The sequence below is a fragment of the Cotesia glomerata genome, linkage group LG7 (genome assembly GCF_020080835.1).
Source record: "Cotesia glomerata isolate CgM1 linkage group LG7, MPM_Cglom_v2.3, whole genome shotgun sequence".
Lineage (NCBI taxonomy): Eukaryota > Metazoa > Arthropoda > Insecta > Hymenoptera > Braconidae > Cotesia > Cotesia glomerata.
The window spans coordinates 22,958,379-23,028,303 of NC_058164.1; the positions used below are offsets into that span (position 1 = coordinate 22,958,379).

At 31.1% G+C, this 69,925-nt stretch overlaps 4 protein-coding genes across 10 annotated transcripts; all 4 read right to left on the reverse strand.

The window, feature by feature from the left end:
• Positions 1 to 488: 488 nt before the first annotated feature.
• Positions 489 to 10,447, reverse strand: LOC123269300 (hyaluronidase-like). 5 transcript variants are annotated; one of them, XM_044734902.1, is made up of 6 exons: positions 10,314 to 10,433; positions 9,783 to 9,964; positions 7,105 to 7,528; positions 6,830 to 7,031; positions 6,405 to 6,630; positions 1,517 to 1,613 (listed from the first exon to the last, which is right to left on the reverse strand). In XM_044734902.1, exons 1-5 carry the CDS (start codon positions 10,367 to 10,369, stop codon positions 6,421 to 6,423), a joined length of 1,074 nt encoding a protein of 357 aa, XP_044590837.1. In that variant the 5' UTR covers positions 10,370 to 10,433; the 3' UTR covers positions 1,517 to 1,613; positions 6,405 to 6,420. The 5 variants fall into 5 exon arrangements, with proteins under 5 accessions (XP_044590839.1, XP_044590840.1, XP_044590841.1 ...); XM_044734904.1 differs by lacking the exons at positions 1,517 to 1,613; positions 6,405 to 6,630; positions 6,830 to 7,031; positions 7,105 to 7,528; positions 9,783 to 9,964 and adding exons at positions 489 to 823; positions 1,890 to 2,091; positions 2,165 to 2,588; positions 3,038 to 3,219 and having other exon boundaries at positions 10,314 to 10,447; XM_044734905.1 differs by lacking the exons at positions 1,517 to 1,613; positions 6,405 to 6,630; positions 6,830 to 7,031; ... (1 more) ...; positions 9,783 to 9,964; positions 10,314 to 10,433 and adding exons at positions 489 to 823; positions 1,890 to 2,091; positions 2,165 to 2,588; positions 3,038 to 3,219; positions 6,193 to 6,199.
• Positions 10,448 to 10,784: 337 nt separating this feature from the next.
• Positions 10,785 to 21,463, reverse strand: LOC123269299 (glycylpeptide N-tetradecanoyltransferase 1). Of its 2 annotated transcripts, none has more exons than XM_044734900.1 (7): positions 21,270 to 21,463; positions 20,614 to 20,876; positions 18,353 to 18,563; positions 16,474 to 16,590; positions 16,056 to 16,407; positions 13,231 to 13,494; positions 10,785 to 11,150 (listed from the first exon to the last, which is right to left on the reverse strand). In XM_044734900.1, the coding sequence occupies exons 1-7, from the start codon at positions 21,344 to 21,346 to the stop codon at positions 10,992 to 10,994; spliced, it is 1,443 nt and encodes a 480-aa protein (XP_044590835.1). In that variant the 5' UTR covers positions 21,347 to 21,463; the 3' UTR covers positions 10,785 to 10,991. The 2 variants fall into 2 exon arrangements, with proteins under 2 accessions (XP_044590835.1, XP_044590836.1); XM_044734901.1 differs by having other exon boundaries at positions 20,614 to 20,873; positions 21,270 to 21,456.
• Positions 21,464 to 50,719: 29,256 nt separating this feature from the next.
• LOC123269768 (serine-rich adhesin for platelets-like) lies at positions 50,720 to 57,722 on the reverse strand. Its single transcript, XM_044735604.1, has 4 exons — positions 57,693 to 57,722; positions 53,618 to 53,864; positions 53,420 to 53,521; positions 50,720 to 53,300 (listed from the first exon to the last, which is right to left on the reverse strand). The coding sequence occupies exons 1-4, from the start codon at positions 57,720 to 57,722 to the stop codon at positions 51,196 to 51,198; spliced, it is 2,484 nt and encodes an 827-aa protein (XP_044591539.1). The 3' UTR covers positions 50,720 to 51,195.
• An 877-nt stretch (positions 57,723 to 58,599) lies between these two features.
• On the reverse strand, positions 58,600 to 62,696 carry LOC123269298. 2 transcript variants are annotated; one of them, XM_044734899.1, is made up of 4 exons: positions 62,118 to 62,696; positions 61,670 to 61,919; positions 61,474 to 61,554; positions 58,600 to 61,353 (listed from the first exon to the last, which is right to left on the reverse strand). In XM_044734899.1, exons 1-4 carry the CDS (start codon positions 62,118 to 62,120, stop codon positions 59,039 to 59,041), a joined length of 2,649 nt encoding a protein of 882 aa, XP_044590834.1. In that variant the 5' UTR covers positions 62,121 to 62,696; the 3' UTR covers positions 58,600 to 59,038. The 2 variants fall into 2 exon arrangements, with proteins under 2 accessions (XP_044590834.1, XP_044590833.1); XM_044734898.1 differs by having other exon boundaries at positions 61,670 to 62,696.
• Positions 62,697 to 69,925: the final 7,229 nt, after the last annotated feature.

Below are 69,925 nucleotides of genomic sequence, written 5' to 3' on the forward strand. Positions count from 1 at the left end.
AAATCAATTTACTATCACTGGATCTAATTCTCCAGCCAGCCACTTAATCACACGCTTGCTTAAATTTCACCAAAAAAAAAAAGGGTCCATTACCAATTCACCGTACAAAGGAAGTCTGGATCGCTGTAGGCTCTTCTACTAACTCGGTAGCAAAGTGAATTTTCTCAATCGGGAAACATTCTTAGAAGTAATTATTATATTTTTTACCTAGCGCCGAACTTAATTCTAGTTCCTTCTTACAAACACAAGTAAATATGCGCGTGGCGCCGTATTTGTATACAACTTTTGTGTATATTTGTTTCTCTTGATGCGAGCTGCTTAGTCATCTATACGAATATATAATACCAATTTTTGAGCATAAGAATTGAAAATAACCCTCTCACTCGCTACTGCGGCCTCTTTAATTGCTACTTAGTAAATCATATTTCTTTACCTGAAGCGAATGACAGGAGACGACGAAAATAAGAGAAACAAATCAGAGAATTGTACAGTGTGTAATCAAAATGTGTAATTTTCATTAAATGCAAATAACAATAATAACTAAAAATTGTGTATTTTGTACATCGAGGTGATTTAAAAGTCTATTATTATATTATTCTCCTTCAATTGGATGGTCACGAAATCTAATTGAAGTTTCATCAGTGCTGGAACTTCAGAATCCAAGAGAAGTTATTTCTTTGACAGCAGGCCCGAGGATGTCGTTTAAGTAACTTTTGAATTTTGCACACTTTTGCTGGCTGTCAAAATCCTGGGAACTGCCCCAAATTATATGTCCGTCAGCGTTATTTTTTATCATTACTTTAAAGCTATTGAATATGTCTTCCTGCAAAAATTCATATATTTTATTCGAGATTATTGGAATAGTTTATTATTTTACAAAAATTCCCCTCTTTTATTATTTATATTTCATTTAATACTTCATAAAGTTTGCCTATATGTTTTCATAAATGTTAAATGTATCCGTTCATTCATAAAAAACTTTGAAATTTTCTGAAAATTGATAAAAGGTAATTGGATTATTTAAGGGGTTAACTTGCCAATTTTAGTCTTTTTTCAATAGCAATAATTTATATTTGTTTTATATATATAAACATGTATTAAAATATATAGGCGAACATATAAGAAAATATATAAAATAATTTGACGTTTATAAAACTTAACAAAGCTTTATCGACGTTAAACAATAATTATCATGAAAAAAGCTTTGAATAATCAAAAAGTAACTTCAAAATACCAAGAAATTGTTGTAATTAATATTAAAAGTGTTATAAAATACTCTTTAATAATTGATTTCAAATAAAATGAGTTGGATAGTTAAAAAGCTGTTGAAATCCCGAGTGAAATGAGCTGTCGCTCGACTTGATCGGTCGCAGGTCGATTTTTGATTAATCGATTAATAAAATATTAACGCCGTTAATTATATGAAGAAGTATTGATTAATAAGGGTTGTGGGGGCTCATTTTAATCGGGGTTTTATGATCTAGGTCCCAGTACTCTTAAATTTAAAAAAAATAATGAATTTAATTTTTTTTATTTATTATGAGACTATTTCTGGAATAACAAATTTCATCAAAGACAAATTTATCAGAGAATAGCTTTTTGCAATGCCAAATTCAAATTTTAATCTTTTTTCAATAGCAATAATTTATGTTTGTTTTATAGATGAAAACATGTATAAAAATATACATATAGGCCAACATATAAGCAAATGTAGAAAAAATTGTTCATATAAGTTTTCGGTGAAAATTCATATACATTAGATATTTGTGGAATATTAATTTTTTATATATTTTTTCTACAGGGATTGAATAAAATTTGATGTCATAAAAAATCCAGGCCGTCTTGAATTGTTACATTAACTTAATGCAATAATTGATTTGTAAAATTACCTTGCTTAAATAAACATCACGTTGGTCGAGGAACTTAAACCAAAAATACGGGATCACAGGACGATTTCGAAACTTTCGACTTAACCTAACAGCTTCGTGTAGCCGTCCGGCAATTAAACCCAATCGCTCATTATTAGACAGAGACTTCCGCAAATAGACTGATGGTAGGAAGGTATCTTCCAGCTTCCACAGCCACGACATTCTGGAAAAAGAATAATGATTGGATGATTAGTAAAGTGAGTGAGGAACCAAATTTTAGTTATCTGTGAAATTACTGGTCGTTTTCTTGGAGCGCTCGAGGGTCACATGACGCACTAGGTTGGTTCGGCGTCAGGTTGAAGCAATAAGGGTATGCGTAGTAGCTCCAGGAGGCATTGGGACGCAACTGCTTCGCTAATTTTATTGTTTCCTCCATGAACAACCGACCGGCGGATTCGAACAATTGAACCGCGTGCTGCTTGATAGCGCTCTTACTCCAATTTTTATGGCGCGCAGTTTCCAGCTCAATTGACAGGTCGCGGTAAGGAGCCAGCGATGCCCAATTTTGCCGGAAAATTGGTCGCCAGCTTTCAAAGTCGATCACTCCGAGTCCGGAAAAATTTTCTTGGATCTGTTCTTCTAGATGGATCTTGAATAAATTTAGGTGGCTCTGCAAATTACCTTCTTGGGGTACTCCGCCATTTCTGCGAGTTATTGAACCTTGAAATTTTTTTTAAATATAAGGATCATATATGACAAAGATTTAAGTCAAAATTTATATTTTGATGAGATTAAGTTATTATTTTTTTGGATAGTTTATTGATTTATTAATTATTGAATAGAAGTTAGTTCTGAGTTCGTCAAGGACGCGGGCGACAGAGGGCCCTTTGTCGGACATTGAGGTTAAAGACGCTTGCAGGAGAGGGCGTTGCAGAATTTGATGGCGCACTCAATTTAGAATTAGAGAAAAAAAGGTTATATCTTATTTTGCGCGAGGATTTTTATAAGGAAAATGATCGGTTGGATAATTGAATAATTGAGAAGAAATTAGAATTGAAAATAGATATATCCCGACAATTTAAGGAGCCCATGGAAAATTTTTAAAAAATTTTCCGGATGACGAGGAGAATGATGGAAAATAATGTTTTATTTGCTGAGTTACTACTCACCGTCGGGATTTTTTATCAACGCGGGAAACATTCCAGGATCGTAAAGTATTACTATTTTTTCCCCGCGAAATTGGTCATTGGTATTCTGGATGATTCCAAATTTATCCAGATCATTGAAGTACATTCCGTACTTTTGACACATAAATGTCGGCACATTCCAGTAAACTTTATAATCACGGGCTCTATAAAAATAAAACAGAGTTACAACCTCGCCTACTCCTCAGTATAGAACTCTTCCGATTGATTACACTTTTATTTATTTATCTCAAAACTATTTATCGAAATATTTTATCAAACCACTGGCAATTGTAATTGTTCGAAAGATTCCTCGCGGATCAAGAAAACCTCTAATCTCATTGTCCAATTTTTGTCACCTTTTTTCCTCAAACGGCTGAATTTTTCACCCGCCGACTTATTCATCATGAGCATTCCTTTTCTTTATATTAAAACTAGAATTCGTAATTTTCGTTAAAAATTTAACCAGTTAATTTTGAAGATTCTCCGCTGGGTCACACTTTTGAGTCATTCAGTTAATCGACAAAACCCTATCCTTTAAATTGATAATCTTATCTCTTAATAAAAATCTTACTAGAAAATTTCCATAACTTGAGTTAAAATTCTCCATAGTTAAAACTCTTTCCCTTAAATTCGCTCTAACTTATTCTGGGGGTTGATGACGTGCACACTAGAGAGCGCTCTAACAAATATTCTCGACAATGCCTAAGATATAATCCTCCCAAGAATTTAACTGCCCAAATTTCAGTAAACAATTTAAAAATTCAATAATATTTAAATATATAATTTTTCTCCAAGATTTTTCTTGAATAATATTCTTGTTTTAATATAATTATCTAACATAAAGTTTAACGGATACTATTTATTAATGTTAACATACATTAAATTTTACTTTCAAATTCTTTTCTCAAACATTCTCTCATTTCCCCGTCCCTTTCCTTACCCAGTCAACAATTACAGTCGAGAGATAAAAAAGTTCGTTAAACCTCGCAATTTATTTCTTGTTAATAAAATAATCAATACTCAATAATCTTATGACAATAATCAATAATCAACAATTAATCGAGAGTCAATAATCAATGGAGATCTTAGATTTTAGATCTTACTTGAAACAAGCAGCATTAATGTTAATTATCCAGAAGAAAACAAAAAACGTAATGAACATAATAATTGTTAAGATAAACTTTTAATGAATTTTCCAGCACAACTGAAGTTAATGTCTCACTTACCGGGTATTTATTATACAGACTATTTTTCCCCACCTTCTATGTCCTCGCCAACGCGCGTATCAACAATGATATTAACCACAATGAAAATAAATAAACAAACAAAGTAACGCTAAATTTCAACAATCATGCTAACGTTGGTTGCTCGTTTCCGTAATTTAACTACATGTCAATTTGTTTATTCATATTCTGATGAAAAAAAAAAAGCAAGAGTGCTAGCTCATTCCGATTTCCCTGACGTGAATATGAGCGATTGTGGATGGCGACAGGATAGATACGGGCTCATTGACGCCGCGGGAAACGAAGTCACGGAAAAAGTATCATAGCTAAGTTAATATCAGTGTATATAATGATGATGAGGACGAGTCAAGGATTGCTTTTTATTTAATAACAATCTGTCGTTCTTTAATCTACGAATCTGCAGGTGTTTAATTTTCCCACTTTTTACTCCACTCGTTACCTTTTTATCCCCGTGTACACACAAATAATAAATTATTCATTACTATGTGTTGACATAATGTACAGGCTATAAATTTAAACTAAGTGATGTTTATTTTTATTTTGTCTAATTTACATGTAATTTTTTAGATAAATTATATTTTATTTTTCGGAATTCGTTTTTTTTTACATTATTATTTTATTTTTTATTTTTAATAATCTCTCCCAATTAAAAGAAATACAAGTAATATTTAGTAGATCATATTTAATTATTAATATAATATTATTTTTAGAATCAATGATTTTAAATTTCATTGAAAAATATCTATTTGAAAATTTAATATGTTTATTACCGATTTGAATTTAAAATTATCAATAAAATAATTCAAACAAAGTTAATAATTTTTTTTTATCAATCTCAAAATAAAATTATAAAAAAAAAAAAAATTTTTTTTAAAATAAACCTAAAACAAAATGAATAATTTAACTAGACTAATAGTCACGATTATCAATAGCATAATGAATTAAGGAAATAGTAAAAAAAAAGTTTTAAATAACCAGTTTTCGTTATCGTAAGAATGACATTAAAAAATAAATTAAAATAATAATACTTACTAAGAATTATAAAAAAGACCTTGCAAGTTGATACTACCGCTGACGAAGGTCTTGAGTACCTTTAACTTACCAACAATTATATATTATATACACCGAATGATAAGGTTTTTAATGTATGACCTCAAGTTGCGTTAAATGTATCTAATAAAATTTGTCGATGAGTTTTTGCATTGTTATGCTAATTCGACATGTTAATCCATTGTTATTCGGTGTAATTGCTGTGATTTACGTTCAATTCATTTTATTTACGGCTTTTGTTGATTATGATACATAATTATACTTGAGATTTGGGTAGAATTGAAAAGCTCTTGAAATCCCGAGTAAAATGAGCCGTCGCTCGACTTGATCGGTTGCAGGTCGATTTTTAATTAATTGATTAATAAAATATTAACGCCGTTAATTATATGAAGAAGTGGTGATTAATAAGGGTTGTGGGGGTTCATTTTATTCGGGATTTTATGATCTAGGTCGCGATACTTGTGATTATTCAAAATGAACAATTTTGTTTTTTCATTAATCAAAAAGACCATTTTAGAGGCGAGAAATTTTTCACAGGCAAATTTATTGGGTCACTTAACTTAGAACGTTCAATTTGACTTTTATAAAACTAAACAACGCTTTATTGATGTTGAATAATAAGTAACATGAAAAAAAGCTTTGAATAATCAAAAAGTAACTTAAAAATATTGAGCAATCGTTATAATTAATGTTAAAAGTGTTGTAAATACTCTTTAATAATTTATTTCAAATAAAATGAGTTAGATAGTTGAAAAGTTCTTGAAATCCCGAGTAAAATGAGCCGTCGCTCGATTTGATCGGTCGCAGGTCGATTTTTGATTAATTGATTAATAAAATATTAACGCCGTTAATTATATGAAGAAGTGGTGATTAATAAGGGTTGCGGGGGCTCATTTTACTCGGAGTTTCATGATCTAGGTCACAGTACTCTTAAATTAAAAAAAATAATTAATTACATTTTTTTTTATTTATTATGAGACAATGTTTGAAATAACAAATTTATCAAAGAATATCTTTTTGCTCTGACAAATTTGAATTAAATTTAATTATTTGATGTATAGAAAAATTCAATCACAATTCGTCTGAATTTGGATCTTCCACCGTAGTATAATTTGATGCGGTAATTTTTATTTTTACGACAGCTGGTCCAAGAATGTTCTCTAGATAACTTTCAAAATTGACACACTTTTGTCTGGTATTAACATCCATGTAGCTTCCCCAGATCACAAAACCACTAGCGCCATTATCCAGCATCGTTTTGAAACTGCTCAAGATTTCATTCTACAATATTAAAAGACATTTTTTTATTTTTTCGCTGGAAACAATCTTTAACCTATTTTCTATCATCAATGTGGTAAAATAAAAAACAACTTTGCAGTCTAGACGGGTAAAATGGCGTCTTTTAGGACTGACTGATCTAACACTGCCTAGTGCTTGAAAGTTGAACTTCCTAAAAAGCGTAGCAATCATAAAAATCTACCTCATTGAGATAAACATCAGTTTGGTCATTGAATTTGTACCAAATATACGGCAAAATTGGACGCTTAGGAAATTTTTTATTTAATCTGACGGATTCTTTTACTCCACCAGCAATGAAATCTACTTGCTCATCACTCGACATAGACTTGCTCAAATAGAATGATGGTAGGAGCGAATCTTCCAGCTTCCACAACCACGATAGTCTGGAAGAAGAATAATGATTGGATGAATAGTAAAGCGAGTGAAGAACAAAACTTTAGTTTTCTTTGAAATTACCGGTCGTTTTCTTTAACCATTTGAGGATCACATGATGCTCTAGGATGGTCCGGCGTCAGGTTGAAGCAATACGGGAACGCGTAGTAGCTCCAGGAGGCATTGGGACGCAACTGCTTCGCCAATTTTATTGTTTCCTCCATGAACAACCGACCGGCAGATTCGAACGATTTAACCGCATACCGTTCAATCGCGGACTTGGTCCAATTTCTATGGTGCTTAGCTTCCAGCTGGATCGTCATGCTACGGTAGGGAGCCAGTGACGCCCAATTTTGCCGTAAAATCGGTCGCCAGCTTTCGAAGTCGATCACTCCGAGGCCGGAAAAGTTTTTTTGGACCTGCTCTTCTAGATGGATCTTGAATAAATTTAAGTGGCTCTGCAAATTACCTTCTTGGGGTACTCCGCCATTTCTGAATTTTGTTGCACCTTAAAATAATTTAATAGGTAAATCTAACGTATATTTATTTATACTACGCACATTTTATCGTCTTAGTCATGAAAAAATATTAAAATGATACTTGGTTTTTGTAGTTTAAGGAGATCCAAGTACCCTCCTAGTGTAAAGAATGTTTGTAAAAAAATAATACGTAGAAATACTTTTGTTATCCATCTTAAAATTAATTTTTAAATTAATTAATAACATTATTGAGGAAATTTCCGAAAAATTTAATCATTAAATAATTATTAACATTTAATTGACTAATAAAAAATATAGCACTCTGAATCCACAGATTCGGTAGAATCTGGCGCCAAGTTCCGTTCAAATCCGTTGTAAACGGAGCGCCAGACTACCGACTGTGTTTACTGTAAGCAGAACGGTATTTTGAGGTTGCAAAATTTTATTTAATTCTACGGTACTTCTTGTTCCTAAATTTCATATTATAACAGTAATTCATGCTTTATTTTACTGATATTAATTAATTATATTCAATTATAATAATTAATCTACTTGAAATTATTAAATTTTATCAGCACAAACTATAGCAAGCTCAAAAATTTCGATCCTGACTTTTTTTCGATGTAAAAAGTGACATGCCACAGACTAAGTAATTCGAGAATGCATGGTAACCCTCCAATAGATGGGAAACTACAGTTAAAAAAATAAATTTCACAGCTTGCATCTACACTCGCCAGGGTGCGCTGCAATTATTTTTACATAAACTGTAGCTTCAAGGGGATAGTTTGCTATAAAAAATGCAGCCAACTTGAGATTTAAGTTAGTACCAATTGCAAATTTTTATTATAATTTCAAAAAATACTGAAATCCGAACAAAAACAGTTTCACTGTAAAAAAATCGCGCCAAGTCCACGTTCATAAGACTATTAAGAAAAAAAAAATTTTTTTTTTTCTTTACAAAAAGATATAAAATAGAAAAATTAAAAAATCCAAGTAACCGATATGATTGTATATGATTTTCGGAAATTAAAAAAATTTTGTTGTAAATTTAAAAATTAAGAAAAAATTTTGGAACGTACTTGCTGTGCGTCATTCTGTATTTCAATTTTTTTAAAGTCCTAGTAAATAGATTTACGAATTTCATTAAAAGTAAAATATTTTGCAACCACGCACACTAAATACGTTCCAAAATTTTTTTTTTAATTTTTAAATTTACAACAAAATTTTTTTTAATTTCCGAAAATCATATACAATCATATCGGTTACTTGGATTTTTTAATTTTTCTATTTTATATCTTTTTGTAAAGAAAAAAAAAAAATTTTTTTTTCTTAATAGTCTTATGAACGTGGACTTGGCGCGATTTTTTTACAGTGAAATTGTTTTTGTTCGGTTACCGATATACACTTGATAACAAAGCAAGAGTTCCCTAACCTTAAAATTTATTTATGTTTACTGTCTAACTAAAATGATTAAGACCTTCTAGCATTTAAAAAACCGCGGTTACTTATGCGCCGAGTAACTACCCAAACGGTGTTGCCAAGTCGAATACAAGACTTTAAAGAACGAAAGTTCCTTGTGATTTTTCATAAAAAATATAAAATATATCCGTAATACGTTCGGAAAGCTACTTTTTTTTATTGTTTTAATCGAAAGCTTATTAGTTTTTCAATAAAATTAAATGAAAATAAAATCTTTTTTAAATCGTTAATTGCATTAAATTCTTAACCAAATACACGGCTGGTGGAATCTCCATTTACCTACATCTAAAAATTACAATTTTCAAACCTAATTATTTGATTAAATATCCCGGAAACCTACTTTTTTTAATTTTTTTATTAATTATTAGGCTACGTAGATTGAATTTACAAATTTTAAGGAAGTTTTAAAAATTTGACTACTTTGCGTGGATCTCTTTACAGATATCGGATTCATTTATTGATTATTGAATAGAAGTTGTTTCTGAGTTAGTTAAAGACGCGGGCGACAGAGGGCCTTTTCGATGTTGAGGTTAAAGACGCTTGGTGAAGAGGGCGTTGCAGAATTTGATGGCGCAGTCAATTTAGAATTAGAGAAAAAAGGGAATATCTTATTTTATACGCGGGGATTTTTATAAGGAAAATGATCGGTTGGACAATTGAAGAATTGAGAAGAAATTATAATTGAAAATAGATATATAATATATCCCGACAATTTAAAGAGTCCATGGAAAATTTTTGAAAAATTTTCCGGAGGACGAGGAGAATGATGGAAAATAAAGTTTTATTTACTGAGTTACGACTCACCGTTGGGATTTTTTATCAACGCGGGAAACATTCCAGGATCGTAAAGTATCGCTATTTTTTCCCCGCGAAATTGATCATTGGTATTCTGGATGATTCCGAATTTATCCAGATCATTGAAGTACATTCCGTACTTGTGACACATAAATGTTGGCACATTCCAGTAAACTTTATAATCACGGGCTCTATAAGAATAAAACCACTTTTATTTATTCATCTCAAAACAATTTATCGAAATATTTTATCAAACCACTAGCGATTGTAATTGTTCGAAAGATTCCTCGCGGATCAAGAAAATCTCTAATCTCATTGTCCAATTTTTACCACCTTTTTTCCTCAAACGGCTGAATTTTTCACCCGCCGACTTATTCATTATGAGCATTCTTTTTCTTTATATTAAAACTAGAATTCGTAATTTTCGTTAAGAATTTAACCAGTTAATTTTGAAGATTCTCCTCTGAATCATACTTTTGAGTCATTTAGTCAATAACTAAAAGTATCTAGATTAATAATTACATATCGTTAATATCTTACGTGTTATTTATACCACCTGCTTGAAGGCTCAGTAGAAACATGGGCACATTAAACATAATGGTTATTAATTATGTGCGCTTCTTCGAATGAATTTTCTTTTTCAAACGCATTGTTTTTTTACATATTATCTTTTTATACTATTTTTTCTACTTTTAAAGCTCAGATAAAATATTATTTCCTCGATAAGGAGATAATTTTTTATAATTTTATTTCTAAATAAAAAAATATACTGAGTGTCCAAGTTTTAAAGCAATAAAAATATTTTAAAGAAGCCAACTAACGAAAGAATTTTAAAATTTTTACTATTAAAAAAATAATTAATTAATCACAACTATTTATTGAGTTCCTAAAAAAAAAAAAAAAAAAAAAAAAATTAAGGATACATAAATTTATTCCATCACAAAAATTCTATCTACACAAAAATAAAGAAAAAGCTTTAGAAAAAAAAAATCAGAGCAAGAAAAAAGTGAATTTCTATTGGAATAAGCTTACAGTCTAATCAAGAAATTTGGTAAACTTTTAATTTTTTTATTTATTTATTTACTAAATTAAAATAGAAAGTAGTAATAATATTTTATTGATGTAATTAACACTAGAACTAGGAGTGTGATTGAAAAAACATTGTTTTTTTTTTATTTGTTTTTTTTAGTGTTAATTCATTTTATTTATCAGGTTAGTCTATTGCAAAACTAAGCCAATTTTGTTGGGCGTCATACTGGGACAGCGCCAATTGTAGAGGTAGTATTGAAGATTCCCGTCGCCAATACCGAATTTTAGATTTTCTAAAAATTCTTTATTATCCATTAGGTCTAATGCATTGAACACATCGAAGTCCAGCTGAAATTATTAATTATTTTTTATTACTTATTAGTCATCACTGGCGCCAAAATTTTTGCCGCGAATTCAAAATAATAATTTATAATGAATGGTTCAAATTTTTGATATTAAGGCAGAAATACTGGTCCTATGAAAAATTTTTTCAACAGAAGTTGTTCTAAATTTAATTTTATAAAAATAATGTTTCTTTTCATTTTTTTAAAAAACAAATATTTTCGCTATAATTTCAAAAGTAAGATTCATAATTATCGAAAAATTTGGATCTTTTATTATGAATCTTAATTTTGAAATTATAGCGAAAATATTTGTTTTTTAAAAAAATTATAAGCAACATTTTTTTTATAAAATTAAATTTTGAACAACTTTTGTTGGATACATTTTTTTATAGGACCAATATTTTTGCCATAATATTAAAGATTTGAACCATTTATTTTAAAATTGCGAAAAAAATTCACACGCTAATCATCACTTTCGTTTTAATATTTTAATATATTGTCAATAATAGTTATACAGAAAAAAAATTTACTCCTTGTTTAAAAATATTCATTGGAAAAAATTAAAAAAATTCGCTCTATGTAAATTATATATCTATAGATATATACTGAGAAATTGAAATTATTGAAAAAAATTCAAATCTCATAATAGTGAATTTTTTTTCAATGAATATTTTTGAACAGAGCTCGAAATTAAATAATTTTGAAGATCTTCTTAATTTTAGCAGAAAAATTCTTAAACTAAGTTTTTTTTTGGTTTAAGGAGAGGGAGGTTCCATCAAAAAATCACTTTTTTTACAATATTCTTCAATTTTTGAATACGCGTCCTTTCAAGTGTCCTTTATACGAATAAATTTTTTTAATAATCCTTGCAGTGCTAATTTTCGAAATTATTAGCAATTAAAAATCGTACATGTAACATGTATTCCCTATCCTAACCGTAGTTAGAGTGAACATTTAATTGAATAACAACCATTCTTTTTTTATATACCAAATTTTTTTGAAAAACTGAGAATATTTAATTGAAATTATAACAAGTATTCTTTATCAAAAATAACATAAACGAGCGGTATTCATTTTTTTATAAAAAATTTTTGAAGTTAGCGACTTTTGATATTTTACGTGAGTGGAAGTAAGTGAGCGAGTTTGGAAAATCCAAAATTGCACGTCTCATAACGCTCATTCATTTCTTAAGAAAAAAATTAATTGCGTAATTGATTTAAAAAAAAAAAATTATTATTAAGTAATTTCTTACAGAGTATTTTTTATTTTTTTTTTTTTTAAATATCGGCGCTTTTTTTTCTTGTCATATGCGCACGCAGTCTAAAAAAATCTAGCTTGATCAAGTGGCGCCATAGTTTTCACGTGACAAATAAGAAAAGTTCATTTGGCTTTGTACGGTTGTATCGTAGTGAATTTTAATAAAAATTCAATTAAAAAAAAAAATACGTAAACTAGACCAGTGATATGAAATACGGACCCAGTTCATCGAATTCTTAAACTAATAAAAAAGGTCCGGTCTTGAAATATCAATTTGTTCGAGAGTAATCGTTCGTACATCCAAAATGGGGTGACATCCGGACGTCCACGTAAAATTTTTTTCAAAACGTTTTTTTTTTTTTTTTTATCAAAATAGCAACATGAAATGATTTTAGAAAGTAAAAGATGGTTTAATTTAAGTGTTTTTTCGGTGTACATCTACTTATATCATTGTATAAGTGTAATATGGTTGTGATAGAGGCATTTAAAGATCACAAAATTGCTTGACCTTGACGAGTGAAGTATATCTATATAAAGCACAACCTCACGCGCTTCGCGCTATGAGGCGTGCAATAGTCTGTAAAGAGAGGCAGCGCTAGTGCGTAAGAAAGAAACCAATAGCCGTAACCTATTGGTATCTTTTTCTTACCGTGGAACCTCCTTAAATAAATTTCACTCGATTCAGGACAATGAAACTTTTGAAAAATTATTCTATTGGTTCAAAAATTTTTAACTAATAATTTAAACACTATTTTTAATTTTTTAAGTTAAGCTCAAAGGGAATAGGTTTGATTTAGAGCATAATAGTAAAAAAAAATAATACTTACATTTCTTGCTGAAATTAATGCATCAGTCATCAATTCAACCCATGGTGTTTTAGTAGAAACATTATAAAAACTGTAGGCAGCTCGTAGTGTTTTGTGGACTTGGTGATGCATTACTGAACTCGGTAATGTGTAATAACTAACTAGATCTGTTATTTTATTATCATTTTCAACAACAAAACTGTTTATTATACCATCCTGCGGTAAGAACCAGTGTCGAAATTCTTCCTTCGTGAAAACTGGTGCCAAGTCAAACTTCTCGAGATACTAGATAAATAAAATATTTATTTTATTATTATTGTCAGGATTTTTGCCTTAAGTTTAAAATAACAATTAATAATAAATGTTATCGAATTTTTGATAATAAGATGATCAATAAGAAAATTTCAAAATTAAGATTTTTATAATTAGCTAAAATTTTGAATCGTTCATTATAAAACTTACTTTTGGAATTACGGTTAAAATATTAATCGTATAAGAAAATCACAGGAGACATTTTTTGTAGAAAATCAAATTTTGAACAATTTTTGTTTAATAAATTTTTTTATAGGACCAATATTTTCGCGGCGAGATCTAACATTTAAACCATTAATTTTTTAATTTTGAAAAAAATCTTGGCCCAAGTATCATTAATGATTATTTTAATTACTAACTATAGTTGAATAATTAGAAAAAAAATAAATAAATAACGAACGCCTCCGTGTAAAAACAAAATTTTTTATAAATAAAATAAAAATTAAGGTAATGAAAAGGAGTGATCCATACTAAGTTTGCTAGATTATTACTAAAATAGTCCGAGATACATACTGAACTAATAATAAAAATGATCTCGTAGTATGTTTTTTTTTTTTTGCAGAAAATTCAATTTTGTCATACTAATGTTGCACATAAAAATTCACAGATTTTTGTAAGAAAATTTAAATAATTTTTTTCCTGAATCTTTCGAAATTTATTCATCAATTTTTCACAGGTGACGAAGATTTTCAAATAGATTGAAGAAAAAGATTTGTCTGTGTCCTATTGAGATCAAAAATATACCATAGTTGTTATTAAAAAAAAAATTTCGCCTCGAGTTTTTCTACGAAAAAAAAGTGTCTATTTTCCGATTAATATTTATCGATAGCAATAAAAAAATAAGCCAATTTTTCAAGTAGTCTCAATAATTTTACAACTTTTTATGAGCATGGAAGTTATAAACAGAGTTAAAAAAGTCACCTTGAGTTTTTTAATAGTGCAATAACTGACTTATAAAAATTAAATTAAAAAAAATTTTTTTTTTAATTTTTAAAATTGGAAAAAAAAAATTTTTTTTATTTTAACTTTTACTCTAAATTTTTTCTTGTTGTTTATCTTGAATTTACTCCTGTTTAATCTTTATTTTATCAAATTTTAACTTAATTATTACCAGAAATAAACTGATCTCTCTGCCGGAACGAAATAAAACTACATCTAGGAATAGCTCTAATTACATTGCTATCAAGTACTACAACAAACTACCATATGACCTTAAAAATTTGGATGGTAGCAAAAAATCAATTAGAAATAAATTAACAAAATGGATAATACAAATTAATATATAATGTAAAACCGTTTATGATCTTCGAATAAGCATCAATTATATTATCTCTTTGTAATTTAATTATACGCTTTCTGGGATTTATACTGTACCAGTCCTATGTGGGTGATTCTCAGTAAGGTTGTTTTTCGCTGTCCCAGGCATTTTTTTATTGGAAAAATTGTTACGAATTGTTATTTTGTTACTAAAAAAAATTTGTTACGAAAGTAAAAAAACATTCCTATTTGGAGCATTGAAAACTAAAATGAAATAAATTTTGGTTTTTTTGCTATAAATTCGTAAACCACCGAAATAACAGTCCCCTGGGCTGTCCCATTCCCAAAATTAAAACTTTAAGATTAAATTTTAAGTTATTCGTCCATAATATATAATTTGGTCCATAACGTTTATGAACTTTGTTAGTTAACTAACAATCTTCTTCAATAAAAAGTACCGAAAATTAATTTGTTTCATTAAATTCATTAAACCAAAGTTTGTCCGAGGCATTTTAAGAACAGTCCCCGGCCAGAAATTCAAAGCCAAAAAAAAAATTCAGCCCGTTGTTTTACCTTTTGTAAGGTTTATAAGAATCTAATAACTAGCCTTAAGTTAATAACCATAGGGCTGTTAGCGCTTTATCGCCATTTTATTTAGTGTCATAGTACCGTTTGTGCTGGAAATATGTGTCTGGGCCACTTCAAAACTCAGTCCCCTGGCAACTATTTTTATTTATAATTTATTTATAAAATTGGATCCATAAGTCTTTATATTATTCTAATTAATGTAAACATTCATTGATAACTTGAAAATTTGAATGCATTGAAATAGTTTGATTGATTTTTCTCGATTTGATAAAAAAAAAAAAACAGTCCCCTGTCATGTTATATGGCAAAATACACACAAATATCGAAAAAACAAAAATTAATTTGGCTGTTTATTTGTTATGATTAAGCTGATAGTTTTGTAGCGCTTGTTAATTTTTTTTCTGATAAAATCAAAAATAATTTGGTCGAACAATTTTGTACAGATTTAAGACGTCCTTACAGAGAATCACCCATGTACAGATGTAAAACATCTCTATAGGATAGATATTAATTCGTACATTCATTTTTTTCTGTTATGTATTGTATGTATCTGTTTTTTTTTCTTGTAAATAAATTATTATTATTATTATTTATTATTGTCTTTTCATGTTATTTATCTTAAATTTTGTCTCAAGTCTTTAATTTTTAATTTTAAATATAAAAAATAATTTAGGTATTATTTAACAAACCTCATTGAGTAACTTGTGAGCTCGATTAACATCGCGCTCTTCCAACTTTCTATATCCAGGAGTACGCGGAGTCTCCGGGAGCTTGTAAAATTTGAGCGTTCTCTGCATGGTCATGTTACGAGACAAATGAGAGAATTTAATCTCGATAAGTTTCTTTGGGTTCAATGAGCGATGCCAGTACCGACAAGTGGCGATTGGTTTTGGCAACACCACACCAGCAGTGTAAACTGCCTGGAAAATACCTTGAAGATTTACTCGCCTGGTTATTTCGCGGATCAGAACTGGAGCGACGCGCTTTGACCTGAGCTTTTTATGGACGCACAGGAAATTTATCTCCACCATTTTCTGGGTGCTAAAATTATTTATTTTCATTATTTTTTACATAAATATTCAATTATATTTTATAAAATATACTTACTGGTCATAAACGCGTAGCGTTGCGGGAATTGCTGATATAAAACCAACAAGACGTCCACTTTTTGAAACGCGCACACCGCAGTGCCATTCTTTACACCAGCCTGGTGGTTGCAGCGCCCTGAAAAAAAAATTTTATCAATTATAAAATTAGATAAAAATTTGATTTAATTTTACTTAATAATAATAATTCAATTTAATTAAATAAAATAATAAATGTGACAAAAAAAACAACTGTTTTATTAATTGCAATATTAAACGACACTGAGTTACATAGCCATTTACGATAGGGGGAGCTACAATTCCTTCAAAAAATTAAAAAAAAAATTTTTCTTAATTAATGGATTTTTTGGCAAGTTATATAGTTCGGTAAAAGAAATTTTTATTTAAATTAAATCAACATTTATTTTGAAAGGCTGATTTTTTTACCATATTTTCAGTTTTATATGGGTGATTCTCTGTAAGGATGTTTTTTGCTGTCCCAGGCATTTTTTTATAGGAAAAATTGTTATTTTGTAACTAAAAAAAATTTGTTACGAAAGTAAAAAAAACATTCCTATTTGGAGCATTGAAAACTAAAATGAAATAAATTTTGGTTTTTTTGCTATAAATTCGTAAACAACCGAAATAATAGTCCCCTAGGCTGTCCCATTCCCAAAATTAAAACTTTAAGATTAAATTTTAAGTTATTCGTCCATAATATATAATTTGGTCCAAAATGTTTATAAACTTAATTAGTTAACTAACAATCTTCTTCAGTAAAAAGTACTGAAAATTAATTTTTTTCATTAAATTCATTAAACCAAAGTTTGTCCCAGGCATTTTAAGAACATTTTAAGAACAGTCCCCTGCCAAAAGTTCAAAGCTAAAAAAAAAAAATCTAGCGTGTTATTTTACCTTTTGTAAGGTTTATAAGGATCTAACTAGCCTTAAGTTAATAACCATAGGGCTATTAGCGCTTTATCACCATTTTATTTAGTGTCAAAGCACCGTTTGTGCTACTATTTTTATTTACAATTTATTTATAATTTTTAATTAACTATTTTTATTTATAATTTATTTATAAAATTGGATCCATAAGACTTAATATTATTCTAATTAATGTAAGCATTCATTGAGAACTTGAAAAGTTGAATGCATTGAAATAGTTTGCTTGATTTTTCTCAATTTGATAAAAAAAAAAAAAAACAGTCCCCTGTCATGTTATATGGCAAAATACACACAAATATCGAAAAAACAAAAATTAATTTGGCTGTTTATTTGTTATGATTAAGCTGATAATTTTGTAGCCCTTGTTAATTGTTTTTATAATAAAATCAAAAATAATTTGGTCGGACAATTTTGTACAGATTTCAGACATCCTTACAGAGAATCACCCATATAAATATATAAAATATATGAAAAATTGATGTGGGTACTCAAATGAAAGGTCTCGATGAGTGTAATGTCGGGATGAACTTATATCTTTAAAAATGTCAATAGTTCTTAAGATACAAAGTCATTTCTTAATTATGGATCTAGAGATAGAGAATTCTTTAATGCAGCCTAAATACTTATTATCATAAATTGAATATCAGTGAGAATGATATGAAATCTTGAAAAGACACAAATTCAAATCAAGACCTTTGCAACGACACTAAATTTCACGAAGAAAACCGATTTTATCATATGACTGTCCTGGACACAAAATTTTTCTTATTCTCTTAATAATATAGATTGAATTAAATAAAATAATAAATATGACAAAATTAAAAAGACTATTTTAATTATTGCAGTTTTTTCGTTTTTATAACACTAAATAAATTTTTGAAAAATATGAAATTAATCTTCATTAATAAATCTTGACAATATTGAATAAATAAAAAGTAAGGGAAAAAACCTACCACTTTAAAAAATTCTGAGGGTAATCAAATCGGAACATGGCGTCATCATCCTCAACATAGTTTTCTGATAACAAAGTGTAAAGCTCTGCGAGAACTAGAGGGTCGTCGAGGTTTAAAGTATCCCATTGAAAATCAGCTGGCAGTGAATAAGGTTCTGGCCTTATTGATGTCTTGTTCGGCTCAATTGGTTCATTTATTGATATTTTTTCATCTGCAAAATTAATTATTTAATTCAGGTTCAATATTAATTAACTAGCAATATATTTATATAAAAAAATTTATTCAAAATAAATTGTTCTATAAAACTCTATTAAAAACTAAATTTTAATAATTGACTTTTGCTAATATAAAAATTATAAACTTCAATTAAAAAAAAAAAAAATCTTTAGATTAAGAATAGTAAAAAAAATTTGATGATTTGTAGACATAATTAAATCTCAATTTTTATTTACATAAAAAAAATCAAAAAATATTAATTTAAAATTATGATATAAGACAATAATTACGTGTCGTTCTTGCAAGTATTTAATTATGCACTAAATTGATGATATTTAAAATTAAGAATCAAGAATTAATAAATAATGATTAAGGCCAAGATTTTTGCCTTTTTAAAATGAATGGTTTAATATTGATCTTAGAAATAAATCTTTGAAACATAAGTTATAAGAAATTTAATTTTCTACAAAAAATGTGATTTTTTTTATACAACCAATATTTTCGCTGTAATTCCAAAATTAAGATTCATAGTGAATAATTCAAATTTTTGCTAATTATAAAAATCTTAATTTTGAAATTACGGCTTTCTAATTGGTCCTAAGAGAAAATTATAAGATACAGCACAGTACAACCTGGTTAAAAGTTACATCGGATGATCTACTCACTCTCAAGGCAGTTATCTATATACGAAATATTTTATGTAAGTAGAAGAGAGAAAAAATTATAACTTATAACCAAGTTGTACTGTATTTTTTTTATAAAATTAAATTTTTAACAACTTTTATTTAAAAAAATTTTTTATATCGACGTTCTAATTAGCAAATTGTCTAACTCCACTTTAGAAAATCTTCCATTTGTACGAAAAAACAATTAGTTCAAAACTCATTATCACTTTAAAAAACAATTTAATATCTTATGGAGGTATATTATTTTGGTTTGAATCATTCAAATAATTTATAATTGGACTATTGCTACAAGAGAATGTTTACAAATCACCCTTTAAAAAATAAAGAGTTAGGCCAATTGCTAATTAGATCGTCGATATGACCAATACATTCGTCGTAATATCAGAAATTTAATATCATTAATTATTAACTGTTATTTTGAAACCAAAGTAAAAATCCTGCATGTGATAATGATTATTATTATTAAATTTGATTGATAATTCAGAAAAGAAATATAGTTTGAAAATAAATAAAAATGCACGGAAAAAAGTAAACTGTAATAAATAATAGTCGATTTATAATAGGTAATGATCAACGGAAAAAAATTACGATTTCAAACAGTAAAATCGTGATTTTAGCAATGACTTTCTAATATCTATCATTTTAATGCAACAATTTATTATTTACATGGAAAAAAATACTATTTTAAACAGTAATAATCTCTATGTGAAAGTTGAAAATGTTAGAGTATAATAATTAAGAATTTTGCTGTGATATTTATTATTTCGTACCTAAAAAATGATCGTATGATATGTAAAAAATATAAACTACAGTTACTAAATTTTTATACAAGCAACGTCATTATTTACGAAGTAAAATGGTAAATTTTAAACGCAACGTTAAAAATTAAACTATAATTATTGATTTGCTTGGACTGGTAAAATATATATTTTAGGAGTAGAATTTTTACTGTTTCAAATGTTAAATTCTCTGAGTGTGAGACCTTCCCCTTCTCTTCATAGTATAGACTATGTATTAAAACGGCAATTTTTACCGTTTGAAACTGTAATTTTTTAAGATGAGAGAGTCGTTATTTACTATAGTGACAGCTTCTAATCACATTTTCGATATTAAATTATAAATTGTAGCTTTTACACTTTCTACATTAAGTTTTGTAATATTTACATCTGTGTCACCCCGATGTTTGCTGTACTGCTTGAAACTATAAAAATTAACCGGAATCCAAGTGAGTTTTATAGTTTAATTTTTTCCGTGTGGAAAAAAAACTTAGTTCAAAATATTTTTTTAAAAATCATCAAAATTTGTTACTAAAAAAAAAAAATTTACACTAATAAAAAATTTATTTAATTACAAAATTACCCATTTTAGGAACAGGCTGTGTGCTCCAGAACTGATAAGTCTTCTGCAGAGCTTCTTCTTGAGTTTTAGCAGGTTTGTGCTGCATCTTCAAAACCTCCATCGCCATCTGGATTTCTTTTATTGAAAAGCAGGCTCCAGGTACTTCACCGGAGGCGTTTGTGCTCGTCATCTCCGAACTGGTCATCGTCGGGCTAATAATCTGATTGTTTTCACCAGAATTCGCCGTCTGATTTTTTTTCTTCCGGTCGCGTTTTTTCGAGCTGCTCATTTAAATAATAGTTACAATTAAATTATATTATTTTTTAATTTATAAAAAATACAAAATAAAAAATAAACAAATTCAAATGTCCCGCGTCACATTCAATGCCAACATTCAAAAAAATCAACTAATTACCTAAAAATAAATAAAAAAAACCGCATAATTATTTTTATATTAATTATGTCAAGGCTTTATTAAAAAAAAAATTATTTTATCGAGAAAAATATTTTTTTTAATTGATAAAATTAAAGAACTTTTTTTCTGCCGGGCAAAGGGCGTGAGTGGAAATATTTTTTGTTTAGACAATTTATTTAATGGCCGGAAAAAAATGTTTTATACTTACTCGGTAATAAACATCAAGGCTAAATTTAATTATAAAAAGTTAAGTTGTACTTACCTTTTGCTTTTAGCATTTTTATCATGATTATCCTCTTTTTTATTTTCACGATCCGAATCCCGATTCTTGTCCTCCATCTTTATTATAGATTTTATTTAACTATTGCTATTATGTGTAAGAGACGTGACTCGTATTCATGTGTACCTGTATTTATCAATGTACACAAGTACAAGTTTTGTAAAATGTAAATGTATGGATAAAAGTAAAGATATGTATACTTTCTGCAAGAAACTAGAAACTGTGCAGATCCACGTTTCCGGTTATTCGGTCATCTTAGTTAAGTTGTGCAGTGTCAGACTAAAGTCACTAGATTTTATTGTTGTCACTACTGTTTTGTCTGTTTTGTTGGTACGGACAGTCGATAGTTGTGAATATTAAGTGCGGGAATTTTTGAATTATTACGGTAAGGTATTATTATTTTTATTAATTTAAAATTTATTATTTTTGACTTATGTCTCATGAAAAACACTTTAACTTAAGTTAGCAGTCACGACAATTTTTTAATTTTATTTAACAAAAAAATTTGTTAAATAAAATTATTTTTAAAAAATAGCATTTGTAATTTTTTTAAATTTCTAGATGTCAATTTTTTTTGTCATAATTTATTAGTTAAAAATATTCTTAAAATTATCAAATGTCTGCTAAGTTAATTTTAATTTATTTTATAATTAATTATGGTGTCTAAAAATATATTTTAAAAAATCTTAGAATAATAGAATAATGTTATTATTATATTATATTTAAAATATAATGTTATTACATGGCGAAAAAAAAAATGAAAATTACATTATATAACATAATGTGGCGCTTCATATATAAAAAACTAGAAAAATTATAGTTTCAGATTGTAATTTTTACAGATTTTGTAATAATAACAGAGTGTAAAATGTAAATATTTTATTAAAAACTGTAAAAATTAACAATCACAGTTTGAATTTTAAAAATATTGTTTCGAACTGCAATTTTTATAGTCTCAAGCTGGATGAAGCAACTCTTATTACTCTTTATAATGTAATTTTTCTTTTTTTTCCGTGTATGTATATTAATAATATTTTATGAGAAAATTTATTGATTATTAAATTAATATTTACCATCATTATTATTACCTAAGCGTGTCACAAAAAAAATGTTGACTTTTTGGTAGACTTTACTCAACAAAAATTAAATTTAATAAAACATTAGCAAAAGAAATTTATTCCGCTTGGGGATGATTATTATTTTTAGTTAAATATTTTATAATGAAGCCGTAATTTTTCATTTTTTCAGTGCGTGTGTATGAATGAGAATTTGAGATAGTTGTAAAAAATTCTAGGAAATTTATTAATTTTTTAATATTTATACGAAATAATTAATAAAATATCTTAAGGCATGATCAATAATCAATCGATTATTACTATAAAATTAAGTTAACAATAAATGTAACTTTTTAAAATATTAATCTTAATTCATAAACTCATAGAAAATTAGGATTTTTAAAACATTTATTTTTACATTATTTTATTCTTTATTTTCATAAATTAATTATAATTTACGTGAACATAATAAAACTAAAAGTTACAATTGAAAAAACGGCTTTTATAGGATTTTTCATCATCTTCCTTGATAGCCAGCGGTTTCTCAGTAAGTGTTGACTTCCAGCAGTTACGGTTGATTTATACATCAAGTTGGCGGTAATTCTTCACTCAACAACAGTTGTAAGCAAATTGACGGAAATCTACGGCCGCAACTTGAATACAAGTTAACAATCAAACTTGTAGTTAAATTTCCTTTCAACTTTACTACAATTTGACGGAAATACTTGTACAGCAAGTTTTGACGTCTATTTGCAGAGTAAGTTATAGGTAACTAATAGGTAATCGCTCGCTTTGCCAACTCTTTCCGTCAAGTTTGCTTCAAATTGCGGACGTAGATTGACAGTAAGTTATAGATAAGGTGGCTATCAGGGTTTATATTTCAATAAAAGAGATAAAAGCCCCAAAATAAAATCCTTACCATCGTAGTTGATTTGAAGAAGTTCTAATTCCTATTATTAGATGGCGATGCATGCTAGTGTAATTACTTCTTTAATATTTATATGTATAGAAACAGAAACAGTCACTTTTTGACTCGAGGAAGTACGTATACACTCTATTTTTATTAGAACTATCTCAATCGGTATTTCAATTAATCGAATTCACTCTAACATCAATTTATCGTGTTTAATAATCAAATTAAAAAAAATTAGGAAAACGGTTGACCCTAAAGGCCATCCCTGCAACTTCCCGCTAATTCCGTTAATACCTGGGCGCTTAAAATTGCACCTACGAAGCTTTTGAGCACTTCGAGCTCAAAAATACAATCTATGTGTTGTTTTGAGCTCTCCAAGCTCAAAAAGATACCTTTTTCTATGCTTTTGAGCTCTATGAGCTCAAAAGTCTGATAAAAGTTTCATAGAACACTATTTTTTTAATTTTCAAACTGCAATAACTTTTGAATGAATGAACCGATTTTTACGCGGTTGGCGGCATTCTACACAGTTTTTTAAGCCTCATTAAGAATTTTTAAGTTTCAATTGGTTAAACCAGAAATTTCGGAGTAATTCCGAAAAAACACTTTTTTGGGTTTTCTTTCCTGCACGATATCTCTCGAACAAATCAACCGATATTGACCGGATTAGCGGCAATCGACGTGGTTTTTTAAGGTCAAGAGCTGATTAGTTTTTGGAGTTAATCGATAAAGCCGTTTAAAAGTTATTCCAAAAAAACCACTTCTAAAAAAATTTTTTTTTACAGTTTTTTTTAGATTTTTTGAAATCTATAGGTCCGAATCAGTCCAAACTGTATTGAAAATCTAAGTTTGGCCAAGCCCTTTCGAATGGCACCAACCACGATGAAATCGGTTTAACCGTTCAAAAGTTATAAGAGGTTTACATACTTACACACACACACACACACACACACACACACACACACACACACACACACACACACACACACACACACACATACAGCCGCACGGACACCATCGCGGGAATAGTCAGGGAAGCTTCCTGTGACCTTAAAACGTCGAGATCTGATGAAAACTCGATTTTCGCAAAAAGGGGTAAAAGCAATAACTTCCCGATTATTGAAAATTTTCAATTTTCTTAGCGGGAAGTTAAAAATAAAAACAAAAATTAAAAGTGACAATCATCGATAACATTTGATTAATTTCCAATAAAGTTAGATAAAAAATTAAAAGAAACATTGAATTATTTTTTCGTTTTTTATTATTTTCGTAATTAAAAATTCTATAAACAATAAAATATTCTATAAACAATAAAAAATTCTATTGCTTTCAATAGAGTAGAGAAAGATACCAAAATTTTAGAAAAATCGAAAAGGGTCAGGTTCAAAAGTGGTCGATTTGGCATGAAATGCCCCATCTATAATATAAACATATAATATAAATAAATATATTCTTTTTTCTTCTATATATAGATCAAATTTAGATATAATTGACAGACTGAATATAGATGAATTAAGTAAAGAATTTTACGAAATAAAATAATTTGTTGTCGAAAAACAAAAAAAAAAGTTATTTTTGACTTTTTATAATTTTCGTTTTTTAAAGCCTTGTAACTTTTTTCCTATGCATTTTAGCGAAAAAATGAAAGAGACCTTTTTTGTAGAAAATTTAATTTCCAACAAGAACCTTTTTTGATGATTTACAATAAAAATACAGAAAAAAGTTTTTTTTTAATGTATTTTAAATGGGAAAGGGACCCCCCCCCCATGCGCCAGCTCAATTTTCAAGATATCAAGCTCATCTTTTAAGAGGTTTTTTTTGGTCTAACAAAGAAACTTTTTAGATGTATTTACTCAAAAAAAAAAAGTTTTTTTATTCTGACGCAGTCTAATCTATATAATTTTCAAATCAAATAATTTTAAACAATTTCAAATATTTCTGAATCATTTACAGTCGACTCTGTCTATAGGTTCCAGGTCAGGACAAGACCATTCGTTAAAGGTTCCCTCCCGACCATCAGCACTTCCCCTACAATATTGCGTTCCAGATGCCATAAGGGCGTGTACCGGCAAAAGGTCCCGGTGAAAAGCCATAAGGGCGTATAAAAAATTTTTTTTCGGGAGTCAACGTAGTTTCGTCTGAAATGTGCAGAAATGCAAAAAAAAAATTTTATACGCCCTTATGGCTCCCGGGACCCACCTCAGATGCCATAAGGGCGTGTAATAAAAATTCTGTTTTTTTTTTCCTAAGTCCAAGAAAATTTTTAGTTAGGAAAAGAATTTTTTTTTGCATTTCTGCACGTTTCATTCAAAAATACGTCGATTCCCAAAAAATAATTTTTTTGGTACGCCCTTATGGCATCCGAAGTGGGTCCCGGGAGCCATAAGGGCGTATAAAAAAAATTTTTTTTTCGGGAATCAACGCATTTTTGTATGAAACGTGCAGAAATGCAAAAAAAAATTTTCGCCTAACTAAAAATTTTTTTGGACTTAAAAAAAAAACAGAATTTTTATTATACGCCCTTATGGCATCCGAGGTAGGTTTCGGGAGCCATAAGGGCGTGTAAAAAAATTTTTTTCGGGAACCGATGTATTTTCGTCTGAAATGTGCAGAAATGCAAACAAAAAATTTCATACGCACTTATGGTTCCCGGGTGCCATAAGGGCGTATAATTTTTATACGCCCTTATGGCATCTGTAACGCGATATATTAAAAAGTTATTCCCCTTAAGCGCCAAGGTGCGCGCTAAAACGAAAACATTGCGCAGTAAACATAACCTCAAAAAAGAACGTACTGTGAAAAAACCGAATTGTGATTCATCGCTCGAAAAATCGGGTGGGGGAATATTCGGGAAACTTTAACGAATGTATCCTGGAATCTATAGACAGCGGGAACCTTTAGAAAGAAAACCTTTAGACAGAGTCGATTGTAAAATCATTTTTCTTAGTCAGCAACAATTTTCCTCGCGAAATTTTTTCGACCACTCATACTTATTAGAGTCCTTAACTTTTTTCAACAACACCTCTTCTTTCATAACATAGTTATAAAAATCCGTACAACTCATATTATAATTAAAAACGCACTTAACAATGCTCTCAACAGTTTCAACAGTCAAGCAGTTTCTTTCCTTAGTCCACTGAGCAGCAATTAACGAGAACACCCGTTCAACATTAGCATTATGACCCGGAATAGCAAACAAATACTGGCAAATTCTCAACAAATTTTTCTTACCACTCTCGGATTTAAAAAAAAGCGACCACCTTTCATGAACATTCTTTTCCTTCCACTCAACGCCGGCCATTTTTTCTACGAATCCTCTCAAACATGTTATCTCACTTTCATACTCATCACTAACCTCAACCCCACGTTCTGACAAGTAACCCACAGTTCCCGCCACTTCTTCAACATTTGGTGCCTTATCCAGGTTCATCCACATAAAAATTTCGTACTTTTCTAGCGGTCTGAGCCAATCATCCAGATAGTTGATAGCAGTCTCAAAAAAACTTTCAACTTCGTTATCAAAAACCTTTATTTCTTCTTTAAAACCTGCTAATCTTCTCAGCTTTCCATAAACTTGCTTCGTCCGTTTTCCGTAGACTTTATTTTTCTTTCGTTCCATTAATCGTAACTTAACCTCACCTAACTGCCTCTTAACTTCGACAATCGTCATCTTACTCTGTTCAATTCTCCTAATTTGCCGCTGCATCATCATCAGCTGGGTCGACAAAAAAACGATGTACAATTCAGCCAATGGGTTCTCAAAGAAATTTCTCAAGAAAACAACATCTGGAGCTGGTTGAACGTCTTTGAAAAAGTCAGTCAATGGTACCCAGAGCTTGATGACGCGCTCGATAGCTGGTGCTAAAGTCAGCCACCTGCTTCTTGAATGAGAAAGTATCGCCATGAACTCCACATTCGAGGCCTGACAAAGCTCTTTAAGCCGGTCAACTCGAGTGCTGTTCATCGAGAAGAACTTGAACAGCTTGATAATGACTATTTCAATGTCAATAGACATCACATCTGCAGCAGTCGATGCGGTGTTGTGCAAAATATGAGCCGGGCAACCTATCCCTTCAATATCGCGATTCAAAGCTGTCTTCAAGTGGCTGAAGACATTGTTCTTAGTTTGACGCAGCTTATTTCCAAAATTCGTGTTGGTGTTATCAGCACCAAAAGCAACAACTTTCTCCAAAGGAAGCTTGCACTCGTTCAACGTTGCAAGGCAGAACTTCATGATTGTTTCTGACAATTCATTGGCCAAGGTTTTGATCCCCAGCAGTTTTATCTTCAGACCTGAGTCTTCAGTAAAGTATTGGACCAACAACGGAAACAGTTTCACGGATTTGTAGCAACTCGAGTCAGTCATGATGCCACAAAATTGAACGTCGTGGTCCAGATCATGCTGAATTTGTTGAATAGAATGCGGTGCCAAGATTCTTTTGATGATAGCCGTGGCCTTGGTCCGTGCTGCTGACTGTCTGGCTGCTATGTTCGAATCCGGGTACATCAAAACACTCAGCTTGGTGTTGCAGTCAAGCGACTTGAATGACTGGTGATGACGCACTATCTTATAAGCAGTGGTCAACTCTGCTGCGCTTATCAAGTCGTTTTCATTGTCAATTAGAAACTTTTCCTTGGGTGTATTTATCGCTACGTGCTTTGGATTGTCTTCAGATACCGCGAAAGACTGATGCCTACGTGTCTTTACGTGGTCACGTATGCTCGACTTCCCGGAGTGGCTTACGGTGATATAGCGGCTACAAATGCAGCAGTATGCCTCGTGATCATTGCGACCCTTCTTGACAAATGACCACTGTCGTGTGTAATCGTTGTTGAAACGGCACTTCCTTTTAGGCATTGTCCTGATTGAAACTGGATTAATGGCAGGCTTACATTGAAGATTTGCTTTGCTTACTGATATTTTATTATCACCAGAGACAATTCAAAAAGCTGATTCACGACAAAAATGTTAATGGCTTGGTTGATTAGAAACATGGGAAAATATCAGGTGTTTTTCTGGTATCATGCTTAAGTTTTTATTGAACTGTTCAACTATTTTATGGAAGCATTCTTACTGACCAAATTTTTTTACGAGCTTATCTGTAAAATCGAAGGAATCTTTTTCGATGTAGCTTCATTGAATGTAAGCCATGTTCAAATTTTTTTTAGGGTTAAACTAGCGTTTTTGGACGTTTTGAATTTTATTTTGTATTTTTTAGCGAGTTTATTAATATTTTGGGATGATTGGTAACCCTAGTTATATATTGTAATTTGAATCATACTTGATGACTTCATCAAAAATTAAATGTATTTATTCTCATCGACTCATTTTTAATTTTCAAAAATATTTATTTCTTTTATTAGTTACGACAGAGGGGGTATATATAAATATATAAATATATGTATATAATGGCTGATTAATGACTAGATTGTCACCATGTATTTGAACGATATGATGTCATTCGGACAATGCTGTCATGAGGGTAGTGATTATTTTTAATGTATTTCATAAATATAGACTTTTGAGATAAATATGAAATTATTAACTAGCCTCTACTGGTTTTTGAAAGTTTTAAATCTGATGTTGTCTATGTGAGCTAATCAAAGTTCTATAATTAAAACTGAAGCGTAATTACCATTCTCTATCAACTAGTATATATCAATAGATTATTTCTATAGCTTTTTGAATAATGAATTGAAATAACAAACATATATTTTCTTTTAGAACTTTCGGTACATTAAACAGACACTCAAATATGATGTGACGTTTCTGAATATAAGTAGGCCGTTAAATCTAGTATCTTCCACTAGAACAAACAGCTTCCAGATGTGGGTGGATCTATAAATGCTAATTCCCTAATCAGCTATGTTTGTCGCTAACCTCACTAATGAAAGTGGTTTCAAAATAGTATATTACGTATACTATATATTACGCAGAAAACATTGTTTTCTGTCCCAACTTTCGGGCCACTGCGCTCAACGAAGTTGCCGTTTTCTGGCTCTGTCGAACAGAAAAATAGTATACTGACCTGCTTGGTCAGTAAATAAGAAAGCCTCAGATCACATGTTTGTCGACTTCAGCTTCACTTTAGAGGACAATTACATGTGATCTGAGACATTTCTTACTTTACTGGCCTAGGCACGTAATATACTATTCTATGTTTTGCGTAATAACTAGCCCTGATTAAGAAATCTATAAGATTAAGAATACTATATAGATATACAATTAACATGAAGGTAATCATTTCAAATCATCTTTTTGAATCAGGGAAGAGAATGATTCTACTAAATAGAAGAAAAAACAAGTCCAAAAACAAGTCCCTATCAGACCAATAGGGAAGATGGAATGTCCATCTGTTGGCTTGAAGTAGATTCACTTGACCAATAGGCAGAAACTTTAATTTACATCTACAATCGGTCATGAAAAAATAATTAATAAAATAATAATTTTATGTAAGTGAATGATTTTGAGTGTAACATTAAATAATTTTCAATATTATGCAAGAGACTTTTTTTCAGCTTAAAATTTGTAAGGAAAAATTTAAATGTATGATTAATATTGTTGCTTAGATAAGCAACTCCCTAATTTCTACCTATGTAAGTACTTATAAGATGTTTTTTATTTTTGTGATTATTATTAATGTAATCTAAAAAATGATTTTTGTTTTAAAACTTATATTGATACTTTAACTCTCTTTTGTAGAGAAACAATTTAGCGATCATGCGCCTTCTGACGAAAGTATTCAACACTATCTTTAAACAAAAAATTACATATATAGGCTCGTCGCCAAATCAGATCTGAATATTTTTTCGTTGGTCATAAGACGATTAAATATGAAGAAAAACTTTTTCTTCCAAACTATGTATGGATATAAACTATGATATTTTAGAATTGCCGCATATCTTTACGAGAGACGAGACAAGCTCTGATTAAATATATGTATGTGTTTAATAATTCGAAAAAATTCTGAGCGAAATTGAAGAACGTGGCTTTGAATATAAAACTTTTAATAATGAGCTTTTAATTAATCTTTTTTTCAATAACGAAGACCTAAAAACTCTTTCAAAAGGGTTTTACATCAATGAAAATTTATATTAACATTTAAAACTGTTTCAGATAGAGAAACACAATGTTAACAATATTTATTGTACAATAATGTAAAGAAAAAAACTCACCAGATTTTGATCAATTTCAGTTTTCTGTACACTGAATAATAATCAAATATCATTTAAAAGTATTCCACAAAAACTTATTCATTATTGTTAAAACAAATTTTTTATTGAAATTATAGCAGTTGTAAGCCAATATTTGCAAAATTAATAATTACGATATTTGCTGACCCAGCTTGCTGTACATCTTCTAACTCAAATTCAATGATTATCAATCCTTACAAATTAAAATAAATGATGCATCACCTACATCATCGGATTAAATCTTAACAGTAAAGTTAAGTCAATTGTGACGAAGCATTTCATAACCAACATTATCGATTATGAGTCTTCAATAATAAGTCTCAAATATTTAATCGTCCTGACTGATAACAATCTTTCGCTACGATAAAAATAAATTTTGATGATCCGCTATCTTGTGTTCAAAACTAAAAATATAGTTTTAATTTAAAAGACTGTTATTTAAAGAAGATATAGACTTATCAGAGGGACAAATTTTTACTTTATCAGTTGGTTAATGTCACACATCTAGTGATATGATTGACCGCTATTATATATTTTGCACTCCTTTGCAATGTAAAAAATGTCGAATCATTTAGCTTAATGTCCTTTGATATTTGAATTACTCATAATTTCTTATCTTTCTTTAGTTTTTATACGCTGAAAAATTTTAATTTATTACCTATAAATTTATCGTTAGAATATATATATATATATATATATATATATATATATATATATATATATATATATATATATATATATATATATATACTCCCCCTTGCCTCTTCTAATATAAAGCTTAATATTTACAACAAGTGCTGAATAATAAATATTATAAATATATTTTTTTAAATGAAATTTTTATTTATATTAGAAAGATCATAGGAGGAGTATATATATATATAATATACTAGCTGACCCGGCAAACGTTATTTTGCCATGTGAATAATTTCTAGAGAATTTCTAGTGTCGAAAAAAAATTACTAACTTATTGGAAGTGTATAATAATGTATTGGAAGTAATATAATAAGGATGTGGAATATGAATGAAAAAGGCCTGGAGCGCTGTGAACGATGAGGAAATGTTGTTTAAAAATAACAAAACACCAAACATTAATTGTTTTAATTTATTAAAAGTAATAATTAATTAATTACATAATATTAATCTCTTAATGCTGCAGCGTGAACAATATTTTTTGTTAGCCCGTCTTTAGCTAATACAAACAAACTTGATGGTTTACCCACTCGAGAGCATGCAACGTATAATTGTCCATGTGAAAAACATGGTGTGCTCAAATCTAAGCCACAAACAGACATTGTTTGGCCTTGGGATTTATTAATAGTCATTGCAAATGCCAATCTAATCGGAAATTGAATACGCTTAAATTGAATTGGCACATCTGTGGGTATAATAGGTATTCGTGGTATCAATATATTTTCACCTCGAAACTTGCCATTTAAAATGTGCCTTCGATAACGTTTTTCATTAATTTTTTAATGACTAATCGCGTACCGTTGCATAGCCGTGGCGGGTTCAAATTACGAAGCAAAATAATTGGAGATCCAACCTTCAATTGTAAGTTATGTGGTGGCATACCTGGCAAATCTAGTGAGTTCAAAAACTCTGTTGGAAAATTTACAGCTTCAGTGTCATCGCAAACTGTATCAATAGATTTATATGATACCAAGTCCCCTGGCAATAACTGTTGTATCTTCAAATTTAAAATGTCAACGTCCACATTTTTTGCAGCTAACATCCACAGATTCGGTAGAATCTGGCGCCAAGTTCCGTTCAAATCCGTTGTAAACGGAGCGCCAGACTACCGAGTGTGTTTACTGTAAGCAGAACGGTATTTCGAGGTTGCAAAATTTTATTTAATTCTACGGTACTTCTTGTTCCTAAATTTTATATTATAACAGTTTTTATATTATAACAATTTTATATTATAAAAATTTTTAAACCGCGGTCAAATTTTATCTTAAAAAAAAAACTTTTTGCTACAACTTTCTTCACCAAATTTTTTCCAGAACCAATAGCAATCGAGATGAAAATTATTTAATACTAACCCGTAGTGGTCATTATCCTTCTAGATAACCCCAGGCAATTTTGAGTTGCTCTTGCTTTGAAGATACACAGAAAGAAAGATTTCTTGACTGGAGAACAAAATTCTTGGCTTAAGTAAATTTTCGGTCGCCCGAAGGAAGACCGAAGTTGTCTTGGCCGAAGTAAAAATTTTTCTTGAAATTCTATTCTTGGTGGAAGTAATTTTTTCTTAATTCAAATTATCATAAATACTTGATACAATAAATTTTTATATTTGATCAAGATTTTTAGATACTTTAGGGAAGCAGCGCCACCTACTTCAGCTGAGAAAAAAATTTTCTCATCTTGAGAAAATTTTTCTCTTGAATATTTGATACCCATTTTAGATTATTTTAGCGCGCAATTATACATATTGAATGAAAAAAAATTATCATCAGAGTATGCGATGAAGACTCTGTTAGAATTAGAGCTTTTAATATTGATATTTAGCAGTCGCGAATAAAAATTTTTTATTTTCTATTTCAATAACATAAAACAAAATATTTTTAAACTTTTGAATTTTATATTATGTCTCACAAGCAATTTATCGTTCAGCGTGATTCATATTTCTATAAAAAATTAAACTCTTTACAAAGAAGATTGTTTTATGATTTGTCAATGAATTTGCTGTTCAAAAGTTATAGCATCTAATTTTAAGAGTATCATTCTATGACTAAATTTCAAGATTGTTTTTTAAAAAATTTTGATGATTTTGAAAGTAAATAGGCCATTTTAAATTAAAAAGTACTTTCGATATCGATGATAAAACAATTACTTCATTCTTTTTATTTATTTGAAATAATGTTATTATTTTTTTTTATTATTAGGTTTAAAGGATTGGCAATAACATTAAAGGAGTTTTACTTTAATAGCCGGATAAATTATTTCAAGTGGAATTCATGTTTTCATAAACATTTTTTTGAATTAGGAAAATTTTATTTTTCTACTCATCAATTCATTCTTTCAATGTATTATCTAAAAAAAATTTTTCGAGCTATAACGATTTCTTGCTGATCAAACTTTTGTAATTTTTAAATTATAATTTAAAACTTTTAAAGTTAAAAAATAATTTTATTGAAATTCTATAAAATCTACGATAAAATTTTAAAGAAGTAATTATGAAATATATAAATGAAGTTGATTCTTAAAAATGGGTGTTTTCTATATATATATATATATAAATATATATACTCCCCTGCCGATACTATCTAATAAAAAACAACTATAAAAAAAAAAATTTAGATGTATTTATATTGAAGAACCAAAAATTAAATCAATTATTATGACTTACATTTTTTACTTACGTTACGCTAAACAATTAGAAAAGCTACTTGATTACGACATGAACAGATGATTTGATAATCTGTTGATCCTTTTTCGATAGTGATTTGATCATCATTCTTATTCAAATACCATGGGAAAGATAGGAAATGTCCAAATGACTTGAAAGTTATTTCTTTCAATAAGAATTAATTTTTTTTGAGGCATGAATTGCTGAATAAATTTGGTTTTGAATTGAGAGAACAAAATGTTATTTGACATAATAAAAATTTTACAAAATTGATGTTGTGCATAGACTTTATTTGGCTGACAACGGTACTGATTCGATTGTTAAAATACTGTTAAGCAAGATTAATAATTCACCGTTCATTATCGAATTCATTAAAAGAAAGATACCAAGATTGTCAATTTTTGGGTAAATGTGTATTCCGATCCCTCTGATAATAGAAATACGGTGAAACTTGGTTTTCATGTTGTGCTAAAAATTTGAATAGCGCGCTACGCGCGCGTCTTAATTTTAACCAATAATGAATCGTGGCCCGTTTTTTGCGAATTTCGACCTATGACTAACTTTAAGACTTTTATGTATTTTAATTTAGAACGAAACTTCGAGACTTCAATGTATTTTAATTTAAAGAATAAAGTAGAAGCACCGTTTGTAGATGCTATACCGTTTTTGGGTATTTGATCTCCAAATTATTGTATAAATAAATTATGAATGTCATAGAATCATAAATTCTGTTAGTATGAATGTAAGCGTTTAAAAAATATATGAAAATGTTATTTTCACATTAAAATTTTCTACATAATCATTGAATTCCAGTGTCCAAAACGAGCACTAATGTACCTGATTAGAAAAGATCCGAAATGGCTCAAAGCGATTAAAAAAGATTCAACTTGACAAATATATAGATATACATTTTGCATGGGTTGAATCGTTTTAAATCTTTTTTTTTTTTTTAACAAGAGGTGTCCAAAACCGGTGGTTCTACCCTAGGTGACGAAAAAAAAAAATAACAAAACCAATTATTGTGAATTCTATTTATTGTATTTGTTCAAAATATTGTCGAGGTTACATCTATTCTTAAGTTTTAATGTAAGACTTACATACTAATGGGTTCCAAAAATTTTTGGTACAAATTCTGATTTATAATCAGTAAGCATATAACATTTGTCGAAAAGATATTCGAGCGTATTGTAGTATCCTGAATTTTCCTAGTTTAAATTGACGAGTCTTGTCTTTGTATGTTATTAACGTTACTGACCCATTTCCTAATTCTATTGGTTTAAAATATCCAAGACTTATTCTATTTCATAAATCAATGCGCATGAAGACAACTGGTCTCCGTAAATTGCATTTTTTTTATTAGATTACTGGATAGGATAGTCCTGTAATATAATAAATCGTTGAGCGGGGTTTCCACTTATAGTGATATAGTACTGGGAGGGGTATCCACTCGATATGATCGTTTGCAGGACGGGATATCCGTTTGAGGTGACACGTTGCTGGCTGAGTTGTCCGTAGGGCACGTTGAATTGGTTGAGGTATCTCACAATGTCAAATCCTTGTTGGGTATTAGCTTATTGATTGTTATATCCTTCTTGCACATTTGCTTGCTGATTGCCAATTCCGTTTTGTATATTCTGTTGATCGTTGTTATTTCCTTTTTGTATACTCAGTTGCTTGTTATTCGATCCTTGTTTAAAATTCGTTTGTCGATTACCGTATCCTTCTTGTATAGTTCCTTGTTGGTTGTTGGATCTGATTTGTGGAATCCATGGTTGGTTGTTGATTCCGTACGGTGTATAATAGGTAGGGTACAGTGAGTAGAGATATCCATTCGGCATAAGAGGAAACTGGTTGAAGAATCCCGTTATAGGTATAGTAGGCTGCAGGTTTCCAAGCCCTTGTTGTATAGCAGACTGCACGTTACCCAACCCCTGTTCTACAGTAGTCTGTACATTGCTGTCTCCGGTTTGTACAGTAGTCTGTAGATTGCTGATTCCGCTTTGGATAGTAGCCTGCTGATTCGAGTAGTATACCTATGCAGCGGTAAATCCACTACCTGGGAACACTATCAAAGAAATAACAAATTTCAAAAATGATACTCATAGATTAGCATCGTATTCTAAAAATGACAAAACTATGCTAAAAAAGACCATGCTTTTGAAAGTAAGAGAATTAAAGAAGCAATAAGATGACCGAAAAGTTTATCCCATCATAGCAACTGTATTTAAAAAGATATTTTTTTTTAACTGAATTATTACTTACATGATGTTCTCAGAGTGGTGACGAGGAGAACAAGGGGTAACTTGCTAAAGAACATGATCGCTCCGGTTTCGGAACTCAACTTTGCTTCGGGGTAATTTTCATTTCCTTTTATTCAGTCTGTCCAGCTGATCAATGTGATGACCTCTGGAAGGTCGAGACCCGAAAAAATTATAACAAGATAACCCTTCCCCTTTCATAAAATTTTCCACTAATTGGAGCTGATAACCGTCATTATTTACGAACCAGGTCATGTAACGTATGATTGACCTTATAGATGCGAGTTAAAAGTGATATGGATGACAGGTCTTCCAAGAAGAGCACATGAATTTTGAATGATATATCATGGAGAGAAAAATATCGTCAGAATCAAGATACGCAACGCTATTCTAACTAAACGCCGTTTAGTCTTTTTCCATAGAGATACTCTGTACAGCAGATTTAGCTGTACAGCAGATCGTCAAAATGACGACCCGTCACATTATTTTAAGCGTTACATTTCGTTTCATTAACTATACAGATCCTTACGTTGAAAAAGTAGTCTGTTTTAATGAAACTAGATATATTTACAGGAGCTATTCTCTGTATGCTTGAATTAAACAAATGAATCCTTGAATTTGATAACTGGATTGTTATTTCAATAAAGCATCACTTGAGGATACGTTGAATAGTCATTTTAACAATATTTTGTTCTCTGTAAACCTGTAGGTTCTTATTAAGCCAAGGCTTATTCTAATGACCTGAGATAGTCTGTCATAGTCTGCTACGATTTAAAAGTTGGAGTCAGTAACTAACAATGGTGCTGACTGTTTTGATCGTTATTAATTGAAGTTCATATAGCTTCACGATAGAACCCTGACGCAAAAGTGGTTTACTTTTAGAATTTTGTTGTGTTCTAGATGATTAACTCTGGACATCTTGATGATGATTTTGAACGTTTTTATCTTCTGATCTAGAGGCTGACGCAATAATGCATCAGGATCATAAGAATCTACTAATTAAAACTGAAACTGATTGTTCCTCTTTATCATTTATCATTTTGTTATTTTTTTTCAATGATTACATTTAAAAATAAAATAATTAATTTGCGAAAGAGTATTATTTACGTACTCCTGCCAAGTTTTATGATTTTTTATTCAATAAATACTTGGTCAAAAGGCGCCGCAGTATCTTGTTCAAAATTAAAATATTCACCTGTCTTACATGTTTTTAATGATAATAGCACAACTTAATTGCACATAAATAATGTGGTGAGTGGTAAAAAATAAAAATAAAATATTCTGCAAGTATTTATTTTATTTCATTGATGCATCGTGCATATTACAATATTTAATATGGTTATTGAAAAAAATAAAATTGTGGATCTTTTCTTCTATTCGATCAATAAAACTGCCAGTAAGGATATCCACTTCCTCTATTAGATTGCGAGTAAAGGTATTCTCTTCCACCGATAAATTCTGAGCAAACGCACCGTTTATATCCATGATCATTCTGTGACTCAGGGGAAGGGTATAGGGGAAGCCATTGTTTATTCGGTTGAGGAGAAGAGTTTTCGCTCGGTCCATTAGACTGCGGATAAGGATAGCCATTCCATGCACCACCTGATAAACACATAAAACGACAAGGAATGTTAATAATTATTAACAAAAACAAGTATTTTAACAAATATTAACAACAGGAAAATATTTATGTAATTAAATTGTCACATACATGATGTTCCCAGAATAGTGGCGAGGAAAACAAGCAGTAATTTGCTGAAGAACATGATCGCTCTAGTTTCGGAACCCAACTGTGCTTCAGAGTAGCCTTCCTTCACTTTTATTTAGTCTGTTCAGCAGAGGTCAATTTGGAAGGTTGCGGCTTGAGACGACAATAACAAGATAAGCTTTTTCAAATGGAATATTCCATCAATTGCCCTGATAACCACTTAGTAGCAAACTGGCATTTATTTGTCGACGCAGTTTGGCGTCAATCTGAGGAGCAAATAGGTGGCAGAGTGACTGTAAAAGTTAGAACTCAACATTTTCTAGAAAACTGCATGCAGATTAACAGAAACTATAGTATTTTCTGTTTTATCAATGAAAAATAGGTAAGTCAAGTTAAGGTAGTACTTCAGGTCTTAGAATTGACGTTCAGAATTTGATGAAACTTGACATATAGGTACATACTAATATCTTCATTGACCACTTAAATTTTTGAAAGCATACCGAGAACGGAAAAAATATATTAATATTTACATATTTTTGCCTTCACCATTGATCCTTATGGAAAATCACAGACTTTATTTTATATCACAAAACTGGACGTTCAGATTCTTATAAAAATTAAGACATCGAGAGAAAATAACATCTAGAACATATTTACTAACAATCAGTATGGTTTCCGAGCATATGAAAATATTTATTAATAAAAAACATTCAAAATTGATCTCTGTCTCTCTTTCTCCAACGTGATTAAGTATAGGGAAATCTACTACGTTAATCAAATAAGGTTAGGTCTTAGGATTTGACTCTTGTGGTAACGGTAGTACTACCTTAATTTAGAATGCCAAACACTAACAGCAACATTTGAAAAGTCTGGATCTACAGTCAACTTGAGTTCCGATTGACACTAATCATTGGATAGTCATTTCTGCACTGCAACTTTGGTAATAGGGCCGAAGATGATAACTGGTATTATTTACGAACCAGGTCATGTAACGTACAACTTACTTTATCATTGCGAGCTAGGAATAATATGAGTGATAGAAAGTCTTCCACCAAAAGCTCATTAATCCTGGATGATATAGATTCTTATTGAGCCATGACTTGCATCAGTGTCCTAAGATAGTCTCTATCATAGATTTGATAACTGGATTGTTATTTCAATGAAACATCATTTGAGGATACGTTGAATAGTCATTTTAACAATATTTTGTTCTCTGTAAACCTGTAGGTTCTTATTAAGCCATGGCTTATTCTAATGACCTGAGATAGTCTGTCATAGTCTGCTACGATTTAAAAGTTGGAGTCAGTAACTAACAATGGTGCTGACTGTTTTGTTCGTTATTAATTGAAGTTTACATAGCTTCACGATAGAACCCTGACGCAAAAGTGATTTACTTTTAGAATTTTGTTGTGTTCTAGATGATTAACTCTGGACATCTTGATGATGATTTTGAACGTTTTTATCTTCTGATCTAGAGGCTGACCCAATAATGAATCAGGATCATAATAATCTACTAATTAAAACTGAAACTGATTGTTCCTCTTATCAAGAGATTACCTTTCAGGAATCATGTACTTGGTACCAAACTTTTATGTTAAGACCTTAAGAACACGAGTACAATCTGATGTCGGTAATTCAATCTGGACCAGTGACAACAAATGCCAATTGTATATATCGGTTTGTCTATTTAAAACATATGTAAAATGCACTGAAGGTGGTTATCAGACTGACTGTAAATACTTTAAACACTGCTCAAAAAAATTAAACTAGATAATTTACTTTTGGCACTGTCTTGTGGCCTGCATGAAAGTATAGTAAATGAAATTTTTTGTCGATAATTAGTTTTCTACCCTAACCTATCTGCATTTTAATAATTCTGTCTTATTAATAATATAAACTAAAATAAAGAATAACTAAAAAATTAAATCAATCTCAAAGATTATATTGGTTGTACGTTTATTAGTAATTTCTTTATAGTAAAGTTCATTTACTTGAATATGTGATGAGTCCTGAGATTAGGCAGTTTTACATGAACACTACCTTTTTATTTATCATTTTGTTATTTTTTTTCAATGATTAAATTTAAAAATAAAATAATTAATTTACGAAAGAGTATTATTTACGTACTCCTGCCAAGTTTTATGATTTTTTATTCAATAAATACTTGGTCAAAAGGCGTCGCAGTATCTTGTTCAAAATTAAAATATTCACCTGATTTACATGTTTTTAATGATAATAGCACAACTTAAATGCACATAAATGATGTGGTGAGTAGTAAAAAATAAAAATAAAATATTCTGCAAGTATTTGTTTTATTTCATTGATGCATCGTGCATATTACAATATTTAATAAGGTTATTGAAAAAAATAAAATAGTGGATCTTTTTTTCTATTCAATCAATAAAACTGCTAGTAAGGATATCTACTTCCTCTATTAGATTGCAAGTAAAGGTATTCCCTTCCACCAATACATTCTGAGCAAACACACCGTTTATATCCATGATCATCCTGTGACTCAGGGGAAGGGTATAGGGGAAGCCATTGTTTATGCGATTGAGGAGAAGAGTTTTCGCTCGGTCCATTAGACTGCGGATAAGGATATCCATTCCATGCACCACCTAATAAACACATAAAACGACAAGGAATGTTAATAATTATTAACAAAAACAAGTATTTTAACAAATATTAACAACAGAAAAATATTTATGTAATTAAATTGTCACTTACATGATGTTCCCAGAATAGTGGCGAGGAAAACAAGCAGTAATTTGCTGAAGAACATGATCGCTCTAGTTTCGGAACCCAACTGTGCTTCAGAGTAGCCTTCCTTCACTTTTATTTAGTCTGTTCAGCAGAGGTCAATTTGAAAGGTTGCGGCCTGAGACGACAATAACAAGATAAGCTTTTTCGAATGGAATATTCCATCAATTGCCCTGATAGCCACTTAGTAGCAAACTGGCATTTATTTATCGACGCAGTTTGGCGTCAATCTGAGGAGCAAATAGGTGGCAGAGTGACTGTAAAAGTTAGAACTCAACATTTTCTAGAAAACTGCATGCAGATTAACAGAAACTATAGTATTTTCTGTTTTATCAATGAAAAATAGGTAAGTCAAGTTAAGGTAGTACTTCAGGTCTTAGAATTGACGTTCAGAATTTGATGAAACTTGGCATATAGGTACATACTAATATCTTCATTGACCACTTAAATTTTTGAAAGCATACCGAGAACGGAAAAAAATATATTAATATTTACATATTTTTGCCTTCACCATTGATACTTATGGAAAATCACAGACTTTATTTTATATCACAAAACTGGACGTTCAGATTCTTATAAAAATTAAGACATCGAGAGAAAATAACATCTAGAACATATTTACTAACAATCAGTATGGTTTCCGAGCATATGGAAATATTTATTAATAAAAAACATTCATAATTTATTTATCTCTGTCTCTCTTTCTCCAACGTGATTAAGTATAGGGAAATCTACTACGTTAATCAAATAAGGTTAGGTCTTAGGATTTGACTCTTGTGGTAACGGTAGTACTACCTTAATTTAGAATGCCAAACACTAACAGCAACATTTGAAAAGTCTGGATCTACAGTCAACTTGAGTTCCGATTGACACTAATCATTGGATAGTCATTTCTGCACTGCAACTTTGGTAATAGGGCCGAAGATGATAACTGGTATTATTTACGATCCAGGTCACGTAACGTACAACTTACTTTATCATTGCGAGCTAGGAATAATATGAGTGATAGAAAGTCTTCCACCAAAAGCTCATTAATCCTGGATGATATAGATTCTTATTGAGCCATGACTTGCATCAGTGTCCTAAGATAGTCTCTATCATAGATTTGATAACTGGATTGTTATTTCAATGAAACATCATTTGAAAATATGTTGAATAGTCATTTTAACAATATTTTGTTCTCTGTAAACCTGTAGGTTCTTATTAAGCCATGGCTTATTCTAATGACCTGAGATAGTCTGTCATAGTCTGCTACGATTTAAAAGTTGGAGTCAGTAACTAACAATGGTGCTGACTGTTTTGTTCGTTATTGATTGAAGTTCACATAGCTTCACGATAGAACCCTGACGCAAAAGTGATTTACTTTTAGAATTTTGTTATGTTCTAGATGATTAACTCTGGACATCTTGATGATGATTTTGAACATTTTTATCTTCTGATCTAGAGGCTGACCCAATAATGAATCAGGATCATAATAATCTACTAATTCAAACTGAAACTGATTGTTCCTCTTATCAAGAGATTACCTTTCAGGAATCATGTACTTGGTACCAAACTTTTATGTTAAGACCTTAAGAACACGAGTACAATCTGATGTCGGTAATTCAATCTGGACCAGTGACAACAAATGCCAATTGTATATATCGGTTTGTCTATTTAAAACATATATAAAATGCACTGAAGGTGGTTATCAGACTGACTGTAAATACTCTAAACACTGCTCAAAAAAATTAAACTAGATAATTTACTTTTGGCACTGTCTTGTGGCCTGCATGAAAGTATAGTAAATGAAATTTTTTGTCGAATATTAGTTTTCTACCCTAACCTATCTGCATTTTAATAATTCTGTCTTATTAATAATATAAACTAAAATAAAGAATAACTAAAAAATTAAATCAATCTCAAAGATTATATTGGTTGTACGTTTATTAGTAATTTCTTTATAGTAAAGTTCATTTACTTGAATATGTGATGAGTCCTGAGATTAGGCAGTTTTACATGAACACTACCTTTTTATTTATCATTTTGTTATTTTTTTTCAATGATTAAATTTAAAAATAAAATAATTAATTTACGAAAGAGTATTATTTACGTACTCCTGCCAAGTTTTATGATTTTTTATTCAATAAATACTTGGTCAAAAGGCGTCGCAGTATCTTGTTCAAAATTAAAATATTCACCTGATTTACATGTTTTTAATGATAATAGCACAACTTAAATGCACATAAATGATGTGGTGAGTAGTAAAAAATAAAAATAAAATATTCTGCAAGTATTTGTTTTATTTCATTGATGCATCGTGCATATTACAATATTTAATATGGTTATTGAAAAAAATAAAATAGTGGATCTTTTTTTCTATTCAATCAATAAAACTGCTAGTAAGGATATCTACTTCCTCTATTAGATTGCAAGTAAAGGTATTCCCTTCCACCAATACATTCTGAGCAAACACACCGTTTATATCCATGATCATCCTGTGACTCAGGGGAAGGGTATAGGGGAAGCCATTGCTTATGCGGTTGAGGAGAAGAGTTTTCGCTCGGTCCATTAGACTGCGGATAAGGATATCCATTCCATGCACCACCTAATAAATACATAAAACGACAAGGAATGTTAATAATTATTAACAAAAACAAGTATTTTAACAAATAATAACAACAGAAAAATATTTATGTAATTAAATTGTCATTTACATGATGTTCCCAGAATAGTGGCGAGAAAAACAAGCAGTAATTTGCTGAAGAACATGATCGCTCTAGTTTCGGAACCCAACTGTGCTTCAGAGTAGCCTTACTTCACTTTTATTTAGTCTGTTCAGCAGAGGTCAATTTGAAAGGTTGCGGCCTGAGACGACAATAACAAGATAAGCTTTTTCGAATGGAATATTCAATCAATTGCCCTGATAGCCACTTAGTAGCAAACTGGCATTTATTTGTCGACGCAGTTTGGCGTCAATCTGAGGAGCAAATAAGTGGCAGAGTGACTGTAAAAGTTAGAACTCAACATTTTCTAGAAAACTGCATGCAGATTAACAGAAACTATAGTATTTTCTGTTTTATCGATGAAAAATAGGTAAGTCAAGTTTAGGTAGTACTTCAGGTCTTAGAATTGACGTTCAGAATTTGATGAAACTTGGCATATAGGTACATACTAATATCTTAATTGACCACTTAAATTTTTGAAGGCATATCGAGAACTGAAAAAATAAATTAATATTTACATATTTTTGCCTTCACCATTGATCCTTATGGAAAATCACAGACTTTATTTTATATCACAAAACTGGACGTTCAGATTCTTATAAAAATTAAGACATCGAGAGAAAATAACATCTAGAACATATTTAATAACAATCAGTATAGTTTCCGAGCACATGAGAATATTTATTAATAAAAAACATTCATAATTTATTTATCTCTGTCTCTCTTTTTCCAACGTGATTAAGTATAGGGAAATCTATTACGTTAATCAAATAAGGTTAGGTATTAGGATTTAACTCTTGTGGTAACGGTAGTACTACCTTAATTTAGAATGCCAAACACTAACAGCAACATTTGAAAAGTCTGGATCTACAGTCAACTTGAGTTCCGATTGACACTAATCATTGGATAGTCATTTCTGCACTGCAACTTTGGTAATAGGGCCGAAGATGATAACTGGTATTATTTACGAACCAGGTCATGTAACGTACAACTTACTTCATCATTGCGAGCTAGGAATAATATGAGTGATAGAAAGTCTTCCACCAAAAGCTCATTAATCCTGGATGATATAGATTCTTATTGAGCCATGACTTGCATCAGTGTCCTAAGATAGTCTCTATCATAGATTTGATAACTGGATTGTTATTTCAATGAAACATCATTTGAGGATCCGTTGAATAGTCATTTTAACAATATTTTGTTCTCTGTAAACCTGCAGGTTCTTATTAAGCCATGGCTTATTCTAATGACCTGAGATAGTCTGTCATAGTCTGCTACGATTCAAAAGTTGGAGTCAGTAACTAACAATAGTGCTGACTGTTTTGTTCGTTATTAATTGAAGTTCATATAGCTTTACGATAGAACCCTGACGCAAAAGTGATTTACTTTTAGAATTTTGCTGTGTTCTAGATGATCAACTCTGGACATCTTGATGATGATTTTGAACGTTTTTATCTTCTGATCTAGAGGCTGACGCAATAATGAATCAGGATCATAAGAATCTACTAATTAAAACTGAAACTGATTGTTCCTCTTATCAATAGATTAGCTTTCAGGAATCATGTACTTGGTACCAAACTTTTATGTTAAGACCTTAAGAACACGAGTACAATCTGATGTTGGTAATTCAATCTGGACCAGTGAAAACAAATGCCACTTGTATATATTGGTTTGTCTATTTAAAGCATATGTAAAATGCACTGAAGGTGGGTTATCAGACTGACTGTAAATACTTTAAACACTGCTCAAAAAAATTAAACTAGATAATTTACTTTTGGCACTGTCTTGTGGCCTGCATGAAAGTATAGTAAATGAAATTTTTTGTCGAATATTAGTTTTCTACCCTAACCTATCTGCATTTTAATAATTCTGTCTTATTAATAATATAAACTAAAATAAAGAATAACTAAAAAATTAAATCAATCTCAAAGATTATATTGGTTGTACGTTTATTAGTAATTTCTTTATAGTAAAGTTCATTTACTTGAATATGTGATGAGTCCTGAGATTAGGCAGTTTTACATGAACACTACCTTTTTATTTATCATTTTGTTATTTTTTTTCAATGATTAAATTTAAAAATAAAATAATTAATTTACGAAAGAGTATTATTTACGTACTCCTGCCAAGTTTTATGATTTTTTATTCAATAAATACTCGGTCAAAAGGCGTCGCAGTATCTTGTTCAAAATTAAAATATTCACCTGATTTACATGTTTTTAATGATAATAGCACAACTACAATGCACATAAATGATGTGGTGAGTAGTAAAAAATAAAAATAAAATATTCTGCAAGTATTTATTTTATTTCATTGATGCATCGTGCATATTACAATATTTGATATGGTTATTGAAAAAAATAAAATTGTGGATCTTTTTTTCTATTCAATCAATAAAACTGCTAGTAAGGATATCCACTTTCTCTATCAGACTGCGGATAAGGGTATCCCTGTTGTCCATTCAGTTGAGGATAAGAGTTTTCGCACGGTCCATTAGACTGCGGATAAGGGTATCCCTGTAGTCCATTCAGTTGAGGATAAGAGTTTTCGCTCGGTCCATTAGACTGCGGATAAGGATATCCATTCCATGCACCACCTAATAAACACATAAAACGACAAGGAATGTTAATAATTATTAACAAAAACAAGTATTTTAACAAATATTAACAACAGTAAAATATTTATGTAATTAAATTGTCACTTACATGATGTTCCCAGAATAGTGGCGAGGAAAACAAGCAGTAATTTGCTGAAGAACATGATCGCTCTAGTTTCAGAACCCAACTGTGCTTCAGAGTAGCCTTCCTTCACTTTTATTTAGTCTGTTCAGCAGAGATCAATTTGAAAGGTTGCGGCCTGAGACGACAATAACAAGATAAGCTTTTTCGAATGGAATATTCCATCAATTGCCCTGATAACCACTTAGTATCAAACTGGCATTTATTTGTCGACGCAGTTTGGCGTCAATCTGAGGAGCAAATAGGTGGCAGAGTGACTGTAAAAGTTAGAACTCAACATTTTCTAGAAAACTGCATGCAGATTAACAGAAACTATAGTATTTTCTGTTTTATCAATGAAAAATAGGTAAGTCAAGGTAGTACTGCAGGTTTTAGAATTGACGTTCAGAATTTGATGAAACTTGGCATATAGGTACATACTAATATCTTAATTGACCACCTAAATTTTTGGAGGCATACCGAGAACTGAAAAAAATATATTTATATTTATATATTTTTGCCTTCACCATTGATCCTTATGGAAAATCACAGACTTTATTTTATATCACAAAACTGGACGTTCAGATTCTTATAAAAATTAAGACATCGAGAGAAAATAACATCTAGAACATGCAAGGATGACACGCAAAATCGTGAAGCGTTCCACATTTTTTACAAATATAAATAATGCTGTGAAGCGGGAAAGAATAGGAGTTACGGTAATTATTACGTGAAGCTTTTCACATTCACGTAACAGGATATTGGTAGGAAAGGATTGAGAAAGGAATGTGGATATTTAATAACAATCAGTATGGTTTCCGAGCATATGAGAATATTTATTAATAAAAAACATTCAAAATTTATCTCTGTCTCTCTTTCTCCAACGTGATTAAGTATAGGGAAATCTACTACGTTAATCAAATAAGGTTAGGTCTTAGGATTTGACTCTTGTGGTAACGGTAGTACTACCTTAATTTAGAATGCCAAACACTAACAGCAACATTTGAAAAGTCTGGATCTACAGTCAACTTGAGTTCCGATTGACACTAATCATTGGATAATCATTTCTGCACTGCAACTTTGGTTATAGGGCCGAAGATGATAACTGGTATTATTTACGATCCAGGTCATGTAACGTACAACTTACTTTATCATTGCGAGCTAGAAATAATATGAGTGATAGAAAGTCTTCCACCAAAAGCTCACTAATCCTGGATGATATAGATTCTTATTGAGCCATGACTTGCATCAGTGTCCTAAGATAGTCTCTATCATAGTCTGCTTGACATGTTAATAATGATATCGAACTTGTTTTCATTTAAACTGGAACCCATGATATCTTATCAAGCTTCAATTATTGAGGGTACTTGTAGTAAATAGTGAATAGTTTTATTTTCATAGATTCCCTCGCGGTTCTTAAAATACCGTAAATTTTCGGTATTAATGTGTTTACCATAAATTTACCGTTATAATTCTGAAATAATACGGTATTTCTGTGGTTATAATGGCCAGTTTTTTTACTATAGTGATACTGCATTTCTACCGTACTTTTGCTGCTAAGTTCAGAAATAATACGATAAAATTACCGTAAAACTCTAGAACTTTTACCGTAAAAAATCTATGTATTAACTATAATATTACTATAATTTTACAATAATAAAATCTTATTTCTACGGTAAAAATACCGAAGATATACTGCAATTTTGCCGCGTTTATACTGATATAATTAAAGATATAATCCTTTCTACCGTAAGATGGACGGTGGTGTTTATTACTCGGTGGGTCTTATTAGGTGACTGAGTAAATAGTTATGGATAGTGTCTCTGATAGCTCAACTGGTAGAGCCTTTGGCGCGTAACTAAATGATCCGGGTTCGAATCCCGGTCTGGACTAAAATAATGATAATAATAATAATAGAGAAATTAATTTAATAACCTTTTAAAAATTATTCATGATAATTTATATTATAAAAAAAAAGTTTTAAGCTTTTGAATAATAGTAGTAAAGCAGCATTTTTTTGGTATTTTACCGGTAATAGAAAGTAGGGATCTTCTTTTCCGGTTTTTTGCAGCAATAGTGCCGCAGATATACAGTAAATATGCGATACATTTACGGTTTAAATGCTGTTAATATACCGTAATTTTCTTATTGTATTGCCATAAATATTCTGAATTTATTTCGTAATTTTTTCGTAATAATTCGGCAAAAAAACTGGCTAAAATAACTGAAGTATTACGGTAAACATACAGCATTTATATCGTAAAAATATCGAATCTTTGTGGTATTTCCAAAACAGTGAGGGTTGTTCGATTATGTATTTCGCTCCTTATGATCATAGAAATATGATACCTTACTTTTTGATCTGTGTCAAGGTTAGGAAAGGAAACAAATCTCGTGTATTGGTCCCATCAGTAACATTTAAAGTTTTATTGGTCTTATGATGTTAATTATCGTTGCGATTTCATGAAAATTTTCAAAAAATTTGCAGCCTACTTGCAGTTTAGTAATCTAATGGATCGGTAAAAAGATACTTCGAAGTTGAACTAATTGCGCTTTATTTTGAAAATCAAATACATGAAAACTTACAAATTCAAGAAACAAAAATTATTGTACTACTGATACATGAATGTCCATAGACTAAAGTTACATTGTAAATTGTGTGACCTGTATTATTATGGTCTAACGTTATACTTCATATCCTGCTGTCTGGGTTGGTACCAGCAAAATCCCTGCGGTGGATCGCAGACGAGATCATATCCTGCAGGGATTGTTGCTAATCTGAGCCAATCTGCCGGTTTTACTACCGAGGTCATTGAAGTCATTCCAGTAGCTTGAGAACCAGCTTGTGCATCAATATGAGGAGAGCTTGAGGCCAGCGACTGTCTGTTATTTGATTGTTGAACTGGAGAATATTGAGATGGATAGAATCCCCTTAGATCATTTTGCGAAAACTGATAATTCCTCTCAAACGATTTTCCTTGATTGGAAGGAACATTTGTGGTCGTAGGTAATGACGATCGCAGTCCAGACTGAGAACGAAGATATTCTGCCTCTTGGTGAGTCAGCGGTTGCCCGAATCCCAGTCCTTGATAATTGTAGTTACTTTGAAAGTTATTGGCGTTCTTGAGCTCTGATGGCTGGACTACAAATTGGAAAGGATTTAATTGTGTTCCTTGAGGAGTCGGCAATTTTCCGAATCCTTGTCCATTATAATTGTAGTTGCTGTTAGGGTAATTGACGTCCTAGAACTTAGTTGGTAGGAATTCAGATTGTGAAGAGAAATATTGTGTTCCTTGAGGAGTCTGCAACTGTCCGACCCCTTGTCCATTATAGTTGTAGCTGATGTTAAGGTAATTAACGTTCTCGAACTTAGTTGGCAGGAATCCAGATTGGGAAGGAAGATATTGTGTTCCTTGAGGAGCCTGCACTTGCTCGGATCCCATTTCTTGATAATTGTAGTTGCCGCGAAGGTGATTAGCAGTCTCGGAATGAGGTGGTTGAGCGCCAGATGTGGAAGACATGTTTTCTGTTCCCTTAGGAGATTGAATATTGTATGAGAACTTTCTCGATTATTATAAGTACCGAAGTACAACGTTAATAAATAATAAATGGATACCTACTAGAGCCACGTGACGATGTGTTTCTATTCTGATAATAGCTACGCTATAGAAGGTGACTCCGATTAGAGATCGCACAGTTATCCCTATAGCCCCATTTATTATTGGCTAATAAATTTACGTGGTCATACTTCATAAAGTATCTTAATTAAATAATATTGCGTAATGAATTAATTGGTGTCATCATATTAGACGGTAAATATATTTATAAAAAATTTTCATCATGAACATGCCTGGCCAGGTCTGATTCATATCTGATCAGATCTGACCATTTTTTCCCGGGAATAAAACTGTGTTGTTCGCTGATTAGTTCGAAATGTGTAAAATCTGTGCGCCGTTCATGCTCGTTTCATCAATAAATAAAATATAACAATAAAACACATGTTATTCACCAAAAAGGATGTATTTCTTCATTTTTCAATAATTTAAAACTTATAACATATGGAGAAAATCACAAATAACAGATACTGGGCAGCCTCCGTTGTAATACTTATAAGCCAGTCGAAAACTAAAATTAAAATGATAAACTAGATTTTAAAAATAATTAACTCAATACTTCTGTAAATCTTACTCCGTTAAAGATAAATGGTTAAATAAACTAATTACTCCAGTCTATTGACCAGAACAATTAATTGTCTATGTTTTTCCGCCAGTCTTGAAACTTAGAAACTAAATTCCTGTTTGACAATTCTTGACTCGTGAATATAATATTATAAGAACTATCAATTACAGATATAACTATGAAAATGAATCCCATTATAAAATAAATTAACAATGTATGTATGCAAAATAATCGCATACGAATTTAACAACCTCATCTTAACTAAACTACTATTAATGGACTTGATTGTTCTTAACGCCTAAAGGGTACAATACTTACAGAACGATTAGGTACATAAACTTAAAATTACAACTATTTGTACTATTACATTAACAAGACAAGAGCTAGACTAACACTATTCTCACTGTGATACCTTTCTACTTCATTCTTAAAATATATTATAATAATGACATTACCCACACTGAAAAAATATATATGCGCATATATGCTGACAAAAATACATATACGTCGTACATATAAAATGTATACGCCACATACTTTTTTTTCGCCCCCGTATATGCGGCATATATTTTTTTTCAGTACGGGTAGTTACCCATTACAGTAATATTAAATTCTTATTTAGCATTAATAATTTAGGAACATTGAACGGCTCCGTATATGACGAACAATCGTAATCATAGTAATTAGCATTGAACCACTACACTGTATTTGAATCAAATCTCTTGAATTTTACTGTGTAAAGTACTGAGAATAGTTTGTATGTCAGTATTCCAACCACGTTGGAGTCCGTGCTCTAAAACGAAATTTAACAGTACTGTACACGCATGATCATCTAATTCTGGCCTTGCATTAGATCCAACATTATCAGAAGCCTGCGTTCTTTCAGTTATTGATAAACAAACACTCAGTGCTTTGCTGTTGATTACTGCTGATAATAATCGTTTCGCTAATGATTTACAATCTTTTGATACTTGCTGACAGTATTTGAGGTCTCCGTAGCTGACGTAAACGCCACTTTGAGGCATAAGTTCTACGAGACCTGGTAGATTTGTTCGATACTTCAATGTCTATTTTGTATCATGAGGATCATATTCCGGTGGTAGAACAAAACGCCATGAGTTGTTTTTTTCCTTCGGTGGTTCGTTAGCATCATCGTTTCTATGTTGATCTTGAGTACTTGCTGTTACTTCAATGTGTCTTTTTTTAGGAGACTGACGGATATCTGGTTTCAAGTTAATCGAAAAAGATTTACTGCCGGCTGAATTTTGCGTTGAGTTAAATTCTTCGATTGCACCCAGTAACTTTTTGTACGTTTTAGCAGTGTCAAGGATCGAACCTCGTAAGGTGTTGTACATATCAATAGTATAACGCAAAGTAGAGTCCATTTGAGTGAAGAGTTCAGCAAAGTTGTCCAACATTTCCTGCTCTAAAGTAGACCTGACATCAGTAGAAGAGCTTATTGATGTAGAGTTTTGAGCAGTTGTTGGCCTGTCTGCGGAGCTACTTGTAGAAGCGATTCCAGTGCTGGTGCTATCATTTATTCTCTCAGTAGGTGCTCTGTTTGCAGACAACTCGTGGTCTGAAATTCCTTCATCCGTAACTGCATCGGAATCAGAAGTTACCGCATAATGTGGTGACAAAGGTTTTATCATGCACTCGCCTGTTTGACGCGTATTGTCTATTACGTTTTGATGTTTATCGCTTGTTGTTGATACTGCGACATTGTTCGGGCTCGATGTTAACTCTCTATTGTTATGATCAGTAGATTGGCTACTCAGCCTTGCTTGTTGTTCACTTCTAAGGTATTCATTGTGAGTAGCTGATAGCGTTGATCGTATTGATTTCAGTAAATTTGACAGAACAGATGACTGCACTTTCTTTCTGACCTCTTGAAGAGTAGGCATTTGCCTTTCGTTTTGTAGTTCGTTTGAGACGCTAGTACGTATTTCCGGTATCTGCGATTGTTGCTGTAAGTCTTGCTGATTTGACTGCGACGGTCTCTGTTGTGGAAACTTGAAAGTCTGATGCAACGGATTGGATGGTTTTGTTAAAATTTGTTCGGTAGATGGAGTATAAGATGAGCTTGGAAGGTTTTGTGAAGCCAATGGAGTATTGTTAGCACTTGCAGCATTTCTTTTCGGTGCATGAATTTCTGGAGAGTTGATAATGATCTCCCAAAGCGGACTTATTTGGTCTGTGCTATTTCTAGGGTGCATTTCTCGAACTCGTAGACCATCTTGTGGTCGAGTCTGAGAAACTACTGATGATTGTTCTTCTACTGAACGCACTGATGAAGATCCAGGTTGGTCCATTAAATTCAACGAGTTCTGTGCGGCAATTTCTAAATTCCTTTTCATATTCCTAAGACGTATTTTCTTATCGATCGCATTTCGAGCCTGTACTAAATCCTCTATCCCGTACACGTTATCGCATAGTTGAGGAGGTATTTTGATTGAGTTTATTACCTTATGAGAGATACTTTGTGTGATAGATGAGACTTCATGACTGCGTAATTCGTGATCCTCATGAGCATTGGCAAGAGATCGGACATTTTCTAACTGTGTTTTGGAATTCGATAATGAACTTCTGTTATGTAGAATATGTTCTTGATTATTATACTGATTTGGTTGAGTGTTCCGTTGGGTTGAAGTTGAAGGTTTCGCGGTTGACATTGATGCAGCCGCTGTATTAGAAAGGTGACTGTGACTCGTGCTATTGTTTTGATTGGACGTTTTAATACCTGGTGAATGATGTCTGTCATCAATTTTCATAACTTCAGGAGGTCTATTAACGTCTATTACAGGTAAACTTAGAGCTTCTTTGTTTTGCTCAGTACGCTGAGTTAGAGTTCTTTGTTTAGTTCTCGAGTTAATATTGGAAGCAGCAGCAGTTTCTTGTGTCTGAGCGAGTTTCGTTGATTGGTTGTCTTGAATGCTGGTCGATTGTTCCCTTTTTGACTCTGTATTAGTGTCGATAACAGAAGCGCTAGATGACTTAACAGCTTTATTCAGTTTAAACCGTTTCCCATCAAGTTGTTTGTTCAGTTCTGGTAGTGCTGGTTGCTTGATTAATGTTCTCGGCAATGGTTTCCGAGGGTTAGCATTTAATTTCGACGAGTGATCTTGAGTGGAATTCCTCGAATTCAGGTTCGGCGTAGATTCTGGTTGCGTATCTATAAATAAAGATTTTTATTACAATTCAAAAACTTGAAATTTAAAACAAGTAATATTCGAAAAAGTATTTTCAATGGAAATTGAATCGTGAAGACTAATAAATTAATTTGATTCTTACCAGGTATTCTTCTTGTTTCTCTTTCCTCTAAAGGTCGATGATCTTTTCTTGAGGCTATCCATAATTCTGCATTTCGGTAGCTATCTGAAAAAGAAAAATAATCTTTATTCTATCTTAATTTCTGAGATAATGTGAATCTGAACATACTTCGGCAATACAACACATGACGAACTGACTAATAAAATAATTTAAACTCACTTGACTGATGTTTGATGGTAGCAATATAAAATTTCCACTCATCATTGCACTTTTCCTTTCTTTTAGCGCGATCTCTTGTAAGGGAAGGATCTTTGTCTTCAGGATAGGAAACAACAGTTTGCCCACTCGGCGTTCTAAGTACTATTACCCAAGTGTGTGGTACGCATACGTAATCATCAATACCTTCATAAGGCAATTTCAGGAATTGAACAACATAGAATGGCAGCTCATCACTATTACGTGTCATCTGAAATGATCCAAAACATTTCCGTTAATACCAAGTAAAACGATATTATTAAAACAACATCACTATTACGTGTCATCTGAAACGATCCAAAACATTTCCGTTAATGCTCAGTAAAACAATATTATTAACACAACATCACTATTACGTATCATCTGAAACGATCCAATACATTTCCGTTAATGCTCAGTAAAAAGATATTGTTAAAACAACATCACTATTACGTGTCATCTGAAACGATCCAATACATTTCCGTTAATGCTCAGTAAAACGACATTATCAAAACAACATTTATTCTAGTTGCTTCGTAAACTAGTGGGCCTCAATTAATAAGAACTAATCACTATCACTAAATCACTAACAAATATTTTTCTTTGTGGAAATGACTTAAGGAAAATAGTTTCAATAAAAGAGAAATAACTCTGACCTTTCAATGTAAATAGAAATCTCTTGTAACAACGATATGTTACACTATAAAAAATTTGCGGAGTGAATGAAGAGTGAATGATTTTTAATTGATTCACTCCCAGCGGGAGTGATATTTACTCCGAGGAGTTAATTTTTATTCATAATAAAATTCACTCCGCATTCAATCCCAAAATAAATGAATTTAGAAATAAATAAATTTTTGTAAAGAAAATATTTTTATAAACCCTTTTTATATTTAATTATTAAAAATTTAATTTATTATTTTTAATAACACTTCATTTTAAAAACTCCGGATTCACTCCCTACGCGGAGTGATTAATTACTTCACTCCGGAGCTCCGAGCGATGGGAGTGAAATTCACTGCCGATTCACTCTGGATTTTTTACAGTGTAATTACAATCGATTGCGTTGTTAAGTTCGCGTAGCACTTCTCTGACTGAAATCCGAATCAGCTATTCGATTTAATTTATACGAGTGGTTGAATGACGTGGCCTGATGGTGGGGGAATGAACTCGACTGATTGCGTCAACAGGTCAAAACCAGTTAGTTCTGCGCAGTGAATAAACAATAATTACGCTCATCCAATTACTTATCAGTATTTGTTTCGCCACAGTAGATAATTACTCCAAAAATTGCGCAGCAATTAGTAATATATTATTCAATTTAATATAGACGAGTAGTAGAATTTATCAATTTCAAGAACCGTGTAATAATAAATAGTAGTTTTAATCATGCTATATCAATCCGTCTAGTCTTTGTAATTAAGTTTTAGAAATGAAGAATCTTAATTTTTCTTTTTTAGTTAAGACTTTTATTCTCATTGTAATTTCATCCAATAGTATTATTCATACTTGAAATTAGTCAACTGAAAATTATAATAATAATTTAATAAAGATAAATTTTGAATAGATCATCGTCACATTAAAACGATACGACCTTCAAATCGGAATTTCAGCTGAAAGGCTATTTTTTATTTCTTATTTTCAGCGGAAGTCGTCACAGAAGCTTTCAAGCTGTAAAAAAATAGTTTACTCATAAGATTGTCAGTTTGATTGCGAAAAATTTATTTTGTTTAATCAATCGGAAAATAATGACTTTAATCATCAGTTTTTTCATTTATATATTGTAGAACTGTGATCATTCATTTTGTTGTACTCATTTTGTTGTATTCAAATTGAAAGATTTAATGATATATAACATTATGTACTTTAATGCTATTATAATCGAGATTGTAAATAGTAAATTGAAGTTATTGTAATATCAATCACTAGGTTTATATATATATATATATATATATATATATATATATATATATATATATATATATATATTAGAGTGGTCCAAAAAAAAAAAGTTTTTTGCCTATCATCTTAAAAGCTTCTCTAAGGTATAAAAAAAATTCCCTTCAAAGCGCAGCTTGATATCTTAATTCCTCAGGAAGCTCAATGAATTTTTATTTTCCCATTTAAATAACACGTAAGCAGAACACGCAGGAAATTTAATTCTCTACAAAAAAGTACTGAGGTAGTTTCTTCGTAATCTTAACGAGTAAAAAGTTATTGAGCTTTAAATACTCGCACAAAAGAAAATTTGAACGAAGATAGTTTCAAAGCAACTTTTCGAAAACTTTTTTGGTAACTGCATGTATTTATTTAAAAATTTATCAAACTAGACTGTTTCTAATATAATTTACACATGTCTTTTGGTGAAGTATTAACTGTAAATTATGAATAATTTTTCTCATCACAATTTGGATATTTTTTCCTATGAGCAGTGATTTTTTAAAATTGAACTTGAATTTCATTACGGAATCTGAATCAAGAGCAAGCTAGTACTTTTAGATGTATACTAAGTTTAATTTTTTTATTTAAGAACATGTAGAACAGGTAGGATAGGTGAATATTTAAATTTTGAACATGATGCTGGGACGCTTTTTGACCGAATGAAAAATCATGAAACTTTGCAGGAGTACGTAAATAGAAGTCCTTCGTGAATTGATTCTTTTATTTTCAAATTTAATCATTGAAAAAAAAAAAAAATAATAAATAAACAGGTAGAGTTTGTGCGTAAAACTGCCTTATCTCAGGAGTCATCACATATTTAAGTAAATAAGCTTGACTATAAAGAAATTGCTAATAAATATACAACCATTATAATCTTTTAGACTGATTTAATTTTTTGGTTATTTCTTATTTTAGTCTATACTACTTATAAGACATAATTATTTAAATTCAGCTAGGTTAGGGTAAAAAACTAATTATCAACAAAAAATTTAATTTACTATATGTCTTCATGTAGGCCGCAAGAGAGTGCTAAAAGTAAATTATCTAGTTTAATTTTTTTAAGCAGCAGTTAAAGTATTTACAAAGTCTGGTAATCTCCTTCAGTGCATTTTACATGTGGTTCAAATAAACAAACCGATATATTAAATTGTCATTTGTTGTCACTGGTCCAAACTGAATTATCGATATCAGACTATATACCATGTTTTTAAGAAAAAAATATAAATTACATAATCAAATACTTACTGTACTGTACTGTACTGTTACTGTACTTTGAAACAGAAAATGTGATACAACATAGATTCTAAAATCATATCTGATTAAATTTTCTTTTATTGCGAGTATTTAAAGCTTAATAACTTTTTACTTGTCAGGATTACGAAAAAACTACCTCAGTACATTTTTGTAGAGAATTAAATTTCCTACAAGAATAATTGACGAAAAATACAAAAATTTTTTCGTAGTTTTACCGAATGAAAACGTAAATAAAATTTTTTGACGTGTTATTTAAATGGGAAAATAAAAATTCATTGAGCTTCATGAAGAATTGAGATATCAAGCTGCGCTTTGGAGAGAATTTTTTTTATACCTTAAAGAAGTTTTTGAGACAGCAGCACTTGAAAAAAAAAATAAAAATGTTTTTTGGACCACTCTAATATATATATATATATATATATATATATATATATATATATATATATATATATATATATATATATATATATCCCCTTAAGTCCCATCTAATAAAAAGCATTAATAAAAAAATAATTTCTCCTCATTTTTGATGTGATCATTTATCTCCACATATAATTTGTCAACCAAAGTTGGATGGAAATTTTCAACAGAGGGCGCATGATCGCTAATTCATCTCTTTAGAAGAGTGTTCAGTTTGAGATGTGAAATTCTAAAATAAATAGTGTGTTACACATCTAGGGCAGGAAAGGAAGAAATTTCTCAGATCACATGCAATTGTTGGCCGAGGCAAAGCCGAGGTCGAAAACATGTGATCTGAGGTTTTCTTATTTACTACCAAAGGTGTGTATACTATTTTTCAAATTTTAAGAGGTTCATTACGGAAGTTGAATTTTGGAACACCTTAATGTAATATACTATTTCTTACTCTCCTCTGAAAGTCATCTGATTGAGTCATTGTTCAATCAACAAATCAACCAATCTATCTCTGTCTTGGCTTGATTATCATAACCAACTTTAATCAGTTAATTCGTTCTATAATTTGAAAAGATATTTGTTTATGATGCTTGTTAATGATTAACAATAATGTTAACCGTAATAAATTCTCATTTAGATTACTTATCAAATTTAGCTAGATTGAAAAATAATCCCCTGAGCAACAATGCATTGACATACGGATACAACCTCACAAAACATAGAACATAAATTGCTTAAAAAAAACCAAATTATCGAATTATAACGAAGTTCGGGAATGATAGCGTTGTATTATTAGCTAACGAATTTTAAAGCTTTCGAGCAGTAAACAATCTGAATTTTTATTCGGCGTAAAGTAAAACATGTTTACTGCCAATTAGTCACAATGACTCATTTCTAATTACAGCTTTCCAATCGTGATGAGGTCCTACGTCAGGTGGCGTACGAGCTCTGAGAAGTATGGTATTCTTTTTTGTGTCCTCGATAACGACTTTTTTACTCAATAATATTAATAATTATAATAATAATAACGATAATAATAATAATCGCGAAGCTAACACTCCTTACGTGCTTATGTAACCTATAAGGATAAACTTGCCTTGCATTGAGTTTATAAATCAGAACACAAGTAACGATAACAATAATCTGCTAGAAAAAGAAAGATTACGTCGAAATTGTTGTAATATTTTATGAAACAATAGAATAGCTTCATAATATGATTTCTAAAGCTCAATAGAGGCTATAGATAAATCGTTGCTGTTCTTGAATAAGGTTTAAGACATTGATGTATATTTTCAATAAAATAAACACAGCTGATAAATAAAACAAAAAAATTTATTAACAATTTTCTAACATTAACAATACTTGTAGTTACCTCCTAATAATTTTGTAATACTTTAACTACAGTCTTGAGAATGATACTAAATACCCGTAAAACATTCCCAAAATTCAACTAATACACTATCATAAAACTGATAGATAATAAATTCTGCTATGATAAATAATACAGGTGGGTAATACATATTTAAATCTTAACAATAGTAGGACAGAAAAACTTTTCACTAAAAATAATAGTTTTCTAAAACATTTGTACTATACGTTTCTCTAGAGATCTAAAAACTATAACATAAAATTGTTGATCGCATTAAAGATGGAATGCAATAAGTTACTATGATGAAAGATTTATGAAAGTGATTGATTAAATGAATGAATTAATAAAAAAATGGCAAAGTTCTTAGCCTCAGTATTTGAGAACATGAGATAACTCGACTTATGATCAATAATTAGTAATCACAATAGTTAACATTCAACCATCACACCATATCTAAACCGAATCTCTTGAATCTTACTGTGTAAAGTACTGAGGATAGGTTGTAGGTCAGTATTCCAACCATGTTGGAGACCGTGCTCTAAAACGAAATTTAACAATACCGAACACGCGTGATCATCTAATTCTGGCCTTACATTGGATCCAACATTATCAGAAGCCTGCGCTCTCTCAGTTATTGATAAACAAACACTCAATGCTTTGCTGTTAAATACTGCTGGTAATAATCGTAGTGCTAATGATTTGCAATCTTTTGATACTTGCTGACAGTATTTGAGGTCTCCGTAGCTAACGTAAACACCACTTTGAGGCATAAGTTCTACGAGTCCTGGCAGATTGGTTCGATACTTCAATGTCCATTTTGTATCATGGGGATCATATTCCGATGGTAGAACAAAACGCCATGAGTTGTGTTTTTTCTTCGGTGGATTGTTAGCAACTTTCTTGCTATATCGATTGGTATTACTTGAATTTGATCTTCCTGATATTTTCATGTATCTTTCTTCAGGGAACTGTGAGACTTCTTCTGTTCGGTTGCTCGAAGAAGATGAATTGCTGGCTAAATTTTGCGCTGAGTTGAATTCTTCGACTGTACCCAACAATTTTTTGTATGTTGCGGCAGTATCGAGGTTCGAACTTCGTAGGGTGTTGTACATATCACATGTACAACGCAAAGTAGATCCCATTTGAGTGAAGAGGGTAGCGAAGTTGTCTAACATTTGCTGCTCTAATACAACTTTAGAATGCGTTTGGTGGTTCGTAGAGTTTTGTGCAACTATCGATCTGTCTGCAGAGCTACTTCCAGAAGTGATTCCAGTGCCGTAAAAGTTATTCGTTCTTTCAATAGGTGCTTCATCTGCAGACATCTCATGAACTGAGGTTACTTCATGATCGATAATAGTATCGGAATCTGAATTTGCTCCATGATGCGCTGACGGAGTTTCTTCTTCCATCCACTCATTTATTTGCAATGTATTGTCAATTTTGCTTAGATGATTTTCATTAACAAGTGTACGTTCACTATGATTACCCTGAAATTGCTGGTCGTTCAGAAGATATTGTTTATGAGTAGTTGATAATGCTTGTCGTACCGAATTTAGAACCTTTGTAAGAATATTCGACAGCGTTTTTTTCGTGACTTCAAGGGTAGGTGCTTGCCGGTTGTTTTTTGGCTTGGTAGAGATGCCAATCCGTATTTTCGGTTTCTGTGGTTGTTGTTGTGAGTCTTGTTGAGTTGGCTGCGACGATCTCTGTTGTGGAAGCTCGGAGATCTGGTATAACGGATTGGAAGAAAGAATAGAATTTTGTCCGATAGATGGAGTACTCATGCTGATAGTTCGAGAGTTAGGTCGCTGTTCGTAATTGTTGCTCTCTGCAGATTTCCTAAGTAAGTCTTGTTCAAAGTTATTTTGATTAATCGGTAGATATTGATTCTGATAAGACAACGTGTGATATTGTTGTTGAGTCGGCACTGAGTGCATCGATAAAGATCCAGTTCGGTCCATTAAATTCGATTTCTGTTCGGTAATGGTCAAATTTCTTGCGATATTCATGAGGCGCATTTTTCTCTTAACCGGTTTTTGAGTCGGTATTAAATGCCGTGCCTCGTTTATTTGACTATATAATTGAGCAGAAATTTTTGGTGAATTTAGTAAGTGATGAGAAGTAGGTCCATTATTTAATACATCATCCATGCAGGATCCTTGATTATTGGTAGTCACCTCGATTGACGGGGCCACTGGAATTTGAGGTTCCCGGATGGGTTCCGGCTGTTCAGTAAATTGTGAGATAGCTTGATTAGAGGTTACTTGCTGTTTCACAATACTGGTAGGCTGTACTTCTTCATCGTTGTCTATAACAAGGGCTGGTGTATCTGGTGTAGCTACATCTATGTACGGTATACTTATATCTTCTTGCTCTTGTATTGGTAACGATTCTTGGAGGTTTTCATCTTTCCGCTGAGAGGAGCTCGATGTACCGTGAGAATCACTAGCAGTTCTTTCTGTCTGAGCAGATTCTATTGGCTGGTTGTCCTGGGTGATAATTGATTGTTCCTGTCTTGAAGATCCAGGCTCTGCATTAGCGTCGGTAACAACAGTACTAGATGACTGAGCATCATCATCCAGTTTCATCCATTTCCCATCAAGTTGTTTGTTCGGTTCTGGTAGTGCTGGTCGCTTGATTGATATTCTCGGCAGTAGTTTCCGAGGATTATCATTTAATTTCGACGAATAGTTTCGGTTGGCAACACGCAATTTCTTGTTTAACGGGAACTTTGGTTCTGATTCTGGAAATGAAAAGATTAGTTATTATTTGGAGGGCTTTAAATTTGAAATAAGTGGTATCTGAAAATAAATTCACAATGGAAATTAAATCATTAAGACTACTAAAGTGATTTGATTCTTACCTGTTGTTTTTAATTCTTCTTCTACTAAAGGTCCATAATCATTTCTCGTCGCAATCCAATATTCTGCATCTCCGTAACTATCTGAAAAAAATAAAAAAATATTACTTTCTCTCAATTTCTGAGACGATCTAGGTTCAAATATACTTCGACAATACTACGTGCAACCAAATTAACTAATACATTGATTCAAACTCACCTGATTCATATTTAACGATAGCCATATAAAATCTCCACTCGTCATTGCGTCTTTCCTTCCTCTTAACGCGATCTCTGGTGTTGAAAGGATCTTCATCTTTAGGGTATGCAACGACAGCCTTCTGATCCGTCGCTTTGCGAAACATCAGCCACATATACGGCACGCATACGTAATCATCAATACCTTCAAAAGGCAATTCTACGAATTGAACAACATAAAACGCTCGCCTATAGTTATTATGACGTTTCATCTGAAACATATAAAAATACTTTCTTAAATACAAAGTAAATCGATATTATCAAAACTACCCAGTAGCGTCAGTCTATAATTGGTTATCACCCGGGCGGGCCCCATTCGTTCACAGACCTACCGCGTGGAGTTTTCCATCGATTATTCTATGATATCATCATTTGCATATTACTTTTAAAGAATTAATGCTAAAATATACCATTTTGATGCTTGTATCTGTTTTATGTGTGAATCCCAAATATTTCAATCAGTATCTTTTTTTCTTCATGAATAGATAAACCAATGTTTTCTACTTTTTATCCACTTTTTCTTCGAATAGATAAGTTGTTTTACGTCTAAAGCCAAAACTTGAATACCGTATACGCCAGTGCGCATGCCGTATTTGACGGAGTATAGTGACCTCGAAAGTGGAGAGTGGGGGAAATCTACTTTGAGTGACACCTAAAGGTCATGTTTTGATACTACCACGGTCATTATCGCTCATCGTTATACTTATCTTTGTAACGTGGGCGGTGCGTCATAATATAAGGACAAACAGTTCGTGTAATCGTTTTCAAATATATCCAGTACATGCGAGGGTAATGTCCGCGCTCTTGATTTTAGGACCAAGCCAAACCTTTGCTACTATATTGATTCGATAAACATTTAGAGAGTATTATATTTCATTGAAGTTAGTCTACATGAAAAATGTCTACTTCAAGCTTTAAGCTTTGAGCCTCAAAGAGTGTCACAATCATTGTAACGATATAGTCACTAAGAATAAAACGTGTAGAACTATGCGTATCAATTAGGATGAAGTGCATAGATTACAGGTAGCATTGAAAATAAGTATTGATACAAAGAAATGGAGTCCCGCTTGAGAAAAACACAGTTGAACTATCACTGACGATAGTGTTGATACTGATGTGAGATTAGATTGACTTTAAACGTTCTTACTTAGAAATAAAATAATTTATAATCTTAGACACAGGTGATCCTGACGATGGAGATGGCATTGAACTAATACCCTGATGAATTTATTTTTCCTTAATTTTTATTAGTTTTTTCACTTAAATAAATATTTGTTGACATAAATTGAGTTGTTGAGTGATATTTCTATTATCTTTGCAATTTTTTTTCTTACTCTGATTTATAATTGATAATAAACCGAAAAAGTAGGATACGCCCTTATGGTTTTAGAAAAATGTTTTCTTAAAACCATAAGGGCGTATCACAAAAAAAAAATTTTTTTTCGTTTTTTCCATAGATGTTAATGTTTTCAACATTTTTACATTGATTGGAGCAAAAAAAATTTTTTTATACGCCCTTATGGTTCTGCAGAACCATAAGGGCGTATATTTTGAAATACGCCCTTATGGTTTTAGTAACGCGATATACCAAAAAAATAATAATCTGCAATAAAATATAATTAATATTTCATTCAAGACAACTAATCATCTATAAACCATAGCAATATAGACACTCGATATCCGAATCCATGTGGATCGTGATAATCACGATCCACTAGATTGGGCATTTGCGCATCTAAAGTATAGTCATGCGGGGATCGGGATCATCACTATACTGTATTGTGGTAATAGTAATACTTTTTTCTCTGTGTAGTTAAAATCATAATTCTATATCTAGTTTACTTCATCGATAGATACATAACATATTGTCATGAGTCACAATTATTTTAGTGGTATTAAAAACACTCAACAATTTCACTTTTAGTATATTAGTAAGACACTTAAGAACTAAAACATATAATATAGAGTTTTATGAATTAATTATAAAAATAATCTATAAGTAAGCAGTGATTCCATCGAATATTGTCAACAGTCTTCTCTGGAATTCTTCTCCTTATTTAGCTCTTAAAAAATATAACTCAATAGCTTAAATTTATGTCATTTCAATTTTCTGTTCCATATGAATTTCTTTTTTGAACGATAGTCTAATTACGACTTTGGTGTCGTATTTATATCGGAATACTAGAGCTCTCCGAACAACACGCTTACTGGTTGTTTAAATATTAATGTGAAATGAATTTATCTGTGAGTCCTTATATAGTAGGCTACATCAATAAGACCGGTTTGCCTTATTCGTATTCATGAGATAGCTAATAATAAATGTTAGCAGTATGATTTCGTATTCCATAGGTAATGATTCGGGGTTTTTCGTTATGAACAACAGTGATTTGCTATTTTGAACCTTATAATTTAATGTAGAGTGAAGGAACACAAAAGTTTATTAGGTTCTAGAAGTTTTTATGGTACTAAATTTTCCGGTAGCAAAAAAAGGGTGACGTTAAAAGATTCAAGGTTACACTGGGAATAACACAGCACGTTTTGTATGAAGTTTAAAAATTTACGATAAACTTTTGCGATAATTAATCTATGCGCAGACGAAAAGAAATGAATAAGCATCTTAATGTTAAAACTAACTTAAAAATAATCGACTCTTACATAATAGTTTAAGTTCCGCTGGAAATTTGTTCAGATAAGAGTAAAATTTAGCCTAACAAATCTTGGGGATAAACTCACGCAAAAAGATAGATTTTTGAGTTGAAATAAATTTAGCTAGAGGTAGAACTTGCCGATTTAAGAATTTCTGATCCTCGTTTCTCAGCTTCAGCATAAGTAAGCTTTGGTGCTCCTAATGCAGGGAAAAGATTGTGTGTAGGAGATTGAGCATGATCAATTGAAGAGAGACTAGACCAAAATTGAATTGGAGGTGAAGGTCTGAATGGATCTGAATGAACGGAAGATCGAAGTCTATCTAAAGTATCTGGAGTATGTGCCCTAGAAGAAGGTCCTTCTCCGCCCATCCGTGAAGCCTCAAAGTTTACTATATACCTGGAATCAACTACCACTCTACGATATTATAGAACATTCTTTGCGTCTAGCAAGTCAACCACCCAGAAACAAAAAGGGTCCTATTGTATCCTACGGATCAATCACTAACAGCGAAGGCAACACTTATATTAATAAGAACATACGTGGTTCAGTGACTTTCGACACACCTTCACCGTAAGATTATTACCACTGTTTGTACTATGATCGACTTCAACTTTTTATCAACGTTAAAGTTGTGAATAATAATTTTAATTAATTTTTTATTTTTGTACTCGAATATTACAAATCAGAGAATAACATCGATAAATATTATAACTAATTTTTTTTGTTGTATAAATAGATAATTGTAATATATAAAAAATGTAAATACTTTGTGTTTGCGATATGAATATTTTTAATTAGCTAATAATTGAATGTAAAATCTAGAGTTCCTAATGTACTGAGCATAGTATTTGTAACTATACTTTATACTATGTAGAGACCAGCAGAGTCATATGACTTCATGGCGAAGAAACAATAAGTAGTAATAGAAGTAATTTTATAAAATCATGAAATAAATAGAATGTTCTACAAATATAGTGTTTTGTTGTTGTCTTCATGTTTTTTTACTAGAACTCTTTAGTTTACTTGGTATTAATAAGGCTTTCTAGATCATGATAAATCAGAAGAACAAGATTATTACTGAAAAATTATTATCTGAATCTAATGTAATTGCAAGAAATGACATTCTAACTCACTATTCCGTAAGCCGAAAGAAAATTATAATAGTAACATCGTAATCCAGAACTAGTCTCAATATTTTAACGTTATAATGTTATATTTAAAAAATTACTATTTACTCATTCATTTTTACAATGTAAACATCATAATTCTCAGAAAATATGTAAGTGATAACTAACAATAGTTTTTACGACATAGCATTCTAATTATTAAATTAATAATACCTAATTAAGCTAATGAATCATACAACTAGTTAATGCGATAGTTTACACAACAAAATGGCCGCCGGAGCATTGACGCATGCGCGTAGCGTGCGAGCCGACATTATTTGAGGGAGCTCAGGCACGAAGTTGCCGCAGTCCGAAAAGAACATAGCAGCAGGCATGTTGTACATTGCTATTATAACGTTGCTCTTCACTAATAACAGTATTTCAAGTGAATATGTATTATTGTTTTGTTTTTTCTTCAATTCTTTGCTTTTCCTCGACTATATAATACAATTTATAAATTCTGTGTTCAAGGGATCCAAACGGAGGAAATAGTGAATGGATACCGATGGATTTGGTGCACCAAGAACAACCGTTTCAAGATCGGATACCCGGTGATGGAAGGGATATTATACCAGGATCCCAAACTTATCAGAACGGCATGACTTTTAACGTCGATCCTGTTGGCCCAAACATGTTTGGAGCGTACACAAATCACGAAAATTAAAATTTCAGATTCGTAGGAAATCAAAACCAACCGAATGGAGGTGAAATCCGATATGGATCCTCAACTGTACAAATTAATAATCATTATAGAACTGACAAGGGTGCCAGAAACGTTGGTGGACCACGTCGATATCAATCTGGTGATACGCAGCCTGAAATCAACGCACAAACAGAAAAAAAGCCACAAAATAATACAGAAAGTCAAGCGCACTCGGCAAAACACAACTTATCTAGTAAACAATTAAGTTTAGCACTTAATAAATTTTTATTTTACTTTTTAATTGTACTGTTCAAATATTATTTGTTTTAGAATAATAAAATTACCATACATTCTGTGATAATAATTCTTTCATTTTATAAGCGTATATCACGATATTTTATAAGGCTTTTGGCAATCCTGCTATAAGACTGTCTTGAATCAGAGCTCATAAGTTGTGTGATAAAATTGAAAGTCTCAAGCCCATAGCCTATTTGCAAACAAGCGACTGGTGTAAAAATTTTCTAACTTGGCCTGATATCTGTCCATGTATTGTCTGATATGTGCATGTCTAATTTTGACTATGTTCCGATATTACTTGATATGCATTTATCAGGTCTGATAAGCCCATCTTTAATGTTTGAATCAAAACTAGTTTTAACCCTACTGTTTCTGAAAAAACTGGCTAAGAGTTCATAACTTCAGAGTTAGGTAGTATTCGAAACTATTTTTGTTTGTGCCTTAAAAATAAGAACTATGCTGATGTATGGATAAAATCACAGTTTATTAATAACTAATCATAATTTCAAATAAATCTATTACATAAAAACGCTTACACTAAGTAGGAAAATTATACATAAATGATTTTACCGATTTTTCTTTGAAATGAAAAACACAGATTGACGCCTGAACAAAGTTTCTTCGGTTTGAGTTCGGAACAAAGCTATTGGAGTTCGAGGTTGGAACGAAGTTTCTGAAGTTGGAGTTCAGATTGAAGTTTCTGGAGTCGGAGTTCAGAACAAAGTTTCTGAAGTCGGAGTTCAGAACGAAGTTTCTGGAGTTGAAGGTTAAAAATACGTTTTTGGAGTTGAAACTTGGAACGAAGTTTCAGAAATTGGAGCTTGGAACGAAGTTTCTGAAGTTGGACTTGTGAACGAAGTTTCTGAAGTTAGTTGTCGGAACGAAGTTTCTGGAGTTCGAGCTTGCAACGAAATTTTCGGAGTTGGACCAAAGAACGAAGCTTAAGTTTCTCGAGTTGAAGCTGAGAACGAAGTTTCTGGAGTTGGAGGCAGGAACGATGCTCGGGTTTCTGGCGTTGAAGCTGGGAACAAAGTTCCTGGAGTTGAAGCTGGGGACGCAGCTGTAGTTACTTGTTGAGTTCAAAGTCGGAATGAAATTTTTGGAGTTCGAGACCTGGACCAAGCTGGAGTACTCGGAGCATGACGTCTAAGAAATACTGAGGTAACATAAAGTTCAGAGTTGGGCCAGACTTGAGCCTCCGACCGTCTAGGCTGGACTGGAGCCATGTTTGGTATCGGTGCACCTAAAGCTGCTTTTCTTCCGACATTGCTTAGACTGGGACTTAGTCTGCCAGGATTGGCTCTCCCAGAGCTGGTTCTTCTAGGACCAGGTCTTAACCTGCAAATAAGTGAAAAGGCAATCTGTTAATGAAATGTCTTTTACCATCTAGCTTGTATAAAAAACTAAGAACATTTGATGCTTCAAAATTACTTACTTTGAAAATGGAGACTATGGTCTTTTTGGTTTGGAATTTCTTTCACTTCACTAATTATTAGTAATATTTGTAACTAATAACCGCTTATTGCACTTTGCTTTAACGTTAAAATACAGAAAAAAAAACAAACTATATGAACTTATTACTCGTCACACAAAGACAACCTCTTCGTACTGTATCCCGAGCGTTATAAAGCTCCAGGGACACTGAAGCGCTTTATATAAGCTTGACAACGGGACTAAACGTGATGATGAAATCTTGCTTTGGAGAATTCATTATTTCGATTGATAGAATTCGTCGAATCGGGAAAAAAACAAGTCCAACCGGAAAACCCCAGTAATAACCAGTTGAGTCTATAGCTTCTGATTGGTTGAATGTTCCACATACACTACCGACCGAAAGAAAAGGGGAGGGGAATAGAAGAAAATTTTCTACCAGCATACGTCAACAACCCACAACCAAAAGTTCTCATGTATATTATGCATAAGTTAGCTACGGTACTGGTGCGACACGTGCACTGAACTAAATAACAGAGAGAGGGAACCTCACGGTTAGAATAAAACAATCATAACTCACTTACACAAATACTGCGCTCTGATTGGCGCTATCCCCGTTTCACACACACTAACATTTATTGCGCTTCCAAAACATTAAAGGGTTAAAAAAGCGATAGATTCTAGATAGTTAATCACAATTTTTGTTCACTATTCAGAAAGCTATTAGAATCTTTGGTTTCTAACATTGTTTTTTATCAGACCCCCATTGTACAACCAAGAAATTATTCATAACGAGACGCCAATCAAAGCAATGAGATAAAATTTTAAAAATTTAATAGCTTTTTGAAAAATGAACTTAAATAATGAACAAATCCCGGGAAAAAATGAATTTGCCTAATCATATATAGTTATATATAATTAGACCTGAAAATTGGCCAGATCTAATCATACATAATCATATATAATTAGATATAATTATTTCTATAAAAATAAAAAAAATTTACTGTGAGTGGGGATCGAACCGGGGACCTGACGATTTAAAGACTAACACACGACCCGATTGCCCACAAGACTTTTTGGAATAGTAAAGTTTGAAATATCTACAACTAATGAGAATCGAATATATAATCGATTTTCATAAGTTAAATTAATTAATACAGTTCCATTATTTCATCCACAAAAAACTATAGTTTAAAAGATTATTAATCATTGGAGTAGCAGACTCTGAGATGAAAACAGAGAAAATTTTATAGTAATCACAAAATGCATTTATAATTATATATAATTCATATATAATTATATATGATTCATACATAGTTATATATGATTTATATATAACTATATATGATTCATATATAGTTATATATGATTCATATATGATTTCCGTATAGTTACAGTGATATTGATAGAAGGATTTGTTTATACATTTAATGAGCTTTATTAACTGTTAATAAGTGATTTTTTAACATCATGGGATTTAATATATATTTATTACCAGTTAATAAATTATTTATTAAATACGATTTATTAAATGTTAATAAATATTTGTTAACAGTTAACAAATATTTATTTAAAATCAAAAGCAAAAATAGCAATTTTCTTTTGACATTTTTTATAACCCGACAACTGGGATACATAACTGTAACACATGATAATAATTCAAATCACTAAATAAATTAACGTTTAGAATATTTAAAAATTTAAAAGATAATTATGAGCTGTGATAGAATTCGGTATGTTACAATAAACGTTATTATAATGTAATATAATTAATGAAAATAATTTATAAAGATGATTTTTGTTTATAAGCAATCTTCATATCATATGACATTGCAAGTGAAACAAATTCACTCAACAAAATATTTATTAAATATAATCATTGAAAAATGCTGCATCTAATTATATATTATTATATATTAATAAATGTAAATTTATAATTTACATTTGATTAGATATAATCATATATAGCTCTAGATAACTCAGGTCTAATTAGATCTAAACATATATAGATTTATATATAATCAAATATAGC

Excerpts from the sequence above, each read along its gene's own strand:
- LOC123269298 (XM_044734898.1), bottom strand. The coding sequence starts at position 61,928 with ATGTTTCAGATGAAACGTCATAATAACTATAGGCGAGCGTTTTATGTT. Across the intron at positions 61,555-61,669 it reads TATCGTTAAATATGAATCAG|ATAGTTACGGAGATGCAGAA; the intron begins GTGAGTTTGAAT and ends TATTTTTTTCAG. Across the intron at positions 61,354-61,473 it reads AGAAGAATTAAAAACAACAG|AATCAGAACCAAAGTTCCCG; the intron begins GTAAGAATCAAA and ends TTTCATTTCCAG.
- LOC123269768 (XM_044735604.1), bottom strand. The coding sequence starts at position 57,722 with ATGACTCAATCAGATGACTTTCAGAGGAGA. Across the intron at positions 53,522-53,617 it reads TACCATCAAACATCAGTCAA|ATTATTTTTCTTTTTCAGAT; the intron begins GTGAGTTTAAAT and ends GATAGAATAAAG. Across the intron at positions 53,301-53,419 it reads AGAAACAAGAAGAATACCTG|ATACGCAACCAGAATCTACG; the intron begins GTAAGAATCAAA and ends CTTTATTTATAG.
- LOC123269299 (XM_044734900.1), bottom strand. The coding sequence starts at position 21,346 with ATGGAGGACAAGAATCGGGATTCGGATCGTGAAAATAAAAAAGAGGAT. Across the intron at positions 20,877-21,269 it reads AAAAATGCTAAAAGCAAAAG|CAGCTCGAAAAAACGCGACC; the intron begins GTAAGTACAACT and ends TATTTAAATGAG. Across the intron at positions 16,591-18,352 it reads CCTCAGAATTTTTTAAAGTG|GGCGCTGCAACCACCAGGCT; the intron begins GTAGGTTTTTTC and ends TTTTTTTTTCAG.
- LOC123269300 (XM_044734902.1), bottom strand. The coding sequence starts at position 10,369 with ATGTTTAATGTGCCCATGTTTCTACTGAGCCTTCAAGCAGGTGGTATA. Across the intron at positions 9,965-10,313 it reads GCAGGTGGTATAAATAACAC|AGCCCGTGATTATAAAGTTT; the intron begins GTAAGATATTAA and ends TTATTCTTATAG. Across the intron at positions 7,529-9,782 it reads GTTGATAAAAAATCCCAACG|GTGCAACAAAATTCAGAAAT; the intron begins GTGAGTCGTAAC and ends AATTATTTTAAG.